The sequence below is a fragment of the Tamandua tetradactyla genome, chromosome 4 (genome assembly GCF_023851605.1).
Source record: "Tamandua tetradactyla isolate mTamTet1 chromosome 4, mTamTet1.pri, whole genome shotgun sequence".
Taxonomy (NCBI): Eukaryota; Metazoa; Chordata; class Mammalia; order Pilosa; family Myrmecophagidae; genus Tamandua; species Tamandua tetradactyla.
In genome coordinates, this window is record NC_135330.1 from 187751101 (window position 1) to 187823189 (window position 72089).

Here is a 72089-nt window from a genome sequence, read left to right on the forward strand (position 1 = left end):
TGTTTTGCTTTAGCTGTGCTGAGGGTGCTACTGGGAGACGTACAACGTGTCTGTGGGGGTGGCAAAGGCCCAAATGCATGGCAAGGGCAGATATTTTTATAGATTGCTTTCCTGAATTAGACACTACCCATTAGATTATTTCTGCGTCGATGCAGGTGTTATAAACCATCAGGCAGATGCAGCGCCTTGCTGAATTCCTGGCACATACTTCACCTCCCATTTATGTAGCATTTTTCTACCAAAGAATGTTGATACATCAAGGAATAATGCTAATATTTATGAAGTGCACGCATGATAATATTTATATACAGAAAAGTATGTGGATGTTAATAAATCTTCAAATAAGGGTTACACAAATTTGGAAAAACCTTTCACTGTATAATAGCAGATGGTTCTGCTTTTCCCTTTGTGCTGCATTAGATTCCCCCCTACAAGTTCTGTTTGTTTAAATTCTCATGTTTTCTTATCCATTTTGTATAAAATTATAAAGTTATAAAAATTTGTCTATGAAAACAAAAATTATAGCTTGAAACGTAGAAACTGTAAATGCTGTAAATGAATAGTGGTGGAAAATCTAGAAAACAGTTGCACTAAATTCCCAGAATTATTACTAAACATTATGGAATATAGCCATACTGCACACATACATGAATTGACTGTGGGTCAAACAATGTTTTCTGGAACATGGAGGAAAAGTCTGCCGTAACCTGATCATGAGGAGCAAACTTAAGTGAATATCTTGCCTGTTTAGTGGGTAATAATCCGATTTCAGAAAGTTAGTAAGTGTTCCACTCCGTATGGCTAGGTCTACTATATAAAGCCTAAATATAATCTGAGGCTAAAGTGAAAATATCTTCCAAAATAACATGAAAAGTATTAGAAGATATGAATGTGTTGTCAGAATAGATTTTTTAAAAACATACTTATAGAATTACATGCTGCATACTAAAGCCCACATTTTCAGAGATCTAAGTTTAAGTTTGCCTTGGATTTTTAATATTTTCACGTTATTAGAAAATAGGTTTAGTAAGGTTTGAGAAGAAAAAGTTAATTCGGTTATAAAATTACACTGAGATGGAAAACTACTTTGATTCAATGTGAAAAATGGCCAGAATCCTTTTTTAGTGTGTTGGCATAACAAAAATAGTTGGTGCTATGAATTTCATTTTTGCCAAAATTATGGCATTCATCAAAGAAGAATATGGCACATGAACCATCTTGTGTGTATGAATTTGGGTTCCAAATAGTGAGAAAACTACTTTCGGGATCTTTCTTTTTCCAGCTGAGATTTAAAATTCTCTGTGATACTCTGCTATATAAAATAACTCTTTATGGAGATTGGCTTGAGTTTGGAGAATTTTAGATCATCTTGTTTTGAATGTTAATTATATTTCTCTTTTTAATCTGTATTGTATTTATTTAGATGAAGCATTTTATAATATTGATTTTAGAACTTTTACGTGCCTTTTTTGGGAAGGCAATCCCTACAGCTATGCCAAACAAATCACATGAATTATGGAATCAAGATATTTTCTTGCTCTGATTTTCTAGTTGACTTTTCATAATTTCTGAATAATGGTGAAACGATTGCTAATGTTGCACAGTTTGCTAAATTAGAATAATGAGCATGTTTAAGGTTGCATGTCTTAAGGGCTGTTGTGACTTTCTCTGGTCACCTTTGGACCCTTGGGTTTTGATGGTAACTTTCACTTGCCACCTCCTGGTTCAGGGATGGGTGTTAATCATGCCAACACATATTCTTCCAACCAGGACTTCATCACATGACAAAATCACACTACTGTAGAACCTAGACTCTACTAAACATTTCCTTAAAGTGGCAGATGATCAAAGAACCACAACTACAAGTAGTATGCCCAATGGTTATCATTCAGATTGCTCTCTCTGTGGAATGTGTGAAACCAGTGGTCAAAAAGTCTTCTGTTCCTGGTGTTTTTAGAGGCTCTCTGCTTTCCATGTCTGTTAAAACTCTTCTCTGCCCCATACCATTTCCATCTGAGAGAGTGATGGGATTATCAGCTCTTTGTAGCAAGACATTTCTACATTCATGAAATGTTTATTGAGTCCCTGGTGGGTGTCAGTTGCTTGATAGGATTTGAAGCATCGAATGAGACGTGGTTCCCATGCTCCCAGGCTTGTGGTCAGTGCGAGGAGATGCACAGAGGAGCTGCTAATCGCACAGCAGAGACACAGTGCAGCAGTAGAGCTGAACGCAGGACCTGGTGGGATGCAGAGGGTTGCCCGCGAGAAAAAGCTGGAGTGTCAGGAGGTATTATCTCAGCAATCACATTGACACTCTAGTCAGTAAGAGGCAAAATAAAAAGGTGACTTTCAGCTTTGTTATTGTACTGGAAGAAGTACATGCTTTTGAGTTTGCACACTGTGACCTGAAACAGCTTTGTAAGAATATTAATAATAAGATAAATTCAGGTTAAAAGTATAAAGTAACTTTCCAGTGGAATACCTGATAGGAAAGCAATTATTATCAGGCTCCAGCATTTTATCTTCGAGACCACATGCCTATTCTATAATACTGCTTTTGTGGTCCCTTAAGAAGGTATTTCATGGCTGCTTGTCTCAAAAAGGATGTTTTTATTAAAGTATTTATACTGCAAGGATTAAATTAAAACAGGGAATTTGCTTCCTGTTTCAGGTCATCGGGCAATTTGTCAAAGAAAACCCTGAAGGCCGAAATATTTGTAAGGTGGGGTCTTTTATTTTAAAGGTGTGTATGGAAAGTGTGAGTGTACGTGGGCAGATGGAGGCTTGGCTGCCTGCACAAAATAAGGGATAGACTGATACAATTATTGAGTTATTTTAAGCTTTAATAGTAGGTACTAAGTTTAGTACTTGGAATACAAATGTTCTGGCTTCTGAACTAATTGGAAAGTTACACTAGCTATTTAGTCCTTTATTTTGCAGGTATAAAAAGCAGAAAACAAAACAAAACAAAGCACAAAACCTCCCTAAATCCAACTGTGGATTAAGGTGGGAAAAGGAAAACAAAAATCCTCCCCCGTGCTTTCCAAATACTCTGATTTTGCCTAAATGCTGGTCTATGGCACCAGGGCAGCGGTAGTTCAATATTTTGAAAATATAGGCTTTAAACACTTGAGCAAAAATGGGTTTGAATATTGTGGGTTTGTGCTAAATTATACACAATTCTCTTTCCTGTTATCTTACCACACATATAATCCTTCTTTTTTTTTTTAGTTAATTCTTTACCATTATATTTTGGCCACACATATTGTGCCATTCTTTAAAAACTTGTTGTTTTAAGCCCTCCAATCTCTTGCATTGCTCTTGAGGAACGTTTTCTAATTTGCATGGAACCGTGTATAGAGTTCCTTAGCTTTTCTATCCCTTTAGAGAGACTTCATATTTTTATTGTAGTGTTCTAGTTCCTTCTATCTCATTTGGTATTTTATTGATCTTCAAAAAAAAAAAAACAAAAAACCCTTGTTTCTACTGTCACTGTTTTAGCTATTTGAATTAACTCCTAAACTGGCATGTCTGTTTCCTGAATTGATTTTTTCCATGAAGATCACAAACGAGACTTGGGTATAGTAAATAACCCTTACGAGACTATAATTGAGTGTGTCTTGGGCATTTTCCACCTTTGTCAATCTTTAATATTAATGGTGACATATATATGTGATAAGGGGGTTTAATTTTTGGAAACCATTGACTTTGATTAAAAGAGAATGTCCATTTAGAGTGTTTGTGGCTAATAAACCTGATGTTTGATGATTTTAAAAATTCCAAAAAGAAAAGTGAATTAAACAGACAAGATGCCTTGAATTAAACAGAGAAGATGCCCAGAAGCTAACAGATTTCGAATATCCAACTATCTGGTTAGAGATGCAAATCTAGAAGGGAGCATTGTTTGGGGAACAAGGCAGATTGGGGAGCACCGTCAACATCCATGGATGAGACCAGGGGTGGCAGCTCTGAGGAGCTGATGGGCAGCTTCCAACTTGGACCTCACTGCTCACTGCCTTGGGGACCTCAGCTGTGAAATGAGGGGAAAAAATATCCTGATTATGAGGATTAGACAAGATTGTCTTCTTGAAATGCTTAACACAATGCATGGCAGAGGGGGTCTCTCCTCCCCTGAAATCCCATAACCTTTACATGTCCCTCTTTTTGAACATGTGACGCTTTCTAACCACTATTTCAAATTCATTGTCCGATGGCTAAAGACAAGGTCTGTGTCAGATTCATCCCTGTGCTTTCCACGTTTCCTAGTAGAGTAGATATTCTGGGAATATTAGTAATGTTGAATATTTAAATGATGCCCTGCTTTAATTTTTTTTTTAATTTTTAAATTTTTATTTTTTAACTGTTCCTGGTAGGAATTTTGAGATGTTGTGTCTGATGCTGGCGGGCTGAGGATCTGAATACAGAAGTGTGCTCTATCACAGTTCTGAACAGCATGAATAGAGCTTGGGAAGACTCAGATGACTGCAGATACAAGCTTTCTATTGTCGCCAACCTAGAATCTGGGTATGTCTGTAATGCCCAGTGAGTGCTGCACCCTGAATGCTGAGATTCAAACTGTCTATAGAATGGATCCATCAAGGGCTCCAACTCTGTAAAATTGATGCAGGAAAAGTTTATTAGTCGTGCGTAAGTACGGTGTAAAGGGTGTGCTATGTCCTTTTCATAAAATAATATTATCATTACGTGTTGGACTATTTAAAAATCTTATTTCAGCTCTTTGAAATTATAGGGCTACTGACAGAGCACCCACTTATTTTCTTGTCTCTGAGTGTCCCAGAAGTTTCAAGAGCCACCTTTTTCTGGGCTTTTGTCTCCAAGAAGTCCCATGTAGGCACTGTACATTTGTGTGGCCCACTTAAGGCTCTGGAAGTCTTGAAAGACTTATGTACTCATTTTTTGTTGCTTGTGGTCCCTGGAACACATTTCGTGTTTAAATATCTTGATCATCTGCATCTTGATCTTAGTATTTCCAATGTAAGATTTGCCTCCAATACTAATATTTTTATTTTATTTACTTAAATGTTAATTATATTTAGTTTTGTTCAGTGCTTTTTTCTCCCCCAAAGGGGAAACTCAGATTAAAGTAAATTTAAGCCTGACTCAGATGTCAACTGTATCTTATTTTCTTTAACAGAATTAACGGCTCCGATACAATCCCAGATATTTTACCCCATAGAGTTCAAAGTTGTCTTGGAGGTATGCAAACCAGTACAGCTTTGCAGGCTTCCCATTTTACAGCCACTTTCTGTACAATTATAATCATTGAGTCTATCTTCTCATTATTTTCCTGAGTTTACATTAAGATCTACCAAGTCGCTGTGTGAAATGAAGATCAAGGACTTTTTTATTAGTACGAGTGCAAATAGCATGCCCCAAACTCTACAGAGAAGTTATTTCTGAACATTAAAAAGAAAATCAATTCAGCGTAACAGCCGCAAGGGAAAGATTAGCATCTCAACCTTTTTGGTTGGGCCCTGCATTTGCCAAGTCTTGGCAACGAGCATCTGGTCTGCTGTGGAGAGAGCCAGTTCTGGGCCATCCTGGGGTGCAGGCTTGTATGTTAATTATTTCAACATTTTGGTGGTTTGGGCTAAAACAGCAGCTTCCCAACTCTCCACCTGGTTCTCCTACTTATCAGTAAAAGAAACTATATTTTAAATGTAGTTCCTTGAGTGAGACTTTCTTAAGACATTTCAGTCCAAGGCAACCTGGTTTCTGTTATGTTAAGCTGCAAGGAACCATTGTCGTTGTGTTTTTTTTTTCTTCTTTTGTCGTAAGAGAAAATTCGAAGTTATATAGGGGCTCAACTGAATCTAAATGTGTCAACCAAAGAGGTGGGAAGAACTTCTCAAAATGATAGCTGGGAAGGACTTTTGGGGGTAACATCACATGGTTGGTAGGACTTTGCTTTTATTTTGTTTTTATTTTCAAACCGAGGAAAAAATTAAGAGAACTTGGTCATGGAAAGTGACCTCAAATCCCCAGAAGTAAACTGCATATTTTATGTTCTTGCTATCTCTGTCTGGTTTGTTTTTGGGTCACAAACCTGCTTTTTTTTATGTGATAGATGAAAAAGAATGGTGTAGTTCATTAGCTCAGCCAGTAGAGGGGAAAGACGCCTATGACCACTCATTACCATGTGGGACTGCTTTCCCCAAATCATTCTCTCCTGTTCCAGCACGGTGACGACACAGCTGAACAAACACACGCTATCAGGACTGGCCAGGACCAACAATATGTGTGGAGGTACCTATAGTTTCTTTCTTATTTATGTCTGTCTCTGGCTTCTGTTTTCTAGTTCTGAGTTTTTGTTGTTGCCTCCAGGTCTTCTTTCCCGTGCGTTTGTCTCTTGGTCAATTCTTGGAGCATCCAACATTGGGTCTTTCTGGGTTCAGCCTATCTAGTAACCCATAGGTATTTCTGAGCAAGCCTGCCACAAGGTTGGTGTCAGCACAGGTGCAGCTGAAAACAAGTGTCCTCAACACATTGTGGGCAAAGTTCCATTTCTCCACAACATGTGCTGGACCCTCTTCAACTTATATAATCTTCCTCGCTCTTTCCTGCGGCTACACTCATTTTTTCAAATACCTCAGTGCTCAGGATCAAAGGAACACAGTTATGTCAAACACAAATTCTTTTCTACAGTGCTGATTTTCATAAAAATCTTGTCCCCAACGGGAAATATATAGGACTGTTGCCATTTGTTAAATTACCTATTCATCTTACATGTGTAGTTCAGAACTCATACTCATGTCTGAGATAAGTCCACAAACAATTTTCCAGATTGTGAAGATCAGAGTCCCTCAAGTTTTTAGGGTTTATCTATCAGTTATTTAGCTATAGCTTCCTAACTTTAAAGTTCAACAAATTCATAGGGGAAAAGTCCATGCAGTGTGAAATCTCATGTCTCACTTCGAATGCTCTGACTTCACCTCTACTTGTCATTCATGTGGGTGCTTGAATGAATATTCCAATCTGACTCTACCTTAGGGAAAAAACTTTCCCCTTTATCAGGCCATTATAGTGTTCAATAAAAATCACCGGGGTAAACGCTTGCTTCAAAGTGCATTCTTCTAAAACTGGTTCCTGAATTTACCAGTTATAGTCTCCAATAAAATTGGGTGTAGGATTCCATCTTTTATTTAACAAGCCTGCATTTGGAGTTGGATTGATATTTGATGAAAATTGGTTTAGGATGACCAAGCACCTCTCTCCAACCAACCAATATGTTGAGGCAATAAGGAGGTGTCTTGGTAAATAACAGTGTAGTCATTTCTATTTTTTAAATTAGTCATCAAGAATCCTGCATTTCCATAGATGACCTTGAGAATGGTCGAATAACGCATTAAATAGAAGAGGTAAGAGAAGATTTGGTTTCAACAAACATTGTTTAGAAATTTCGGGGCATATTCTTTCATTACATTGAGGGTTATGATAAGGGAAAGCTGAGGAACCTTGATCATATTGAGTATTGCCATTGGAACAACGTGAAGGGAAGGCAAACCCACTACTGTTGCATGATTGCTACATGCCAGCCTGTGTAGGAATTACACAAATCATACTATAGTCATGGCAACAATGCTAGAAGGCAGAAGTTGCCACTGGTTTTTTTTTTTCTCACTTTTTTTTATTGTATAGTATAACATATGTACAAAGCAAAGAAATGGAATAGCAATAGTTTTCAAAGCACTCTTCAACAAATTGTTACAGGACAGATCCCAGAGTTTGTCATGGGCTACCATACGATCCTCTCATATTTTTACTTCTAGCTGCTCCAGAATGTAGGAGGCTACAGGGCTTAAATACTTTTTTATCATCACAATCAACTTTTTTCCCTTCTTTTTTTGTGAGCAATAACATATAAACACACAAAAAAAACAACAAATTTCAAAGTGCAGCACCACAATTAGTTGTAGCGCATATTTCAGACTTTGACATGGGTTACAATGTCACAATTTTAGGTTTTTACTTCTAGCTGCTCTGTAGTACTGGAGACTAAAAGAGACATCGACTGAATGATTCAGCTTTCATATTCATTTGTTAAGTCCCATCTTCTATGTGTAATTTCACCATCACACCACCGTGCTTTTACAAAGGAGAAAACTGAGGCTAAGCAGGGTTGGGCAAATTTTGCTTGGTTATGCGTCTAGTAAGTGAACAGCCAACACTCACCTCCACCTTGCTCTGAAACCCAGGCCCGTCAACTTTCTTCTCCTCTCTAGGCTGCCTCCCAGACGCTCTCTTTGGAATTATCCAAGTTGTTATCATGGGCTCTGCCTGGCTCTCTGGGTGGTTTCATTTATCTGGATAGGCTGTTCTTTCCTAACTTTGCTCTCTGAGCAACGTTCTTTCCTTGTATGTCTTAAATCATTTTGTTCTAGTTTAGAAAGGCAGAGATGGAAAAAATATTGAAGAAGAATTGCAAGTAGAATTAGTTCATTTCATTTCAGGCTTTGAAAGACAAGGTGGATGCTTTCTCCACTACATCATACCCAGTGCATTCAGTTGTAAGATTATGCCAAGGTTCTCCAAGTTGCTAGGGGGTCTTGTCGGGTCTGTGGCTTGAAGCATGCTGAGAATTGCAGGGTGCCACAGAGAGGTACAAGGGAAGGGATACCGGCAGCCGCTTTCGCTCCCTAAATCAGACAGAAGAGACCTCCTAGTATTCCTGGGGTGGGTCCAGGGTTGAGGACTCCTGCTTGGCAAGGTAGAGTGAAAAAAAATGTGTTTATTAAAGAACTAGCTGTGGAGCATAAATGGATGTTGAAATAGACCAGAACCAGGCGAAACGGCCCACCAGCAGATAACCATAAAAATTAAGGTTACAAAACAAAACACATATTTTGCCCTGCTCGTCCATCTCTGAACTCAGGGTCAGGCCCTCAGCCCGAACCTTGTTTCCCAGCTGGTTTTTGCTTCACAACAAGCAGTCTTCCCAGGTTTCTCTTCCCAGCCTAGGCTAAGCCAAGGGGTCATTTCTCACCCACTCTTTTATAATATTTATTTCATATTATGTGTGTGGGGGAGAGCTGCTTTTGAGCTTTTCTAGACAAGACACAGGCTCCTTTTTGACATAATAGACTTCCGGGGGAGGAGGACGTAGGAGAGGAGTGGGGAAAGGGAGTGCCTGAATTTCCCATGGAGTTTTTATCCAAGAGATCTTAGGAGACTTTTGTCCCAGCCCCATATATACATCCCCTCTTTCTTCCACAAATAATTCATTGATCTCCTTGAATGCCTGGGGCTGATGATTCTGGCTGCATCTGAACCTTGTTCTAAGAAGAATGCAAATTTTCCCGTTCTCTAGATTGAGAGGTACTTCACTCGATGCAGTCATGGGGAAAAATGGCCAGAATCTGATGATACTTGAGATCCAGATTTCAAACCACAGGTGTCATGCAAATGTGATTGGAAGAACAGGGCTGTTTTTGCAGAAGCTGTTAATGGCTTGCTTTGCCAAAATTAGCCAGGGGGTTCTACAAATTTCCGGTGTCTGGTTATGCTCTCCTTTCTACTGCAGCTTCTGCGTATGGGTATGCCAAAAGGGTAGACATAATTTTAGGGGTTTTGCTCTCATAGCAAGATGATTCAAGGATGTTTCTTACTTTCTGTTATTCTCTAAGCATATAAGATGTCTTGGCGTTTTAATGCTTCCCACCATTATACCTATATATCCTTAAACAGAGTCTAAATTTTATAACACATTCAAATATAAATATGGATACTGGTGAGTCCTTATGGTTTATGAGATAGAGGTAATTGTGAACCAACATTTGCTGACAAAAATTAAACTGATGAAGCTTCCTTCATTGGAGTAGCATTTAAGATGTTGAATGCACTATTTGACGCTATAAAGATAATAAAACCTGATGGCACATTCGTTTGCAATTAGCAGTATCAATTTATGGGTATGAAATTGAGCAAAGAGGCTGTCTGAATATAGGAAGTCAGTATTATCATTGAGCCTTTGAAAGACTCTATAAATTCAAAGTCAGAGAAGCATATTCCAACTGCAGGGAATATGAAAGAAGAAACATGAATCCTGATTTTTCCGTACGTGTGAAGATCTCGGCAAAGTAAACACAACAGTTCAGCAATTCATGTCTAATCTACAGCCCACCTCTTTAGCAGAAAAAAAGTGAGAAGAGGAGGAGGAACAATAATTTCCTTATATTTTTTTATGGCAGCTATAAATGTCTACACAGATAGGCACCTGTTCAAAGGAATTTTTCCCTGTATGTAAGGCTAGAGGGATTAGGCCAATGGAAAAACCCAGGAAGAAGAAAATGCCAAGGTTTGACACTTTCTGGGGAGGAATTTAGAAAGGCTGTAGTCTTTTTAAATTTTAATCACTTGCGATTTTGACACTTACCAAAAAACTTTTTCTAGTAATGAAAAACATATTAGGAAAAAGCTGTGCTGTTTAGTCTGCTCGCTGATATTTGGTACCAAGGAATCCAACCCTTACAGAATCTTTAATAAAATATCTGTCATGACTAATCCATGTGTTGCGCCTCAGTTGTTTTCAGTGTATTAGTGGCACAGAACGTGGAGCAGAGCCCACGTTTGCCTGGGAGTGAAGTTCAGTGGGATAAGAATCTGGGGTTTCTAAATTTATGTTGGGTCAGATACCTATTTTATTGATTCAGGATCATTATTTGGAAAACCGTGCAAAAACCCTTCTAGAATTCAGAACGTGGACGGTATATTCCTACCTTTGGATTAGTAAGGTTCTGGTTTTAGATATTTTAAAAATATTTCCTTCCTTCATTCCTTCTCTTCCTCCCTTTCTCCTTCCCTCCCTCCCTTCCTTTCTTCCTTCTTTCCTTTGCACCTCTTCCCTTTCATCTATCACTCATTCATCCATCTGTCCAAAGTATTGGGATCTACGTAATTGACTGAATTGCATTTTTGTTTAGTCTAACTGTTAGAAAGCTTACTTTTATGCTCAACTTCTTTAATAAGGATAGTTATTGTAACAGCTAATATTAACTGAGTGTTTACTAGGCCTCTTTCAAGGGGCTAAGCACATATTCTCTTGGATGTGACCTTATAGCAACCCTATAAAGTAGCTACCGATATAATCCTTATTTGACAGAGAAGGAGGCCAGGGTTTACGGGAGCAGTGGACTTGTGCAGGTCACAGCTGGTTAGTGGTGGAGCTTGGGTGCAAGTCCTGGTAAACCATCCCGGACATTGTGCTTATAAACTGCATGAGACCCCCTCCTCTTAACTGTTCCTCCCTAGATCTTCTGTCACTAATCACTTCATTTCATAAGTCTGGTTCTTTTATTCTTGTTTAATAGGTAAATTGCAAAAATGCCATTCCTTGTAAAGTGCTTCAAATTCTTCTTTAATTAAGGTGTGGTAGAAGTAAGAGACATAAAGTAAGTATTGCTAATGACGTAAATTCAGTCCTTGTTTCATCCGACTTGTGTGCCCCTCCCTCCCACCACCATTTTTAAATTTTTCGAGGCTGTCTTTTTTTTCCCTTACTAGAAGTTTCCACATGGCCTTCCTCCATTCCACTTCTCTATAATGATTTTGTTCTTTGAACTATAAGCATTTCAATCATGAAAAGTAAATGTTTTAGTAGACATTGCATTACTACCCCAAGATAAAATAGATGCCAAATTTATACATATGTTTCATATTTCTTATTTAAAAAGAAATAAAATATTTTGTATTTAAAGCCTATTTCTTTCTTCTCTTTCCTCTCTCTGATCTTCCCCAGAGGAAACTGCCATCCTGAAGATGGCATGCCACATCTCCATGCCCTTTTTTGTGCTCTCCCCACCTGCATATACATCCACAAACAATACATACCATTGTTATATGCTTTAAAAATTTACATAAATGATCTCACATTATTTTGCAACTTGTTTTTCTCTCAGTATGTTCTTGAAATCTAGGTAAATCTAATTCATTTATTTAAACTTCTGTATAATATTTCATTATATGAATAAACAACCTTTTTTAAAATTTATCTCCCCATCTGAGGGACAGTTAGGTGGTTTTTCTAGTACTAACAGTGCCGCAGTAGACATTCTTAGGTATTTCTGCTGGGATACATTGTGAGATTGTATCCTAGGGTTGACAACAGTGTAAATTCGCTGCATCTTGCAATATGTTGATCATCTTTAACTTCACTAGATCTGGCCAAAGTGCTCTTCAAGGATTTGAAGGAATTTATACTCTAACAAGAGACATAGAAGAATTCTTGTCTTCCCATGTTCTTCTCAACACTATGTTATCAAAAAATAATTTTTACCTATCAGAATCTTTTAACATGTTATCTCATTATTTTAATGCTCATTTCCCTGATTAATGAAGAGAGGTTGAAAAAATTAAAAAGAAATGTTTATAGGACATTTTAAGTTACTTCTCTCTGAATCCCCTATTTATAGCCTTGGCTCATTGCTAAGTTAACATCATATTGATGAGCCACATTCCTTACATATTCTAGAAAAAATCTGTTAGCTATAGAGGTTGGGCTGTAAATATCTCCTCTTTATTGTGGACTAGATTTTCACTTTGATTATAGTATCTTTTGTTGTACAGAAGCAATTTCAATACTGCCAAATGCATCTCTTTTTCTTTATGACAGGATTTTTTTTTTCTTTTTTACATGGGCGGGCACCGGGAATCGAACCTGGGTCCTCTGGCATGGCAGGCAAGCATTCTTGCCTGCTGAGCCACTGTGGCCCACTCATGACAAAATTTTTTTGTGTGCTTTTTAAAGGAAATTTCTCCATTCTGCAATATAAAGATATTCTCCTATGCATTTTAGTGGTTTTGTGTTTCACGTTTAGGACTTTAATCCATTTTCAAGATCTTTCTGGAACTTCTATCAGACGGTTGCTGAAATAACAGATTAAAATACGACTTGGGAATGAAAGATAGTGATTCCAGAAAAAAAGGAGCAGATTATAAAAGGTAATTTTGAACAAAAACTGGCAAATGTGTGGATGAATCTAAATAGTGTTGACTTTAAAATTTTAATAGTGGTGACTAATTTGGGGAGATTAAAAACAAAGTGAAATTGAAATACTGGGGAGCAATAAAAGATGGGGAAAAATTAATATTAAACATTTCATTTTTCTCTTCATTTTGATTATTCTCAATTTCATAATTTCATAGACTCCTCCTTTTGTATCTCTCTCAGATTTGTTACTGGTAATATTCACAGATCTTCCGATTTAAAAAGTTTCCATTAAAAGTTCAAAATCTTTAGTTAGACTTATTGAATTTTATATTTTACTAACCATAATTTTTACTTCTGGAAGTTCTAGTTGGTTCCTTTAATTATTGCCTATTCTTTGAACATAGTTATAAGAACTTCTTCTATGTTTTAAATCAATTAAAATGTACCCAAATTGCAGCCTTTGTAAAACTGTTTTATTTCCTGTCTTTCATGAGAGTTTATTCTATTTACTGCTTGTGCAGACTCTTACTATTGCTGGATTATTTTTCCATGTGGTTTGTAGTTTGGGGATATGAGCTCACCTTGTCAGCACTCTGCAGGAATCTTGTTGGGCCTGTGTTGAGATCCAGTTCCAGGACCCAGTTCTGATTGTTTTCGTGAAAAGTCTAGGAAACGGTACAGGACTCGTCTCTGTGTTGTTTATCAGCTTCTGGAGTTCCTAGAGCTTGTAGGTAGGTTAATTCAAACCCCAAACAAGTGTTTCGCTTGTGAGGAGATTTTTTTTTTTTGTCCCTGAGCCAAAGCTGAGACAGAGAAGAATTTTGTTGTCTCGTGGTCCTTGTTGGAGGGTCACTGTCCATCCATTAACTTCAGCGGTCCTCTGAGGATGCTGGCTTTCGGCAGCCATTTTGGTTCACACTTCCCACCTTAAATGGCACCAAGGTCTTATTGCCTACCTCTATGTGGGTATTAAAACCTGAGCCCCAAATTTATGGAGACTGGTATCCCCTTTTGCTCATCTCCTAGGACATATGAAGAATCAGTTTACGTGATTTCAGTTGCCTCTTTATACTTGGGACTTTTGAGTTTTCTCTTTCTTCCTTGCAAGCTCAGAGTTCATATAGTAGGTATTTTGTTACATTCTTCACCCCACCCCCCACAGCAATACTAGGTGCTGTTGATCAAATAGCCTTCAGGTTATCTAAGTCTTTCTGGAACAAGATGTCTGAAGCCCCTTTACACTGTTTTTAGGGGATGCAACCTCTGGTAGGCTTAGATGACTTACAGCTTTAAAATGGGGTTTTCAGGAGTTTCCTGGACCCTGGCTCTTCTGGGGAAACCACTCTAGTTTGCTTATGGAGAGCTTGTATCCTTTTCTTCATTAAATGTCTTTAGGCTCCATTTATCCTTGTTGAACTTGTAATAATTAGAATATATCCCTCTTCCCTAACACCCTTTTTTATTTAGAGAGGGCATCTTTTTTTTCCTTGTTTAGCCTGGCCATTAAAATGCCATTTCCCCCTCTTCCTCTTTTTTTGAGCCAAAAATAAACTTCTAAAATCTCAATGTTTCTTTCTTTCTTTCTTTCTTTTTTTGCATGGTCAGGCACCGGGAATCGAACCTGGGTCTCTGGCATGGCTGGTGAGAACTCTGCCTGCTGAGCCACCATGGCCCACCCACAATGTATTTTTTAAAGACACCTCATGTTTTTCTTCATTTTAATTTCATTGTAAAACTCCTGATGTGATAATAAGGCTGATGCATGCTTTTCAAACCAACAGAATTCTTCTGTGATTATCTAAAGCAAACTGAATTCTTAGAGGCAGAATATCCCATCCTTGGTGTTTACAATAATTTTATTCAGTTGTTCCTTTACACCAGTTCAAGATTATGGTATATTTTCTTTTAAATAAATGTCCTCATTCAGTCATTAATTGAAAAAAAATATTCTTTTAGCACTGACTCTAGATAAGGTACTTTTCTGGGTTCTTGGTATACATTGGTGAACAAAACCATCCTTTTTAAAATTATTATTAATAAAAGTTTTATGATCCTATTGTGGATGGAGCTACAGTTTATATCTCTGAAGCCTCAAGCTGTGGTCAGATCCTAATATAACTGATTAAAGCTGTGCCAACCTGAGATCTTATGGTTTGTGTGTATGTGTGTGTGAGTGGATGTATAGGTAGGAGTGGAGGAGGTGATGACATTTAATAGTCATTGGACAAGCAACCTAGTGACTAGTGATGACATTTTTCCTTCTCAGACTCCCCTTTTGGTCCTGTATTCAAGCTGTGGGATTCAGGGAAGCACATTTGTCAGAAACATTTTAAAATCCCAACATCCCATGGAACTCTGTAGCACTCAAGTTGCTCACATGTCTTATCAGATTGACGTCCCTGTGTCCTGGCCTCCAATCCCGCAGGTGTGGCAGAGAAACTGTCCTGGCTATTTACCATTGCACATTACTCTCATACTCAAAGGACTGTGTGGAGAAAGGACCTTTCTCTGCCGTAATAAAATCCTTGCTCCAGCCACACTGGCTTGCCAAGGCCTGTACCAATGCCCCGAGCAGACAGCCCAATTTCTTGGGCTTCAATTTGTCTGTCAGCTTGCTAATGTCCCATGTGGCCAGTATTTGCTAAATTCCAACTTGTTATGAAACACCCCTAGCTCCAGAGAGCTGCAAAGGTTGAAGTGCCACATGACCTGCATTTACTAAAGATTAAGATTGTTAAGTAAAATAAATTGACCACCTGCAATGTGTGTTGCCAGGAGGGACCCCTTTCTGAGAAAGGATTTTTCAGAAGGCAAAAACTATTGAACTGCAGGGGCTTTCTAAGAAAATGGCACAATGGGACATACCCAACAGAATTGCAAATAAGCAACACCTGGCGATAAGCTGGTTTCAGTCCAGTAGTTTCTGGCTATCAGAATGTATAAGCATTCCATACTAATGAAGGTATATCTGCCCCCCACTTTGTAAGACCCCCCAGACCTCCCATATTGTCAAATGGGAAGTTAAGATTGGCTAATCAGAACATTTCCTCACTTGCATCCACATTTGCCCTATATGAGCTCCCCCTTTCCACCCTATGTGCAGTTTGGATGCTGTGCTGGTTTGAATCTGTGGTGGACCCCAGAAAAGTCATGTTCTTTAATCCTCATTCAATATTGTTGAGTGGGAACTTTTTGATTGTTCCCATGGAGATGTGATCCACCCAGTTGTGGGCAGTAACTTTTGATCAGATGGTTTCCATGGAGACGTGTCTTTACCCATTCAAGGTGGGGTTGCTTACTGGAGCCTTTTAAGAGGGGGAATCATTTTGGAAAAAGCTTCAGAGCCCATACCACCAGAGACCTTTGGAGATGAAGGAGGGAAACACCCCCAGGGAGCTTCATGAAACAAAGAAACCGGGAGAAAAAGCTAGCAGAAGCCGCTATGTTTGCCACGTGCCCTTACAGTTGAGAGAGAAACCCTGAATATCAGCTTCCCCTAGATCCCTTAGATTGGACATTCTATAGACTTACTTTAATTTGGACATTTTTACCATCTTATAACATGTAAACTTGCAACTTAAATTCCTCCTTTTGAAAGCCATTCTGTTTCTGGTATATCGCATTCCGGCAGCTAGCAAACTAGAACAGATGCTTCCTGAATCATGAATAGTAAACTGCTCAAACTCCCACAGATAATATCTTATGTGTGTTTTAACAGCTTTGCTGTAAGAAGTGGGATGTGAAGGAGACCCTGATAGGCCCTAGAGGCAGCGAGCAGGCCAGGTGAAAGGTACTGGCTGGGTCCTTTATGTTGATTGACGGGTAAGGTCCTCTCGGATCTGAGCTCCATAAATTGCATTGACCTACAACTTTGAGTAGTGCTGAAGTCTGGACATCAAACTAAGTGTCTAGTTAGACTCTGGATAACTGGGAATCAGACTACAAAGACTTGATATCTTGAGAAAGTAACATGAGTTCTTTGTTGAAAAAGTTGAAATCCGGGGCTCCCTGGCTGGATGCTAGCTGGGTACATGTTGAAAAATCATGGAACCTGAATTTGCCTATCATTACAAAAATGGTCAGACTTTACTAAGGATAACTTGGAGCTATAGTGGCCATGTGGGGACGTCTTTGTTTAGATAAAGTTACTCATCTGAAAAGCACCTTAGAAAAAGAGGGGATCCTGATACCCCAAAAGCAATAAAATGTGCCTTAAAAAAATTAGTATACCGAGGCATCAAAAAGTGATTCCAAAATAGCTTTATTAAAAGGCTCTTACAGAAAGCCGGTGAAAAACTTGAGAAACAAGAAACCAAAGACAGCTGATAAGGAGTACAAATGGACTTGACCCTCCTTGTGCCTTCAGCCCCTTCCCTTTATCCTCTGCCTGAATCTACTAAACCTTTTCTTATTTACCCTTTTAATTGGGAATATGAGGAAGAAAAGGAAACTAGACAGATGTTGCTTGAGGTTAGATCCTCCACAGACCCAGTGTTTCATCCACTGCCTATGGTCAAAGATGGAACTCAGAGACATAATCATTCCTAGGAGAATTTAGAATTTTTTGGGGGGGTGTATATGATTCAGGGTCCTCTGACCTGTCTCAGCATGAACACATGCAATTCTGATCCTCAGATGCTAAATCCTGGAGGGCAAAAGCTGGTTGGATTGACCAGAAGTGGACCTATAAGATCCCTTTCCACAGTAAATCTAAGGGACAAATAAGCCCAGAAATGGGACAAAACTTTGATAAGATTATATACCAGGGCAAAGAAAATATTAAACATCTCCTCCACAAGTATTAATAGGAAATCTTTGACCTTCATTTTAAGCAATTAACTTCAACTTTCTGCTAAGAACAAATAAAAATATGAGAGTGGGTCAAGGACAAGAAGTCAGCTATTTCATATAAACTGGTGAGTTTTGTATCTCTGTTTTCTGTGTTTCTGTGTTTTTATGTCTGACTCATGGCTGAAAGATTTTATACTGAAGCTATAAGCTTTTTATTTGGGTCTGTCTGTATGTTTGATGTATTATATTTTCCTACCTGCAAATGGTATTACCAAATCAACTTACAGAGCTACTTTTGTTCTATGTTCTTCCTAAATTTATACAGATTTACTATATAAGATAGCATTATAGCTACTAAGTGTATAAGATGATGAAACAAGAATTGGTGTCAACCAAATTGAATCATTATTTTGACAAAGTTTATTTCAAGAGTAATTGTTTTATTGGATGTTGTCTTAAAGATAGTTTCAGTTTTTGGTAACTGAAATCTATGTGTCGGTTTGAAACTAGTATGTACGCCACAAAAGCTACATTCTTCTAATCTGTCCTTGTGGGTACAGACCTATTGTGGGTAGGACCTTTTGATTACATTGTTTCCATGGAGATGTGATCCACATAGATCAAGGTGGGTCTTAATTCTCTTTACTGGAGTCCTTTGTGAGAGGATAAAAAGACAGTAAAAGCTGAGAGAGCTCAGAGATATTTAGAGAGAGAAAAGAAACACCCAGAGATAATTTTGGAGAGAATCAATAGAGTCCAGAGAGAGAGAGAGAAACACCCCAGAGATGCTAAGAGTGGACCCGTAGGCTCAGAGAGGTGTTCTCAGAGGAACAAGCAGAGAGCACTAGAGCTCAGAAGGAAAGCTGCTGGAATCAGAGGCTGAAAACTGCTGGAATCAGGAGCGAAGGACCAGCAGATGCCAGCTGTGTGACTTCCCATGTGACAGAGGAACCCCAGAGGGCATTGGCCCTCTTCAGAGTCAAGGTATCTTTCTACAGATGCCTTGATTTGGGCATATTCATGGCCTAAGAACTGCAAATTGGTAACCTAATAAATCCCCCTTAAAGAAGCCAATCCATTTTTGGTATATTGCATTCCAGCAGCTTTAGCAAACCGAAATAATATGTAAGGTATGTAGGATGTGTTTTTGTTCAAGAAAAAGACAATAGTTTTGTTCTAAAGTAGAATGACTGTTGCAGAATGAGAAACAGAAACATGTAAGACAAAGTCTGAATGGTTATAGAAAGTTGTAGGTTTGCAAAAAAAAGAATTTTTTTTCTTGTGGTCAAGGTAAGCTAAGATTTGATAGGTTTATAACTCTTTAAAAAAGAGTTTTCTTAACAGTATCTTCATGCAAAAGTAGAATTTGGTTTACTTTCTGCTAAAATGACAAAATTTTCTTGGATTATTTGTCTGTTCTTAGACATTGTAAGAGGTGTTTCTTAGCCATTTGTGTAATCTGTCTAGTAGTTAAGATTCTGTATTTTATCAGAATAATCTACTGTGCCTTGTACTGACTATATCATCTTTTATTGTCATAAAGACCCAGTTTTCTCACTTTTGAAGGAACTAATTTTTTTTTACACACTCATGTAACCAAATAGTTTCACAGTGACCCATGATCTTATTTAACAAAATATTCAAACCTGACAACTTTTGACACTTCACCTTCCCAATATCAAACCTTAAATGATGTCTTCTTGATCTCAAACTGCTTTTGGGATTTTCCAGAAGGACCCTGGAAAATCACAAAGGATTTGTTCTTTGACCTAGCAGAAAGAGAGGTACCTGGAAATCATTAGGTTTGTTGCCCTGTTATCAGTTGCATGGGAAATGTGATTAAATTACAAAGGATTTTACAAACTTCTTTTGACCAAATTTGTATGGCTAAAAATATTAATACACATGTTTCAGAAATTACATAAAGTTCCTAGAGAAGTGTCAATGTCTTCACTGTCAATGAGATGCCCCAGTACTGATCAGCCTGATATTATACAACAGTCTAGTGTAATTGGTCGTAAATTCAGTTATTATTAAAAAATTGTGTATCAGAGAAACAACCAAATTTCCTCTTAAGTTGCATTAGTTTTGAAATGAACTCTCATCAGAACTTCCACTTTGGTTAAACAGTAATAAGGTTTGCCGTATGACCTCTTTAAGTCTTGTTATCTGTAGATAGTTTTTATGCTGATGCTTCCTTGAAAATACCTGCAATCAGCTATATCCAGAACACTTTGTCTTCAACAGAAAGGACTGTCTCAGAGACCCATGGAAAGAACTGTCAGGTACTCTGGGGCACAGGTTTCTAATAACATTGGTTAAGTAACTTAGAGATCGTACCACCAGATTTTGTCAAAATAAAATCTAGTGAAGAAGCTGAATCATCAGATTGCTAATACAAGATCCAGCAGAATAAGAGCTAAGTAGCTAAGACTGAGTGAATTTGTAAAGAATGATTATAGATTTTATCTGGATTATTGCTGATTTTTACTATTCCATTTTCTAGATGCAAGGAACCCCTTATCCTTTTACCACCAGCTACCTATAATTCTTAAAACATTTATCTTTTCTCCCTGCCAAGAATTTGGAAACTCTTATTGAATAATCTTATTTTTATGGCAGCATAAATATTTGCATAAGTGCAATTGGAATCTGTCTGCCTTGTTAACGGACACAATTGGAGACATCAATCATATAACCAAGGCTGTGACTGGAATGTCCTATTTGAGAAGGATGCTCATCCCTTCAGATATGAAAGAGACTTCTTTAAAATTTTTTTTAATTAAACAAATTTTATTGTGAAAAATAATATATATACAAAAAAAGCAATAAAGTTCAAAGCACACTACAACAATTAGTTGTAGAACAGATTTTAGCATATAGTATGGGTTATGGTTCCACAATTTTAGGTTTTTCCTTCTAGCTGTTTCTAGACATTGAGGACAAGAAGAAATATTAGTATAATGATTCAGCAGTCATACCCATTTGTTAAATCCTGTCTTCTCTGCTATAACTCCACTTTTTCCTTTGATCTTTCTCCCATTCTTTAGGGGTATTTGGGCTATGTCCATTCTAACTTTTTCATGTTGGAAAGGGCTGCCAATAAAATGGGATAGGAGGACGGAACTAGTTGATGTTCTGGAGAGGTTGGCCCCTCTGGGTTTCAGGATTTATCTGGTTTTGGAATCCATCTGGAGGTTGCAGGTTTCTGGAAGGTAATCTTAGTGCATGGAACCTTTGCAGAATCTCAGATAAAGCCCAAGGTGTTCTTTAGGGTTGTCAGGAATGGTTTTGGTTGGGGTTTGGCAAATCATGATAAATAGCAATATCTAGCTGAAGTTTGCATAAGAGTAGCCTATAGAGCAGTCTCTTGACTCTATTTGAGCTCTCTCAGCCACCGATGCCTTCTTTGTTATGATTCTCTTCCCCTTTTTGATGACCAGAGACTTTTAAGGAACTAAGGTTGACTTTGTGGAACCAATGCTCACAAAATCTTATTGGACAAACCAGTCTAGTACCAATTCCAGGGTTACCAGCTTTACATATCAGTAAGAAAGGTCAATTTCTGGCAGGCATAGGAACACATGATACTTTGGGGATCTCAAGAAAGAGGAATTCAACCAAGTCTATACATACTTCAGGTGATATCTGGCATTGAGTTCTTGGCTTGGCTTCCTAGCCTCCAGAGGGTTTTAAAAACCCAATCTGAGTTTCCTTGTGAAAACTCCCAGCAAAGCAAACTTTACAAAGGCCCATATGGTAAATTACCATTCTTGCTGCACTTATGTAAATCATCAGACCAAATCTAGTGAAGGCAGCCTTATTTTATGATCAAGGATAATCTTTCTTGGGACTATCTTTGATCAAAGGTAAGGTGACTATAGAGATAAATTTTGTGTTTTCATAGAAAACTATAGTGCAGTCCTGTGGGTTCTCAGCTTCAGCTCCTGTTTATTGCCTGAACTATTTTGTGTCCTCTTTGTAAAATGCAGATAACTGCATAATTTTGTTTCCTACATGTAATTGGACTGTTCCTATGATCTTGCATATACTGTCTACCCTCATTGTCAGTCCGATAGCCAATTTAAGATCTTTTGTGTGTTGCGTCTCAAACTGACAAAAGTTTGAGGGATTAATACCTCAATCCCTTGACCTACCACGTGCAGGGCTCCACCCTTCATATGTAACCTCTCCTATGAACATATGACCCAGAAGTGGGCAGTTATACATGTACTTGAAGTTATGAAGTAGAAGTTTAACAGCACCTTCAATTCTTTTCAGGCCCCCCAGGCTGCATCTGACAATTTAGCATCAGTAATCTTGCAAAGCAGACAAGCTCTCGATACCATGACTGCCCGCAAACAATGTTACTCTTGTATTAATGTCTGGCCCAGTGACAAATAACCTAAATATTTCAAGGGCCAAGTAAAGGTGTTTCCTGATATCAGTCAGGTTTAAACATTTCAATGGACAGACTTATTTCCTGACCTAGTTTCTTAATTTAATGGAATATGAGGACAACTTATGCTGTGGGTTTGTGCTTTTAATTGTGATTATCAGTCTATATGTTTTTCTTGTTGTATAAACTATGCTTCAAGATTCTGTTCAAATTCCTTGTCACCCTCAAGGCAGATGGTTGCTCTTAAGATAGCTAATCAAAAGGAAAATGAGATAGAAATGGGACTGTTTCCTAGTATACTGAGACTAAAAATAATAGACACCCTGACTTGGAGAGAAGGTTGTACCCATAATCCATTCCACAGAGTAAGTGACTTCACTCCAGAGGTCTTAAACGTAATTGAACAGCCACCCAGTGAATGTTGCTACAATTAAGAAAGGAAAAAGGAACAGACCAAAGGCCTGGGCCTACTCAACACCCAGCAGGAAAAGAAATCAATGGTGGTGACCAGAGTGTTTTGTCCATGTTTCCAGTGATTATTGGAAACATACTAAAATAAGAAACTGTTAAGTAAAATAAAATGGCTGCTTGCACTGGGCTTTGCCTAGAGGGACCCCTTTATGAGAAAATATTTTCCTGAAGACAAAAACTATTGACCTCCAGAGGCTTTCCAAGAAAATGAAACAATGGGATGTACCTTACAGAATTGCAGACAAGCAATACTTGTGATCAACCAGTTTCAGTCCACTAGAGACAGCTTATCTGAATAGACAAGCATACCATACTACATACATACTATTTACCATACTTATCCATGTATAGCTGTAAGACACCTTCTCCCCACCATGTATAGTGGGAACTTGATGTCAGCCAATCAGAACCCCTATAGGGTTCCCTTTTCCACGCCTTTGGTAGAGCTACTTTCCACATATGGTTTAGATGCTGCCTGATTCATGAGTCATCAAATGGTCAAATAAACTCCCATAAATTGTATATTTTCTAGTATATCTATTTTAAACAAAGCCTGGCTTTGTGCTTGCTGCTCCTTCTACATGTTGTTTTGTTCTCCAAAGGCCAGTCCTGGTCTACTTTTAAGCTTCCCAGTCCATGCTCCAGATACTTGGAATTTATGGGGTTAAGAAATACATTCCTCTTCTTCACCTGAGTTAGATCAATCGAAAGAGATACACACAGAGGACAGACAAATGGAGAACCAAAAGCCAGCTTTGTCTCTGGTAAAATCTAGGTTGCATGTGCAGGCTTGTGAAGATTTCACCCCGAGTTAGACTCACACACCCACTCCTTGGGCAGGCACTGTCCTCTCACAGGGAGAGCCATTCTCTGCACCCAACCCCTTTGAGGGAAGGCGAGTCTGAGGAGGAGGAAGAAGAGGCCAACAACATTTGCTCAGATTCCTTCTGCAACTCTCACTAGCTAGATGTGTCTCTTGTTCTTCTGGGGAAGATTGAGTAAAGGGTGGAGAAAAGCCAGGAATGGTATTCTAATGGAAGTTCCTCCACATGGAAACCTGAGGACTTCGTGTGGGATAAATGTGTCCCAAACAATTGCCGCCCTTGCTCTAGCTCTCAGAATTTTGAGTTTCAGCATTTGTTTGCTTGTCGGTCTTTGAACTGGATCCTATGCAATTCTTCTTCTTTTTTCCCTCAGTGTTCTGTGCTTATTAGAGGCACATAAATGTGGATTGAAGGAGGTCTATTCTCCACTAGTGAAAACAGAGAAAAAACTAAATCACACTTGCATCTGATAAAATGATCAGGAAACTGATGTTAGAGTAACAGTTGACCTGTTGCATTTTTTTTTCTGAGCATTTTCCTATCTTTTAGCAGTTGAAGGAACTCAAAAATGGATTTCATAAAGACATTATACATCAGCCACGGGTTTCTTACTTCTTGAAGAGAAAGGTTGGATTAAAGCCCTAGAATATTTACTCAGTGACAAAGCCTTATAATGAAACTGGCATCCTATTTAATTCTAAATAAACACTCAGTGTCTTAAATACGTTAAAAAAAATCCAGACTTCCTATTTCATCCTGCAATGGTGTGTATAGCAATAACTAAAGATTGGTTATTTTTTCCTTTGTATTTGCCTTTTTTAGTTTAGCACATTTAATGAGTGCTGCAATAAGAACTTCTCTTTGGAGATTTTGAAAAACAGGTGGCCAGGACTGTGCAAGGTGCATTACACAAACCTCACTCCAACCCTGCAAGTCTTGTTATTGCCACTTACAGGTACAAAAACGGAAGCCCGGAGAATTTGGCATCTTGGCCACATTCTCACAGCTAAGAAATAGCAGGCTCAGAATTCAAACCAGGGGCCACCTGACTTCTGAGCTGCTCCTTTTTGTACCACCTGATACTCCCTACCTAGTAGGAAAGTGTCCCAAGGGAAATGTGCCCCTGAATCAGAGCGGGGGTTTAAGTTCTGTCTTAGCTTACCAGGCTGCTATGACAAATAGCACACAAGAGGTTGACTAAACAATGGGAATTTATTGGTTCATGGTTTTGGAGGCTAGAAGACTTGCTTCCTCCCGGGATCGGGGTGTTCTGGCCGGGTGGTTATCTTTGGGGCTCCTCGGCTTTCCCATCACATGGCCATGTCCTCCCCTCCTCTTCTGGGTCCTGCTGACTTGTGGTTTCCAGATGCTCTCCCTGCGTTCCTTTTTCTAAGGCCTCAGATCCTAGATTAAAACCCACCCTGATTCAGTTGGCCACACCTTAAGTCAAAGCATCTTTAAAAGATCCTATTTGTACTGGGTTCACGCCCACAGGAATGGGATTCAGATGAAGAACATGTTTTTTTTTCTGGGGTAAGTCAACCTACCACAGTTCTTAAGTAGCATCACCTGAGATTCCAAAGTAAGCTAAATTCATATTAATTTCAGCTTCAACAGAATTCTTGTCCTTGGGCCTGTTGAATTTTATTATTTCAAATTTATGAAGTGACAGCTCACTCATTTTTTTTAAGGCAGAGAGTGTGATGTCTTTGACACAGCTTTGCAATTATGTTATAGAACTGAAGCCAGGGGAGAGGATGGATTTGGGTTGAGAACTTTCTGGAGAAATTATAACACAGAGAAAATAATCTAACTTCACAGTGATGTCATATGGACTCCTGAAAAAAAAATCCTGGTTGATATAAAGTCTTCTTGTATATTTTGTTCCTAAGAACTCTATGTTCTAGTTTAGATTTATCAGAGCGAGAGCCTCATTTCTTGAAAGTCTTTGTTTGGAGAAACTCGCGCTTTAGGAGAATTTAAAATATTTTTTCATTTTGTTCTTTTCCAAGTATTTTCAGCCCTCCCTGGCCTCTACCATACACAGCCAACAACAGAGGTTTGCATGCATTCTTTGGAGCATATTAATTTATTCCAAAAGTCAGTGCTATCTATATCTATTTTACTAAATTGGCTAATACACACAATGTTATGTTAGTAAGTTTAACACTACTGTATTAAATAGAAGGCTTTTATTTCACTTATTTCATATTCATTTTGATCTATATTTCTGCTTATTATAAAACAAAGGGTAGGCTTTTCATTTTCTATTTATTTTGTTAAGAAGATAACTAATTGAGGTCAAATTTTAAAACAGCACTGAGTAGTTTTGTGCGTTAATAAATTAACCAAGATAAGCAGCTAAAACTCGGCTAGATAAAGCTCTTTTCAAATCAAACACCACTCTCTGCCTGGGGCCTGTATCATAAGATTAGCGAAACAAAATCATAATAGGTTAAAATTATATCAAATTATCAGTGATGGAGAGATTGAGGAAAGTGAATTCTTCTGAAAACTTAGCTGATAAGACTTCAAAACTATGGAAAGACTTTTCTGCCTCACTTAAGAATAATAATAAAAGGGATGATTTCAGAAATTTTGTAAGTTTGCAGAAACTTGCTTAAAATGAGAGGTAACTGGCTGTGTTATCATTACCATTTTCTGAGAGACGGTTTATGGAGGGTGGTTTTATGATACATTCCTGAAAAACCTCCAGATTTCAAATATGCAATATAAACCTCCTCATGAAAACTGCAGAACTTATCCTTTTTTTATAAGTACCACACCTCCTTCAGATTAAGGAGGATTTCCACATTTTAGTGTGGGTCTCTAACAATATAGGATGGCCAGGGACAAATCATTAACAAATTTGTAGATCAAGAACCTGATCCAGCTGATTTAAATGTGTGGTTCTCCTTTTTTGGTCTCAGGACTCCTTCATGCTCTTAAGAATGATTGAGGACAAAAAAATTATTGAAGACTCTGAAGAGCCTTTATTCAGGTGAATTATATCTGTTGACATTTACCATATAAGAAATTAAAACTGAGAAAGATTCAAAACATGAAAAAACATTTCAGTGCACATTTATGATCCAACAGAGAACTGAAGCCATCACAGGTCATGTAGCTTCTAGAAAAGTCAATCATACACTCAGGAGAGAACGGTGATGAGAGAGGCATACGAAATGGTGCCGTATTATTACTATGAAAATGCTTTTCACCCACAGAGCCCCTGAAAGGGTTTCAGGGTCCAGAGTGATCATTGCGTCACACTTTGAGAACTACTGGTTTAAATTATTTGTTATTACTAATTAATATGTCCCAAATACCACGGAACAACTTAAGAAGTGATAAATAGTGAAGCATTTGAAAATTTCTGACTGTGGTTCTCGAGTCAAACTTTATCTGCTTTTACCCAAACTTTGTGTCTTTCTCAGCTTTGCTAGCTGTAAGACCATAGGTGAGTCTCTAAAGCACTCAGCTGTCTTGGCTTCCTCAAGTGAAACTGGGGCTGGCAGGGTAAATGTGAGGCTGCAAACCTCCAGGGTTGAATATGGCACATGATAGGTATTCAGTACATGATAACTATTGATAGGAAGAGAAACAGAGCAGAGACCCACTTACACGCAGGCCAGGCTCCCCGCTCCCTCTCTCCCAGGAAAGAGCTTTACTGATTACTGTGGTATGAAACAATTCTCCAGGAAGCACGGCTAGAAGAAAGAAATAGAACTAAATCTCAACCTCCCCCTCATTCTGTGCCTGCCTCTCTCCTTATAGTGTGTTTATCTTTAAAAGCTTTGATCTAAAATGAGTAATTCCTTGCACTTCCAAAGTTTGGCTCACCATGCTGATGCTCATTTTGTTATTTTCCTAGATGAACTTGTACTACTATTAATGAGTAGTACAACATCTCTTTTTTCTTCTCCTGACACCTTCTACTATTCTTGGCTTATATTTCACAAACCTATTTTAGCAACATTCCTTACTCAAACTTCCCCTTGAGCACTTTGCCAGCATTTGATATGATTCTTTTCTACTAGGTGTGACTTATCCTGGGTCACTCTTTGGTTAGTATCTTGATTTTGTGTTTAGGAGCCCAGGCAGAAATGGACAATGGTCCCTTGGCCGTGATTCTCTTTTGACCCATCCCTTCAGGTTCCCTTCAACACAGGTTCAAGGCGCCTGGGAAGAGGATGGCGAGGGGAAGGCTGAACAGCAGCCAAAGGCAGGTGGTTCTCCAAGCTGGGTAGGGGGAATAGGCCCAATGCACTAGAACCTACTGTGAATGAGCCCCTCCGATGGCAAAACGGGCTGCTGAGTTTTCATGGGGGGTTGACTGACCATGATTCTCCTGAAAAGGGAAAAGCTCTCACAAGGTACATGCTGGGCTTTTCTGAAACCAATAGGGGAATCTCCTCACTCCTTCTTGTCCATTAGATTACGAACTCTTGGGCATTCCGATTTCCCAACTTTCTGAAGTCAGTTATTCCTTATTGAGGGCTGGCTTTGTGCTAGGCACTGTATTATGAGTGGGAAGGGGAGGTGGATGTTGATCCAAGATTTCTCACTGTACTTCTGGGACAAATGGCTCTGCTGGTGCCAAACATTGGGAATATTGGAACAGGAACCAGACTGGGGAGAAAGATCCTAATCTCACTTTTGACATCTTTCTTGAGACGGTGGTAGGATATCTAAATGCAGTGGTGATTGAAGCCTTGGAAGGCAAGGAAACCCAATGTGGAAGAGCTGACTGTGGAGTCCCCCGGTGGGTATACATTCCAAGGTGACCGCTTACCAGGTGAGTAATTTGGGGGTCTATTCTTAAGACATTGGAGTGTCCATGTCTTTGTCTAGTAAAACAAGGGTTCTTAAAAGGATTGAATGGGATGACACATGCAAAAATATGGATCCAATGCTGAGAAGCTAATATGAGCCTAGGAAACAGCAGCTGGTGTCATAGTTGCTATGTGCAAGCTGCCGTCTGGGTCATCCATGGAGTTAGAGAAGTAAAATGTCAAAGACAGAGTCTCAGGAGACTGAAGGAATGACAAGAGAAAAATAAGATTGAGAAGGAGATTGAGAAAGGATGGCCAATGTGGTGGGAAGAAAGACGAGAGAAAGTCACATCTTAGAGATCACGGAGGAAAGAATTTCAGAAAGGAGCCCGTCAGCAGCAGCATCAACTGAATAGAGAAGTCTTCCAGCTTTGGCCAAGTGAACATCCAGAGCCTTGTCCTGATGAAAGCAGAGGAAAGGGCTGAGGATGGGAAAGTGGTGACTGAAGAATGCATTTTCCAGAAACCTATTGGGAAGGAAAATAGAGATATGGGCTTGAGCATAACCACAAGGCGAGATCTTGGGAGAAGCTTTTTTTTTTTCTTCTTCCTTACCATGGAAGGAACGAACTGGCAGAGTGTAGCCAGAGCACATGCTAGATCATTCCTGTTTAAGAAATAAACTGAAATGAGAGGGCTGTGTGTGTGTGTTTTAGCATTTATAGTTATGTGAGAGCAATTTGTCAAAACCTAGTTTGTTGACTCAATACTTTATTTCAGAAAGGAGCCATGGCCAATCTCCATGAGCCTCCCCACATTAATAAAGGTTTACTCTGGAGAAGCAGGGCTGCCTTACATGGGGTACTGACAATGAAATAAGGCAATGGGGAGGGATAGGGGACAGGAAAGGGATGTGTTCAAAGGCACACTGGGCTCAGGCAGAGAGGAAGATGGCACACCCATTTGTAACCCCAGGTTAAGGTTTTGAATTCCCACCTTAACCACTTACCAGCTGTATGATCTTGGCCAAGTCACTTAAATTCTCTTTGGCCTCAATTTTACCATTCAGAAAAGTGAGAATATTAATATTAACTCCCCTATGGACTGATGTGGGCATTAAATGAGATAATAAACATTAAGTACTTAGCAGAGTGTCTGGCAAATCTTAAGCACTCAATAAATGACAACTCTTATTATCCCTTTGACCACACTGCCTCCTCATACATACTCTTAAAAGCCCAGCAAAATACTTTAAAACTAAATTCTGAAAGTAGTTATTTCCTGGCCCAGCAGGTAGAGTGTCTGATGTGCAGAGAGCATGCATCACCCCTCAGAATGCTGTCCCGTGGGAAAAACAGAAGTTCTTGGTACACAGGAACCCGGGTTGCTGTTGGGAGAAGAATGAGCGTATCCAGAGAAGGAAGGGATGCCTCTTAAAGCTGTGCAAATCACTTCAGAGCTAGGAATCAGGGACTCCGTTGTAGTCTCTCAACCCTGCAAACAGCCACTTTGCTGATCCTGAGGGAGAAAGACAAGCCCTTGTCGGATATGTGTTCCCCATGTTGATAGTCAGAGGTAATAGACAGGGCCCTTTCTTCCCATGCTTGGAATGTTTTTCTAAAGGATTTTGAATAAGGTTTGTAGTAAGTTAATCCCGTGGTGTTGCCATTTTTACTCTCTCTTGGATGCAGTAGTAAAGCCACAGGAGTTTTCTTTTGATCTACCTCTTGAGCCCGCTGGCTGGTGGCTGGGAGGGTTTTGAGTGACTTAGTTCTGTCCTTGTCTCCATGCTCAGACTGTGCCACTACCCCGCCCTAGGTACTCCAGCTCCCTTGCGCAGTCATTCCTTCCCTCCTAAGCTCACCTGTCCCAGAGGGCTGAGCTGGGGTACTACTGGGGAAAAAAAAAAAGAAATAAAATAGAACTTTGATGTAAAATCTCTTATATAAACTAAACATGTATATAGTTGACATCCATATATTATACACACTGTTTTATATATTGCATCCATGCTATATACTGTAGGGAGGCATATGGCATGTATATGGCATGTAAGGAGGCGCTGCAGCTTCTTTGCCTGTACAAGTGTCCAGTGGGTCTGTCCCATGTTATGGTCTCTACAGGTAGAACCCAATGTTGACACAGAGTCTCGGCTGGTGCTGATGAGTGAAGATTTATAACGCTGAATCATCATTTTGTTCACTTAGCTCACATTGTTGCTGCCTGGCCCATTCTGATGTTAGATCCTTGAGTGTACTGGAGTTGGTCCTGAACATTTATTTAGGGGGTTTGTGGCCTCGAGAGCTTGACAACTGAGGCTCTTTCTGGTGGCCAAAGTGTTAGGAGCAAGTCAAATCATCTTCTCATTGCAGAAAGTCACCACAACCATCCTAGCATTTTGTCACCACCACAAATAAACCTTTTTTTTTTTCTCATGAGTGATGAAGACCATCATCACACATATTTAATTACACGTTTCACCCAAACTTCACGGACAGAAGATTATTATAGGAAAATATACCAGACAGAGAATTAAACTTGTCTGGTGAGGAAAAAGCCCTAAGGCATCAGGCTGTCCCACATCACCTCCCCACCCCTACCTGGCTGGAAAGAAAAGCGTTCCTCTGTGGGTCTCCTCTGCCTCAGTGTCTGGGGCTCCTGGAGGCCCTTATCATTTTAGAAGGAGCTGCGATGGGATCCTCTGGCTTACACAATGGCAGTGACAGTTGTACTGATTATGCATGTAGCCAGGGAGGTTGTGCTTATAAGTGCAAAAAGATGTGTCTTCCTTGGGAACTTGTGAGTCTCCACTCATCCAGGGAGTACCCCCAGAAAACTGGCGGTGGCCTGAGACTGAGGATGCACAAGGGCCTTTTTTACTTCTATGATTGGCTCTTATCCATGGGGACCGGCGAGTCTGACTTCCTCAGCAGGGCAGATTGCAAGCTGGAAACTTGAGGAAGGTGAAGTTGTACTTCTCAGGAGATGCCACAAGTTGGGAACTCTGGTGAAGCTGATGATGAATTCCCCAGGAAACTGGCTGGCTGAAATGGAGATAGAAATTCTTCTTTCAGACTGTTGAAGTCTCACTTTGAGGCCTCGAATTGGTTGGATGAGGCGACTCCTCTCATTGCTGAAGGCAATCTACTTTGTTGGTTGTAGATGCAATCACCATAGACGCAATCCACTGACTACAGATATAAATCCATTTATGAAATATCCTCACAGAAACAATCAGGCACCTGGTGCTTGCTTGACCAAACAACTGGACACTATAACTTAGCCAAGCTAGCATGAAATTAACCATCACAGTTCTGTTAATCAATCATTAGAGCTCCCTTTATCCTTAATTCATTCTGATTGTCATGCTTGTTCACATTCAGATAATCTTCGATTTTTGGTTCATTGTGCTCTTTTTTGCAAAAGAGCAAATATTATTCCTTTGCTTACCAAATTGTTTTTTTCTCCAAGCAACTTCATTGAGTACAGTAAGCATCATCAATCAAGGGGAAGTGGGTAGCCAGGGAGCACTGATATCAAAGGGTCTGCCCAATTGTGTCCGTTCACAATGCTCTCCTTGGTTTCATCTTCTCCCATTCCCAGGGAATCGACACTACATTAGGTGATGCCCAATATCTATGTGTGCTCTAAAATCAAACCTGTCTCTTGAGTGTGCCTTTTAAATGGTGATCTGTACATATGGTTTGTTTACTTTCCTGAGCGATTGACCCCATCCTATGTCCCCAGCTATACATTGGCTAATCACACTGCATGTGATGATTTGAAGACTTTATGGACTCTAAAAAGTTATGTTCTTAAAACTAACTCATTCCTGTGGGTGTGGACCCATTGGAGGAAGGATCTTTGGTGAGTAAGATCTTAACATGTGACTCAACTTATTCAGGGTAGGTCTTAATCCTCTTATTGTTGTCCTTGATAAGAAGATGAAATTCAGAGAAAAATACAGAAGCTGAGACAGACAGCCACAGAAACAGAGAAGAAGCCACTGAACACAGAAGCTGGGAACAACAAACCCAGGAAGAGAAGGGAGAGACTGGCAGGCACCCAGAGGCCTTGCCACGTGACAGGGAGCCCAGGATCACCAGCAGCCTGTCTTCAGGAAGAAGTAGCACCTTGATGATGCCGTGAGTTGGACATTTTCATGACCTCAGAACTAATAAATTGTAAACTAATAAATTCCCATTGTAAAAGCCAGCCTGTTTTATGGTATCTGTATTACAGCAGCTTTAGCAAACTAAAGCACTGTGTAATGACAGCATGCAACTCCAAGAATGCCTAGGTGCCATGATTTGTAATGAATGATAGTTACAGTCTCAGTCAGTCTTCTCCAGGGAAACAGAACCAACAGGATATATACCCAGAGATGTGTTTTACCAAATTGACTCATGCAATTGTGGAGGCTGACAAGTCTGAAATCTGTAGGGTTGGCTGGCAGGCAGGCTGGAAATTCCTATAAGAGTTGATATTGTAATCTTGAGTCCAAAAATCTATAGGGAGGCCAGCAGGTGGGCAACTCAGAGAGCTGCTGATATTATCATCCTGAGACAGAATTTTTTTTCTCCAGGAAACCTCAGTTTCTCATTGTGCAGATTTGAAGCTATTATGTACCCCAGAAAAGCCCTGTTTTAATCCTGTTTCAATCTTGTGGGGGCAGACCTTTCTTTTAATCCTGATTCAATACTGTATGGTTGAAGCCTTGATTAGATTATCTCCAAGGAGATGTGGCGTGCCTAGTTGTGCGTGTGACCTTTTGATTAGTTGGAGATGTGATTCCACCCATTCAAGGTGGGTCTTGATGAGTTTAGTGGAGTCCTTTAAAAGGAGAAACCTTTTGAAAAAATCTCAGAGCAGATGCAGATGCTTGGAGAACAGTTGCTTCAGAGCAGACATGAGATCCAGACATTTGGAGATGCAGGGCCCAGCAGATGTTGCCCTGTGCCTTCCCATGAGATGTTAAGAAAAGAGCCCAGAGTCATCTCCTGGAGGAGCCAAGTGAAGGCCCACAGATGCCAAGTGAGGAACCCCCACAGGTAAAAAAGGCTGAAAAGCAAAGGAGCCCAGGAGCAAGGTACCAGCAGATGCCAGTCATCTGCCTTCCTAGCTGACAAAGGTTTTCCAGATGGAATCAGCCTTTCCTGAGTGAAGGTAACCTCTTGTTGATACCTTAGTTTGGACATTTTCTCAGCATTAGAACTGTAAACTTGTAACTTACGAAATTCCTTTTTTAAAAGCTATTCCATTTCTGATATAGTCTTTCTGGTAGCATTAACAAACAAATACACTCATTTTTAAGACTGCCAAGTGGTTGGACGATGCTCATCCACATAACTAAGGGTCATCTCCTTTACTTAGGTCAACTAATGGCAGATGTTAACCACCTCTGCAACATCTGTGCTAGTGTTTGACCCAACAACTGGGCACCATAGTTCAACCACGTTGACACATAAAATTAACCCTTCCAGTTACTGGCTCCTGGGTCTGATTAACCTAAGGGAAACCTGACTAGTCTGAAAATACCACATCAAGAATACAAAGGTAGCCTTGGAAAGAAACATGCCTAATTATGTAAATCTTATACATTATACATTGACTTTGGTGAATGTACACGTGTCACTTTAACTGAAATGAAACTTCATCCACCTTTAAACTATCAGACTTGAGCCCACATGCACTTGTTTGGGTACATGAAAGGCTGACCCATGAGAAGGCCTTGTCAGAGTCATTGCAAGCTCTTTCATTGCTCGCTGGATTTCGAGCCAGTTGTTCTCTTCTACATCAAAAGCCTTGTGTAGAGGAAACAAAGGAGATTCTGAGCAGCAAGCTCTGGGATGGGCTTGTGATGGGGAAGGTGCTCAAACCTGCACAAGGGGAATTTAATATCCAACCCTTCTCTCAGGAAAATGAAGCCATGTGAAGTGATCTGTCCTAACAAAAGCACAGCGATGACACCACTCTCAGCACCTCCTGATGAACAAAGCCGAATTTTAGATTATCCAGATAACTGATGATGCCTGAATGGCAGGATTGTGGCTGGGGAGGGGAAAGAGCCCGGCTGGATCAGAGCCACCTCAGCGCAGTGGCCTGGGGTGCGGGAGGGCACCATTGTGCTTGGGAGGCAGTATCCTGAAAGGGTGCAGAAGCTGGCCAGCTGCAGAGATGGCTGAAGATATGGGGGCTGCCAACCAAGGTACGCTTTTGTGCTACATCCTATGCCATTGAGAGCTCCAAGACAGCATGCTTTTAATTTGCTCTATGACATGTTTATTTTTCTTTGAGATGCAGCTTGCAGATTACTTTTGTTAAATCTCTGGTGCCATATTGAAGTAGTCAAATGGAAAAGATTTCTGAAGGTGCCCAGCAGAATTTATTGAACCAACGTATCTAAGTATATGAGGAATTTTGTTCCTACTGTGGAACATAGAATGCAGAGGAGACAGGTAAAGAGAAGAATGAATAGAGGTGAGGGTGGGTGAGTGGAGGCTCCAGGCTGCTAAGAAGTTGATCTAGGATAAGAATGTGGAGGAAGTGCCCACACTTTTGCAGACATAAGTGATCTAGATTTATTTACTATGTTCCAGGTGGAGTGGTTCTGCTCTCCTTTCCCCTGGACCTTAAACAGGGGAATTTCCTTCATTGGCTTGAGTTTGAGTCTGGTTTACTAAAGGTGTCATCATGGGCCAAGTTCCAATTCTGTTTCTTTACGGCTAAAATAAAGGGGTAACAGTATTCATCTCATAGGGTCATTGTTGGTTTCAATGAGACAGTGTAGGTGAAATGCTTAGCACAGTCTTCAGCATCTAGCCATCCCCTCCACAAACAGTAGCTATTGCATTGATTACCAATAGGGTGTGTTGGTTCTGTGGAGGGAGAGGGCGAGAGGGAGCACAGGTCAGTTGGAGGCCATTTGAGGGTATCCTCAATGAGGTGGGAAATGTAGTTGGAGGTATAGATTTCAAAAAAGATAACGGGTTCAGTTCTGCCTATGTCGAATTTGAGTGCCAGTGGGACATCCCATTAGATTCCTGTTGGGGCATAGAAGTCAAAAATTAAGAGAAAGAGCAAAGACTTGAAAATGGAACTTGGAATTACTGTAGTTTATGCCAATGAAATATTGCCTGTAAGTCACAGCTCACTGTGGTCTCCTGCTCTTCAAGGCTACCTGCTTCACCTCAGCCCTGCTCATGATTTTAAGGCCCAGTCCCAACCCTCATTCTGCAAGACTATGTCGAAGAATGACATATTGATATGGATGGAGAGTTAACTAAGGAAATTTACTGTAGTAAAATGGTGAGCACTAAGGTGTGGGTAAAAAAAAAATGAGACTCTCTTTCACACTAATGATGTGTCCCTTGGGTGCATTGGTTTAATGCCTGTGGACCTTGGTGTTCTTCTTTATAAAATGAAGGCTATGGACTAGGTGGTCCCTTAAAATCCCTTTATGACCCACCACTCCATTCTATATTTAACATTAATTCTTTCTATCATGGTGTCACGGATTAAACTGTATCCTCCCGAAAGAAATATTCAAGCCTTTACCCTTGGTGCTGTGAATGTGATTCTATTTGGAAATAGGGTCTCTGAAGATGTTATTCGATGAGGCCAAACTGGATCAGGGTGGGCTCCAACCCAACATGACTGGTGTTATAATAAGGAGAGGAATTTGGACAGAGATACAGATGACTGATACAGAGACAGAGAGAGAGCGATGGCCAAGTATTGGAGGCAGAGATTGAGTTATGGATTGCCAGCAAGCCGCTGCCAGAATCCTGCAGACTTCAGAGCGAGCTTGGCCCTGCCAACACCTTGATTTCAGACTTCTAGCCTCCAGAGCTGTGAGACAATAAATTTCTGTGGTTTGAAGCCATCTGGTCTCTGGCACGTTGGTTACAGCAGCCCTGGGAAACCAAGACTCATGGGTTCTTTCCTTAATTCATTCGTTCAAGGCAGACACATTTTTTGAGTGCCCACTGTATGAGCTAATCACTTTGCATGCAGACATGAGTAAGTTAACTTCTGCATAGCTGGGACATTAGCAGGTGGACCATCGAGGTTTGCATCACGTGTTCTCCTGTATTGGAGGGATGTACAAGTTCAGTAGGAGAACAGGTAATGGGCACTCAGCCTTCCCCTCTCTTTCCCTCCTTTATTCAGGCTGCACTGGGGACTCAGCAGACCTACTTTGGAGGTGTTTGCTCCATTGACCCGTGAGTATCAGGTACCGTCACCTGCAGCCTGCTCATCACACACCTGAGAGCCACCGCTAACTACATCTAGGATCAGTTGCCAGGATGACGCAGGCACTTTTGAGGTCACTAAAGGAGGGCTTCTCACATTAACTGCCTGTACATGGTTCAGCCTAATACGAACAACGACACGTCTGTTAGAGCTGCTTCGTGTTGCTGGACAATCAGGGGTGCACGCAGGCGTCTTGCTTTGATGAGAATATGGTATTGCATTCACTTGTCCCTGAGGTGTAGTCGGACCGTGTTTATACAATGTTAAATAAAGAAAAAATGCAAAGCAGAGAGTAGCACTTGGTTCTCAGATCCCTTTCAGGCAGTGAATAGAGGGCAGACTCTGGCTCGAACACTTTTAATATGGTGCCATTGTAGGGCTGGAACATTATTTCTGCCTATTCTAATTTGTTCATGGTAATATGTAAAAGCAATACAAATGCCTCATATTTTTGGGTTTATGAATAAAAGAGCACAGATACTCCACATGAGAACATGCCCAGTATTTTTTTATGGGTTGGAAGGGGATCCCTGTACCCACATATATTAAAGTGTGCACCTGCCTTCAATAAGTCCGCGTCAGCATATGTAAGTGACTGCATGCCAAATTTGCCTTGTAAATCAAGAATAAAAACTGCAGACTTGTTTCTGGGCGAGGGAAAAAGTGAAGGGGTGCAGTTGAGATTTGTGAGCTGAAAATGATTGGTAGAACCAATGAAATACTCTGAAAGATTCTGCATAATTTTAGTAGTTTTTACATGTTTAATATTTCAGTAGTTTTTAGTATTTCAAAAGATATTTATTTCCATCATAGGCAGTAACATTTGCTCAATGCTCAAGCACTGTATGGGAGCTGTGATGTCACAAGGTATTGCATTATTAAAAAATTCCTGCTCCTTCTGCATTATGGAAAAAGAGGACAGCTGTAATTTATCAGCATAACTAGGCAGATAATCCATATAAAGCTTATTAAGAAAATGGATCATATTCTGTGGATGAGTCCCAATTACCTATTTCCTCATGGGCCTGTTGGAGATCATGGATTCACAGGTAGTATCATTGCAGTTTTCTGATTATTCAGCAAAGAGTCAATTTCTGATCCTGTCTGCTCTTGTGTATTGTGTCTGCGCTTGTGTATGTGTGTATGCGTTTATGTGGGTGCCTGTGCAGATGTGCACATGCATTTGTGCATGTGTGTCATCTGTGTACACACATGTATTTGTATGTGTTTGTGCATTGTGTGCAGGGGTGTTTACACATGTGTGTGTATTAAGTGTATGTGTACATGTGTGCGTGTGTGTGTGTGTGTGGTATGTGTTTGTGTGCATGTGTGTATGCATTTGTGTTTTGGGTGATGTGTGTGTGTGTTTACTTGGTTACTTTGCCATCTAGGGCTGGGACTCTGAGGAAAACAGATCCCTAGGGCCAGCTGAAATTTTGGGGCTACAAGTATATGGACAGGAAGGAGCAATGAAGAAGAATGAGCCTATGAGGAGGTATCTCTGGTGGTCTGGGATCATAAAGATTTACTTGGCCTCCTCTAGGGATGCAGCTGGTGAGAGCCTTTTTGCGAGAGCAGAAGCTGAGGGAAAGCAAAGTGCCCTTTTGATGGAAGCAGAATAAGATGATCTGTAAATTCACCTGGTGAAACTGGACTCTAGACCATTCTTTTATCATCCGCTGATTAATGCCAGAGATTTTGAGCCAAGAGGTGCAGAGCAGGGAAGCTCTGAGAGAGAATAGATTGCTCTTGGAGCTTAGTTGTCCATGAGGCAGCTGCACAAGCAAACGAGAGGGGACGGGACCAGGGACCAGGTGTTGCCTTCGGGGTGGGCCTCTCAGGAATCAAGCTCATCTTGCGCAAGTCTTCACACCAGCCCCTCCCACCTGGAGCGCTTGTTGTTTCTTGATGTTATTGAAAGCAGCTTCCTGGGGCATCCAAAATACATTCTTTGTCAGCCTGTGTTAATTATTGTTTATAATTACTGAATACAGTTTACATCTTGCTTGGAAAGTATGCTCAGGCAGTGGGAGAGCGTTTGTGACGGGATTTCATACTTGGACTCTAAATCATGCTTCCTTGTTTTTATTTTCCCATCAGAAGATGTTACTGGCCCTTCATGTACTGGGTCACCTTCGAACTGCACATTGATTTATAATGCAGCCTCCAAGCACAAACAGTAGAGGAGATGCTTAGGGAATTTAATAAACATGATCTTTGGTTTCAACTTGAAGGAGGCAGTCATTAAATGCCTATGGGCAAAAATATCAAAATGCTATTAGCTATTTTAGTAAGCAGGGCCATCCCAGCAATTCCAAAAATATTGACATTTTAATTATTCCTATCCCAAATTGATAGGAGAGGATGCTTTGAGCCTGAGTCTCTCTGTGGCTGCTCACGAGTCTCTGTGGGTGGTGACTGGTGTCAGCCCTGGCTGGGATGAGTCCCACTACTTGAATGGCAGTGGTGCTGATGCGGGATGGAGTCTGGCTCACGGGTTGAGGGCCTGAGCAATAGCACACTGCACCTTCCCCGGATGGAGAACGCACTGGCAGAGCTTCCACGCTGGAGGGAGACTTGGGTTTGAGTCCTGCCTCTGTGACCTCAAGGTGATTAACCAGGGGGACCTTTAATTTCCTCAGCTGCAAAACAGGAATCCCAGTCTTTGAGACCTTGCAAGGAAGTCTCAAGAATGAAATTGCTGGCTCTGCTATCTTCCCAGCTGTTATTTTCAGCTTACTTGGTAACTGGAGGGTAAGCACTGGATTCCAGGCTGACTAGCTCATTCTCAAATGGTTGGGTTCCATGGCATGGGTGGGGGGAACTTCCAGGGTCTGCTACCATTTCCATTATTGGCCCATGCCTTGGGTGGGCCACTGCATGGACAAGTGGACCCCAACAAAAGATATTTTCTTACTCTTGATCCAGGTTCTTTTGTGTGTGTGTGTGTGTGTGTGTGTGTGTGTGTGTGTGTGTGAACCCATTTGTAAATACTATCTTTGAATGTATTAAGGAGAGTCAGGGTGTAGACTCATCCGTGAATGGGTTTTTTTTTTTCCCTTTTTAAAAATTTATACATACTCCCTCTTCCCCCTTCCTTTCTCTTTCTCCCATCCCGTTGCTGACATTGTCTGCTTTCTGTCTCTGTGAATTTGCTATTTCTAGTCATCTCTTATGACTAGAAATCATACGGTTTTTACCTTTTTTGTGTCTTGCTTATTTCACTAAGCATAATGTTTCAAGGTCCTTCCATGTTGCAGCTTGTCTCATATTTTCATTCTTTCTGAAGGTCAAATGGTATTCCAATGTGTATATGGACCATGTTTTGTTCATCCATTCATTTGTGGACAGACACTTGGGTTGTTTCTAGGTTTTGGCTATTGTGAATAATGCTGCTATAAACAATGCCGTACAATATCTGTTTGCAACCCCTTTTTTCACTCTCTTTGATTATATATCTTGACGTGGGATTGCCCAGTCATATGGTAATTCTATATTTAACTTTTTGAGGGACCGCCACACTGCTTTCTACAGTATCTGAACCATTTGAGGTTCCCATTAACAATGCATGAGAGTTACATTTCTCCACATCCTCTCTAATACTTGTTATTTTCTAATTTTTTAATAATAACCTTCCTCATGTGTGTGATGCGGTATCTCATTATAGTTTGGATTTGCATTTCCATAATGGCTAATGATTTGAACAACTTTTCATGTGTTTATTGGCCACTTGTCTATCTTCTTTGGAGAAATGTCCACCCAAGTCCTCTGCCCATTTTTTAACTGGGTTGTTTTTGTCTTTTTATTGTTTTATTTACAAGTTCTTTATATATTCTGGACATTAAGCCCTTATCTAGTATATAGTTTTAAACTATTTTCTCCCATCCTACAGGTTGTCTTTTCACTTTCTTGATAATTTTGATCTATGCACATAAGTTCCAAATTTTGATGAGCTAAAATTTACCTATTGTTTCTGTTGTGGCTTGTGCTTTTGGTATTATATTGAAGAACCCATCCATGACCCAAATCCAGGTCATGAAGAATTGCTTCTACATTATCTTCTAAGAGTTGTATAACTTTAGCTCTTACATTTTGGTCCTTGATTCGTTTTGAGTAGGTGTTTGCATGTTGTGAGGTAGGCGTTGATTTCATTCTTCCACCTGTGACTATTCAGTTTTCCCAATACTGTCGGTTGAAGAGAATATCTTATCCCCGCTGCATGTGCTTAACACACTTGTCAAAAATCAATTTGCCTTAGAGGTGTGGGTCTATTTCTGGACTTTAAATTCTGTCCCACTGGTCTATTTATCTTTGTGCCTTTACCACACGGTTTTGATTACTGCCACTTTTTGACAATTTGAAGTCAAGAAGTATGAGTCTTCTAAACCTGCTCTTCTTTTTCAAAATTGGTTTGGCTGTTCAGGGTCCCTTGCAGTTACGCAAAAATTTGAAGCTCAAGTCTTCCATTTCTTTAAACAGCTGAGGGTCTGCCAAGAGTAGAAGGCAATTTCCTCTAATAATAAGCTCCTGTCCTGCCCTCATCACTCACAATCCTACTAGACGAGGCGACAGTAGCAGCACTGTCTCCATGGCTTGGCTGCGCTATGGACGTGGAGTCCTGTACTGTGTTTCCGCCTGGCCCCGCCCCGGATGGTGGCCACGCCCACCCCACCCCCATGCTAATTTGAATAGGGGTTTTGAAGATCCTGTTTAGACATGGCCAATTGAATCAAGGTAGGTTTTAATCTATTTTACTGGAGAACTTATAAAAGAAGAAACTTGAAGCCAGAAGCTAGAGAAAGTCACAGGAAGAAACTAGAAGGGCAGGCACAAAGACAGAACGTTTGCCCCATGAGAGTAGGCATATGCAAACCAAAGGATCCCAAGGATTGAGGCAAGCCAGAACCAGAATGCTACAGACTTTGGGGAAAAAGCATGTTCTTTCCAATGCCCTGATTCTGGACTCAGAGTCTCTGAAATCATGAATCAATAAACATTGTTATTTAAGCCAACTGATTGTATGGTATTTGTCTTAGCAACTTTGGCAAACCAAGACAAAGGACAACAGCAGGGTTGTGAATTTTGGATTTATTAGCACCATTTATGCAGCTTCACTTTAGCATAAATCTAAATGCCATTCAGTTATTTATTAGTTAATTCATTCAACAAATATTGATTGAATCCCCGCTATGTATGTATCAGGTTTTGTTCTGTGCTTGGGAAATAACAGTAAGCAAAACAAAGTTTTCACTCTCATGAGTTTATATTCTAGTATGGGTATGGATGAAATAAACAAATAAATGGATATGTCCAGGGGTAGTAAGCACTATAGAGAAAAATAAGAAGGCAAAGTTTAGGGAGTGCTGGAAGATGGGTGTGGTATACTATGTTAGCAGGGTGGGTTAGGGCAGGTATCTCTGGTTAGGAGGTATCTGTACAGAGGTAAGAAGGAAGTCAGCCTTGTGGATATCTGAGAGAAGAGCATACCAAGCAGACGGAATAGCAGGTCTAAGGGCCCTGCAGCCACAGCCTACTTGGTGCCCTTGGAAAACCACATAAGAGTAGAGTGAGCTGGTGAAAAGAGATTTCAGAGGGTACAGGGGTGGGGCATGGTGGACACGGCTCTCTAAGGACTTCAACTTTTCCCTCTGAGTGGTATGGGAAGCTTTGCTGTGAGTAGAGGAGGGTTTTGAGGGCTGAAGCTGAGAGATCAGTTAAGAGGATGTTGTACCAAATGAGGTGAGAAAAGAATGTGGTTTGGGCCATGGTGATGGTAGTGGAGATGGCAAGAAGTGATCCAATTTAAGACATATTTAAGATATCATAGGAATGGAAAACTGGCAGAAATTCTGGGTGGGTTAGATGTGGAATGTGAGAGAAAGAAAATAATTCAGAGTGACCCCACAGTGTTTGCCCTGAACACTGGAATAAATTTGTTGGTGTCTCCTGAGTAGGATCAATTGTGGAGAGAGAGGTTGTGCATGTGTTTGGTTTTGGGCATGTTCAAATTGAGTTGCCTGTTAGAGAAGTGGAGCTGCTCAGAGCCCTTAGTAAGTTAGTCTTCCAGGCTGCTCTGACAAATACGTACAATGAAGTAGCTTAAACAACAGGAATTTGTTGGCTCATGGCTTTGTTGGCTAGAAGGTTTGCTTCTTCCCAGTGTAAGTAGTGTTCTGGCTGGCAATCTTCATCTTCCTTGGCTTTTCCTTCCCCTCCTTCCTCTTCTGGGTTCCAGCTGATGTCTGGCTTCTCCCTGTGAACCTTTCTCTACGTCTGAATTTCTTCTGTTTATAAAGGACTCCAGTAATCTGGATTAAGCGCCCCCCCCATTCATTCAGACCATACTTTAGCTAAAAATTACATTTTAGAAAGTTCTTACTTACAATGGGTCTATACTGATAGGAATGCAGATTAAGAACGTATCTATATTGGGGCCCATGATCCAATCTACCACAGTAACTGCTCAGAAATCAGTGTGGGTATATATGGATTGCCAAAGGGAGCAAGGAGAAAGGGAAAGAATAGAATAAAAGTGACCTCAAAGAAAAAGCAAACTCATTTCTGACATTCTTAGCAGGTTCAAGCATTAGAAAGAAGAAAAGAAATGAACTCATGTATTTAGGGCTTGTAATGATTTGAAGCTGTATGTATCCCAGAAAAACATATTCTTAAATCTAATCCATTCCTCTGGGTGTAAACCCATTTTGATGAGTTACTTCAGTTAAGGTGTGGCTCACCTCAATCAGGAGGAGTCTTAGTCCTATTACTGGAGTTCTTTATAACACGATGAAATTCAGGCAGAGAAAGAGAAGGCTGTAGCAAGCAAAAAGTTGAAAAGGAACCCAGAAGAGAAAAAAGAGACCAGGAGATGTCTCATGTGCTTTGCCATGTGGAATAGAAGCCAATGATCACCGGCAGCCATCTTCAGGAAGAAAACATCATTTTGATGATGTCTTGATTTGGAGATTTTCCTGGACTCAAAACTGTAAGCTAATAAATTCCCATTTTTTTAAGCCAACCTATTTCATGGTATTTGCTGGAGCAGCCTAAGAAACTAAAACAGAAGTGATTGTTGGTGTCTTCAAGAAGGAGTTAGAATAAGCCTTATCATAATTGTATCAAAGCTGATGTATTGTTCTGGAATTAGGGAGATTTCTAAACTTTTCTCCTAATTGGTTTTTAGCTGGTCATACATGGATGTAATAAAAATGATGAGCAGAGCGATGACAGGCTGAAGACGAATTTACCAAACCATGTTTGGTGCCCTGTAGGAGATTAAATATAGTGCTGGACAGAGTGTGAGTCAGAAGATCGAGATCTGCAGGAGGCACTTGTGATCTTGAACCCAGAGGCTGTCTATGCTGGAAACTGTAGGCATGACTCTTCATTGTTCATTGGTCTTCTAGGTCGAGTCTTTACATGAAGTTGTCAACAGCATCATCTTTGGAGATGGATGTAGGGATCTTAAAAATTAGCTATTGCCCTGGCATGATGGAAGTATTTTGAAAATGAAGATGCTAGTATACAGAGTATCTGAGAATCTTCTCATTTATTGGTGCTAGTGCCGATGGTTTGGTCTGCAAAAAAGGAAAATCCAGGCATACTATGCCATAACTGTGGGTGGAAGAAAAATACCCCTCAGTTGAACAGCAAATCTGAAAATTTTAAGAGAGATTAGAAGACATATGCAACAGGATTGGCTTCTTGAACTGAAGCTGGACAAAGCCCAGTTGAAAACCAAAATTTCAAAAGCAAGAATGCAGGGAATTTCCTATGTCATTCAAATCTGACATTATTTCCATGTTTCACAACGTTACCAGAATTCTCTGATGACAGATTACTTTCTTATTTTAATTTTAATATAATAATATATATACCACATAAAATTTCTCATTTTAGCCACTTTCAAGTATACAATTCAATGGTATAATTAGATTCACTATATTGTGCTACCATCACCACCATCTATAACCAAAACTTTTTCATCACTCCAAACAGAAATTCTGTAGTCAGTGAACACTCCATCACCCAAGCTTCACCTGTAGTAATCTGCATCCTACTTTTTTCTCTATGAATTTTCCCATTCTGTAAATAGAATCACACAATACCTATCCTTTTGGGTCTGACTTATTCCACTTCATGATGTCTTCAAGGTTCATCCATACTTCAGCACACATCAGAACTTCATTCCTTTTTTTGATTGAATAATAGTCCATTGTATGTATTTACCATATGTTGCTTATCCATTCATCCATTGATGAACATTTGGGTTGCTTCCGCCTTTCGACTATTGTGAATAATTCTGTTAGGAACAATGGTGTACATGTACAGATATTTGTTCAAATCTCTGCTTTAAATTGTTTGGGTTTTGTGTTAGTCAGGGTTCGCTAGAGAAACAGAACCAACAGGAGAGATTTGCAAATATGAGATTTATAAAGGTGTCTTATGCAATCATGGGAATGGAAGAGTCCAAAATCTGTAGGGTAGGCTGTGAAGCTGGCAGTTCTGATGAAGAGTATGGACAAACTCCATAGGAGAGGCTTGCTGACTGAAGAAGAAGCAGTAAAGAGTGTCTCTTGTCCCTTAAAAGCTTTGGCTGATTGGATTATCTCATTGTGGGAGGCACACCTTAGTTGATCACTGATGTGATCAGCCACAGATGCAATCAACTGACTGATGATTTAATACACCGGCCTTCCAGTTTACCAACCAGCCATAAAATATCTTTGCAGCAACGGTCAGGCCAGTGCTTGCCTGACCAGACAACTGGGCATAATCACTTGGACAAGTTGACACCAGAACCCAACCCTCACAGATGTATACCTAGAAGTGGGATTGCCGGGTCATATGGTAATCTATATTCATCTTTCTGAGGAACAATGGATTGCTTTTTGAACTTAACTTGGAAAAGGCTTAATGTGATGTAAAAGAACAATGCCACGAAGAGATGGTTTTGAATCAGTATAGCTTCTTTGTTGTCTGAAGAAAGACTCAATTTCCCAAAGCTGAGATCTGGGAGAAGTGTTGCAAATGTGTGGATGGATTTTCTCTAAGCTCTGTATAGGAACAGACAGACAGATAGACACACACATTCACAACCTTGTATCTTACAATTTATAGCACTCAAAGCCATTTAAACATGTAGATCATTGTAGACTTGCCATCTCTCTGGGAAGTCCTCTCTGTACAGAGTGAATGATTATGGCTCCCCCCGCCCCTGCCACTTTGGTTCTTGATGGAGGAAATTCTCCTTTCCCTGGTTAGCCTGGGGGCTGCCTCGACCTGTTTATACTCTTCGCATCTAAGTCTCTGTGCATGAGTACATGTGACTGTTTTGATGAGACTTCATAGTGAAGAAAAGACAGGCTTCAGCATTAATGTGCAAAGGCAGAATAATTTTTATTTTCAATGACGTGTCCTGATATATCTCTGAGAGTGAATAAGATGGAAACAGTGAGTAACACAGGCGAAAGGATTCTACCAGTGGAGTGGAAAGTATTGGGTTTGTAGGAAAGAGACCTCATAAGATTTTCCTATTTGCCTTTAAAGAAAGAATCTGTCTATAAACACAGAAAGGTATAGCTCTCCAGATGTTTTGAAACAATTGGTTAAGTATTAAAAATGTAAGCTACTGTTTGGGTCTTTGACATGGGAAATAAAATGACTCCTGATTGTTTCTGAACCCACAACAGGATCGACATATGTTTCCAATGACCATGGTCTAGCAGGCATTAAGTTCTCACTATAAATTATTTGTTGCGAATTGAAAATAAGTTGTCTGAACAAATTAAAAAGGAATCTATTGCTGTGTGTCATTGGACACTCAAAGATTTACACACCGAAGGCCTTACGTTTTCTTACTGAAATCTCGTCTTGCCCCAAAAGCTGAAAAATGTTCCATGAATTAGGAGCACATCGTGGAAAGAGTGGGATAAAGGAAAGCATTGTGGACCACCTACTGTGTGACAGGGACTCAGATGAAAGGCGTTAAATTGTGGGAATGTTGAGCATAGCCTTGAACTTCAAACCGAATGGCATGCTTTATGTCGAAAACGAAAAAACAATGTACACCAGTTAGTTCTGCCCCAATACTTTTGGAATATATATCATTGATTTTATTTGATTCAGCTTTTGTGCTCAGATAGCAATTGTGGAGTATATGACCCAACTTTGTGGTTTGAAAATGGCTGGAAGTCCTAGTGAAGATTACGGCATCTTGAAAGTCACATTTACTCCACCTCCCTATTTTTTTGGCCTGGGCAGGCACCAGCATTTACTCCCTTTTGTATTTCAACCAGGTTTAAAAAGTTCTCATTCTTTCCTTTCTTGAAATTTTAAGACTCAATCTTTCACCCTTCTACACAAATCTATAGTCTGTCTCTGGCATACTAATTTGGTTTGCCCTAAGAAAGGCATTTTTCTTTTTTTATACATGTTTGGCTTTTATAACTCCCAAAATGGACTGAAAAAAAATCCTTAATGTTCTAGACAAATGAAAGCAAAAATTGCAATTATCTTTTTAACCACTACATAAATCTCTAGAGCATTTTCCTGTATGTTTTAGATGTCCATTTAAATAGTTCTTATTTCGTCTCACTCCTGTTTGATAAAACTGTAAATAAATAGCCTAAATTCAAATAACAGCAATCTCTGCAAATACTAATACCCATCAATCATCATCATTCACAAATAAAGGATACGTACATATTACCCAGATTGAAGGGAAGAATGAAATAAGTGCCATCTTGGTTGATTAGTTACAAAATCCATAAAAGCCTCGGGCAAATTAGAGTCCAATTTGAAAGAATTTATTTCTTACTGGTGCAATTCATTTTTCCAATTACACAAAAATTTGAAACAGACCCATCTACTCGGTGGATTCGATTTTCATATGGCCGCCGCCTCAGCTGGTATTTTGGAGGAAAGGCTGAGGAAATCTTGAAGCGATCTGATGAGATTTCCTGAGCAGCAGCTACACCAAACTGCCCACCTCAAGGCACTTTTGGCTTCTCCACCAAAGGCTACAGACTGTCTGGAGCAGATGACTTTCCCGTAAACATTTGTCCTGAGCCGTGGGCTGGTGGCTTAGTGAGCACTGGCTGCGTGGCAGGTGCCTGGGGGGCTCCGTCCATCAGGGCTGTATTTGAGCACATACACGGGCCCATGGCTGTGATGTGGAAGGAACACTTACTCTGCTTGGGCACACGCACGTGCATACACTGTCTGCCATCTTTTAAGGTTAAATTGTCTGAAAAGCGCCCGGAGCTTTCCGCTCCTTGTTTGTGATAACAGCTTCAGTGCTACCCCAGACCTGAAGCAGGGTAAAGAGCCTTTTGGGGCCTTGTGATTTGTGATGGGTAGAGACGCTCCTGGAGAAGGTGAGACTAAGCTGTCTGCCGCCGCCTTGGGTGCAGGAAGCCGCGCAGTGCCCAGATCGCACATCTGCATCTGATTCAGCACGTGGCCTCAGAGAATGAAGTCCAATTCCTCCCCTCATTTCCCTTTTCCTTTGTATTGGCTTCCTAAGCCCTGAACATCAATTCGCTCTACCTACAGATTTATTGTTGGTTCTTTCCTTGGAAATGTCTACCCTTCCTTTTCTGTTAGGCTGATACTATTTCAGCATGGTTCATCCCTTACCAGCAAATAGCCCGTGGTGGAGACCATCTTGCTATGTTTTCTTCTTGGCTCAGAATGAAGCTCTTGATGAACGTCCCTATCCTTGGCAGCCTATGTGTAGGATGAGGAATGGGTACCCAACCCAGCCTGACTCAGCTGGAACTCACCTCCTGGGAAATTTGGGACGGAGAACAGGGAGTTCACTCCCTCTGCTTTGGGCTGGATCTGTGGCAAGTTCAGGAATGGTGGGATGTCTTCTCCTCACACCACAGCCTGAAGAGAGGAAGGAGCTGGCTTAGAGAGGATGTGAGAGAGTGAGAGAGAAGAATGGGAGGGAAGTATAGGAGGAAAAGGAGGAAGACAGCAACAAAGACTAGGATGAGCAGGAAGAGAAGGAGAAGAAGGAGCAGGAGAAGCCGAGCAGGAGCAGGAGGAGGAGGAAGAGCAGAAGGAGGTGGAGGGGGAGGGGAATGTGCAAAGATAAGGCAGGGAGACTGTGGGCTCTCCTGTCAAGTTTCTGGTTGCAGTATCTTCTGCCTACATTCTTGCCTTCAGGTTTAGGGATACAACATTTTACTCCTAAAAAATTTTTCTCCCTTGCTGTTTAATTTAGCTCAAGTGTGTTTTGGTTTCTTGCATCCACATGAAGCTTCCTTAATTTGTTGGTGTCATGCATACCATCTTCTTGTGCATTCCCCTCCTGAATCTTTAGGTCCAGGCCCCTCTATAAACACAGCAAACCAGGAATGTGTTGACTGTCTTCAGTAAATACTGGTGAAGGCCAAGATGTCTGGTGTGGGCAGAAGATTCCCTTTGGACCAAACTTGCTCTCTCCCCTGCTCCTTGCTCATTCCCTGCTAGCTGCAGTGGCGCCAAGAGCTTGGTTTACACTCAACACTGGTCTTTTGCACCACTTGAGCAAAGACAAAGATGAAATAAAATGGAAACATGATGGCAGCAGGATCTCACTTAAATTTGGAGAAAGAGCTGTTTTCCTTTAAATATTCCTGGAATATTTCATAGTCCAGGAGAAATCTGATCCAGGTGGGCTCATTTAATGGAGAACATCTCAAGGAATGTTTTTCCAAATTGAAAAGGCCAGGAGTTTCCAAAAGTTCGTGGGGTGGGGAGGCTGGACCTCTACCCTATGATTGGCACAGACAGGGTGGAAGCAGGAGAGGAGGTTAATGTCTTTTTGGGCTGTGGAGGAGGCCTGAGGGCAGGGGAGGAGATGATGTGGGAGGTGGGTCCTGCATGTGTCTAATATTTCAATTTGGGAGCTTCAGGTAAAGGGCTGCTGAAAGGGAGACATAGGTCCCTGGTAAGGACAATGTCGGGGTTGGTAACTGGCAGCTGATTGCTGGATGGAGAGCACTCTGCAGCTGAGAACACTGTAGACCAGAGGCTCCTTGGGACTTTTTCAAGATGGCGCTGAAGGCACAGAGCCAGGACCACAACCTAGCACTACTGACTATGGAGTCAGTGTCTGGACACTGCACTGTATCCCAGCATCTTATAAGGTCGCAGATGCAATTTTGATGAAAGGAAAGACAAAGCAATGGTGGCCATTCTCTGTCATTGCCGGCCCTGGGTCTATTTTCCTCTTTGGGCTTCTTGGACTCAATGGGAACGTCTTTGGGCATGCAAAGAATTTAAGGCCTGAAGCCCAGCAACACACCAGTGCATAAATGGACCTGGACATTATAGGACTATGCTGGAGGTGTTCCTTGTCAATGGTTAGTGTCCTCCCCATTTAAACATCCTATTAAGTTCACAGGATCTCCATGTACCCTGCATACAAAACCCTCTCCACTCTTGGCACCTCCTATTATTTCCCCAATACCAGGGCACTATTTCCCTACCTCTTGTTTTTAAATTAAATTTTATTTTTTTTAATTGTTAAATCCCCCAAGTTCACCTCAGTACAATAGGTTCTACCAAGCTAGATCAAGACAAAAATATTCAGTACTGTTGGCATCGGTTTCTGGAGGCCCTTATCCCGAGGACGCTATTTTTACCCCCAACATTGCAGTATATATATGTATTAAACACTGAAATTCAGGGAATGCTTTTGGAAGGTTTCAGAAGTGGAAGAAGTCTGCTCACATGCTTCATATCGCTTGTGAGAAATATTGGTTTAAGCCAAGGGGACCTAAACAGCTGCCTGCGTTTTCCTACGCACACTGGTTTCCGTGAAACCCAAACAGCCTTAACAAAGGAGGGAGAGGCACAATATAATAAGCATCTCGTTGACGCATTCTCCCACTTTCATTAGATCTATGACACCCAGCCAGGTGCTCATTTATAGGGCTGTTTGGGACTAATTGCTGAGGCTTTGGGCCAAAGCCTGTGATGAGGAAAGCTCAGCAGTATGTGCAGCATGGAGGTACATTTCTGTAGTCCTCTGGGGAGAAGGGCCCACGACAAAGCACCTGAACCAACATAATGGATCCTCAAACTTTAAAATTGTGTCTATAAGTGGGTACTTTGGTGATGAATGAGCTTGGAAATGTAGTCACAGATGCCACTTGGCTGTTTTCGTGGGAAGCAGAATGCAGGCTAAATGAAAGTCAGCTTGAGCAGGCACAGAGGTGAGTGGGAGGGGCACGGGGAATTGACTCCAAGCACTGATCAGTCTTAAAAGGAGGATCTTGCCTTAGGTGGTGACAGGGCGGGGAGTGGAGGTGTTGGCAGTGGAACTGAAGCTCTGCTCGTGGTGGTACCTCCTTGGCATGAAGGTCTAGGGTCTTTGGGAAAAGTCAAAATGGGAAGAGAAACCAAAAGCCAACGTGGAGTCTTCAGGTGACATTTTGTCCTAGATTAGTGCAGGCTAATATTAATTGAAAATGTCTTTTCAGTTGGCAAGTGTCTCTTTTTCACAGTTCCTAGGATCCAAAACTGAAGAATTTATGTAATAAATTGAAACTGGAGGCTAACATATTTGTTTAGATTGCAATCTCTGTAGCTCTTGGGATCAGCAGTACTATCTCAAAGGGACCAGATAATAAGAATAAGCAGGTAATCTAGGAAGAAAAACCAGAATTTGGCCTTTGCTTCTCTTTTTGACTCAGGAGAAAACACCTACTTGGGAGAACTTGGAGGGCAGAGAGAGGGGAAGAAATTAGGAATTTGTCGATAGCCCTTCTGAGAGGAATGTGTTTTGTTTTTCCCTCCTAACAAATTCTTCCTAGGTGGAGGGGAAGGTCTAAAAAAAAAAAGAGTCCCAAGAGAGCTTCAAAGTGTAGGAGGGAGAGAGAAGAGTGAAGGGTAGGATGCTTCTTTTGTCAAGTTTGCTGGTGGGCAGGAGAGGGGAAGGAATGCCGACTCGGTTTCATGATTGTGAAAGTTTTTCGAGAAGCCTGCGTCAAAGAGGCGTAAGAAGGAATGAGTTCCAAGAAGTAGGGAGGGTGGAAAAAGTCCTTTGAATATCAGGTGAAAATGCAGTCAGACTCAGAATTTTCAGTATTCATTCCTATTTGTCTAGGGCAGGCCCAAGGTGTGTTCTTAAGATATTCCAGATGATTTTTAAGCTATAATCATTTGCTAAGCCCTACTGGAAACACTTATTGCGAGTCCGGTAATTCAAGTGGGACAATATCGATAAAGCCTATTTTTTAAAAAAGAGAAAGGCAAAATGAAAGCTGTGGTTAAATAGGTACATCTTGCAAACGCATGCTGGAATGTGCCAACAATCCACCGCAATCCCAGGCGCTTGCCAGTCAAGGGAATAAGCATTCCTCTAGTATCCTGGACAGCCAGGATTGGCACTGCTTTCCTTTTATTCAATTCTCCCTTAACCAACCCCGCTCACAAGCTCTTTTTAGACTGCGGAAAACTGTTTCAAAAAAGGTGTCTGTCCTTCTTTGGCCTTTGCTGACTTTTTTTTTTTTTTTTTAAATTTTTGGAAGTCTCCACCTTCTGTTAATGTTAGTTTAGAAAATGAAACACCATGCCACTTTTTTCCCAAAACCTTTATTCAAAGCATGCAGCTAATCCAGAATCTGCCTGCACTTTGATGGGATGTGGGCCCACCGAGGAAAGATAATTTAGGAAAGAGGTTGGCAAGCCCCAAAATCAATGAAAATAAGAAGGGAAATCAAAATTTTTGTTATGTAATGATCAATAAGTATTACTGCAATGTAAATGTGTAGAAAATATAGAAGGATCAAGTATGCTGAGTAAAAGTGAAAAGAAAAATATGTTTACATTTTTACTAAATGATAGTAAGCAGTCTGTAGAGTAATTATAGAAATAAGCACCTATGCATTTAAATGATAGTTTAGCACTTTAAAATTATTACTAAATTCTTTTCTGGCTTTCTAATTCTTAAGAAACCTTAAGCAAATCTTAAGGAACTCATCCAGTTCTCTCTTTTTGTCTTTGATTTCCTTGTATTTCCTTGTGATGTGATGATGTGTTCCTCTATCCTCATTATCTTAGATGGCCCACAGATGGCATCTGGGCTTTAGCCCAGCTGTCTGTGTCTTAAAAGCCCACCTGGTGATTGTGATGCACGATGAAGGTTGAGGACCAGTGCTTTCGAGTGGCTCTTCATCTCCAGCTCCAGAATCAATGCAGGCTGAAGTGCTGTGGGATTCTAGATTGGTAGTTCTCAAAGTGTGGTCTGGGGACCATGGGCATCAGCATTCCCTGGAAACTCTTGGGTCTGGTTCCAGATTTACTGAATTGGAAACTCTGGGGCTGGGCCCCTCTGTTTTCACAAGCAGAGGATTCTTGTGCAAGTTAGGGTTAATTTATGAATCTATTCTAGATAATGCATCTCAAAATTCGACATGTCTGTAAGAATCATTTAGGACTCTTGTTTAAATGCGATTTTGATTCTCTTGGTCTCAGGTAGGGCTTCAGTTTCTGCAGGTGCTGCCAAAGCAGCTGATCCATGGACCACCCTTAGAGTAACAAGGTTCTTAAGTATTAAGGCCACTGGAAACACATAACTTTTGTTGCAAAGTTCAAGTGGGATTCCAATGTAAACATCATTCTCTTGTGGGTTTAGTTAGAATGAGTCAATACCTAAAAAACACTATCTCCTTAAATGAACATGACTTTCTGGATGTCAAAATCTGAAGTGCTGACCTTGGTGGGTGACCGATTTCTCTTTGACAGAGAGCAGGCCCTCAGTGCTTATTGAAAGAATAAGCCTACGAAGGTAACACGAAGGGCCTTTGCCTGAGTGTTGGGTAGCATCGTTCTGTTGAATCTTTTTTTTTTTTTTTAAGCTACAACAAGATGTTAAGAAGCGAGGAAAGAGGTACCCACACAGGCAATGATTAGGAGATCTAAGCCAGAAGAACTCAGCATGGCAGCCCTTCCACAGGTGGCTTTGCTGGGGTCAACACTTGGCTCCCATCTTTCCCTCTAACATTTTCTTTCTTGAACTGCAACTGAGTAAGAAATGGAATTCTTGAGGGTGGTGAGAATCCACACAAAGCAGTGTTGCCCACATGGAAGAAAGTAAGGACCTGCTCTCCTTGTCTTCCTTTGTTAACTCCACGGAAAGCTTCCTGCCCCCTTCCCTCCCACCTGCACATCTTTGTGGTTCTAGTGTTTTCAGCCTTTATTTGAAGCAAACTTCTCCTTTTCTTTGCCAAAGATCTCCCTACCAACCCATTTGTCCATCTGTTCCTTCTTTATTCCTTTAACAAGCTTTAGCTCATTAGTATTAGATGCTAATCCTTGCCCAGGAGACACTTACAACCTATTGGTTCTTTCTAGCAGAACTCTCTTCTCTTTATGACTTTCTTGGCTTTTTGTCCTCAACCTTTTGTAAAACCCAGAGTAAAAAATAGAGTGTGGGAGAATCTACTCAAGAGAGATTTACAAGTACCCCATCTTAAGGATGTGCAGATGCTTGCAGAGATCAGGTGTGACTTGAGCTAAATCCTGGGCTGATGGATCTTTGGGCTGCCCGGATAACTCATTGAGCAGCTAGAGACTCCTCTGGTCAGTTCCCACCTTTGCTGAAATGGCGTGGCACAGGGATTGCTGTCTGCTGCTGAGAAGGTGCTGCTGGTGCCTTTGACCGGCCACTGGTTTGTTCCTCCCTGAAATCGGTCCCTGCCCTTGTGCTGATTCAGTCTCTGCAACCAACCTCATAAAATTGAATTACGAGCTTCTGGAACTTTTGTCCCATCGGTTTATTTTCTTATATACGTAGCTCTGAACTGTGAATATCTACTAGTACCTTATAAAAAATGAAAAAGGAACTTGTAAAAGGCTCATCCTTCTACTTTTTTTTTTTTTTTTGGGGCAACAAAGTATGTGATTCCACAAGAAAACCAGTAAATAATACCCATAGGGAGAAACGAGGAGAGACTTTTCCAACCACTCCCCTTGCGCCCCCCCAGAAAAAAAAAAACAAAACAAGTTGAGATTGCATTCTTTGAGGAACTTGGCAAGCCAGAATCAGACCTTTACAAATTAACCCTCCATTTTCTGCCCTGAATGCATTATAATCTGGTGTTAAATTGCATAACTATTTCTCTTGTGTGACATTGGTAAGACGTGATGCTGGGCTGGAATGCAGCGTTCATGGTCTGTCAGCCCTTGCAGCGCCCTGAAAATCCTAAATCCTATCTCTTTATGGACAATCACATCAGGTCCCTCCTACGGTTCTTCACCTGTTCCACATATTTTCTATAATGTGTCTATAAAACCTCCACATAAATTCTCCAGTAAGGATGATAATTTGATTTCACAAGTAGGAAAAAATATTCAGAGCAGTCAAATCAATCTGCTTTCAGATTTGCAAAATAAGTTTTGAAAATGGGATGTGTGGAGTTCCACAACTCTGCAAACACACACTATTAAATTTATGGTCTAATTCAGGCATGTAACGTGGTTAAATTATGGTTACTCTTTGGATCCTGCATGGATTCTAAACCACAATCTTGCATGAGTATATATTTTTTTCCTTTTTTTGCACTGAACCGCTTTCATTTTTTGCAGAGTGGACACCCAGGCCCAGAACATGCTGGTGTGTCTCTTTGGCAATGCTGGGTGCACCCCAATGACATCTCTCTTTGCAGGAAGTCCAGAATTGATCCACCAGCTTCGCCCTCGTCTGCAGTGCAGATTGACAGAGGCAGAAAGCAGCCTGGGGAGGAAGTGGCAGGAGAAGCCCAGAACAGAGAACCCCTGGGAGACTTGGCCAGAGCTCTGCCCTAAGGCAGGGAGGTCACCCCAGGACCGCTGGGGCTCAGGCAGAGCTCTGGGCTCGTTGTGTGCTGTTCAGCCCTTGCCCTCCACACCACTCAGTGGCGCCCCCATGCCTGCCTCTGTCTTTCTGAACTGCTCTGCACCCTACCCACTGGCCTTGAATTTGAAACAACTACCAAAAAAAAAAAAAAAACCCAGAAGAACGTAATGTTCCCCCACCTCCACCATCTGTTCCCAAACCTTTAAATTGGATCTGAGCAATTTCCCGGAGGGCTTCCACCATCCTTACCATGCCCAGTACAGGGACCTTGACACAAGCCAAAGAGGTGTAAGTGACTTCGTATATTAAGTATAGGACTTCCAGAAAGGAAACTGACTGCACTCTTGGTAGGGGATTCTTCATCCTGCCTCACCTCAACTAAGATAATAATAACCCATGACCTGCTGCATTTTAGCTTGTTTCTTGACCAGGGCCAAAACCTTGACCGAAGGTGAGTTCAGACATGGTAGCAAATGGGAAGTTTGATAAGGTATCTCTTGACTGGCTCTGTGTCCACTTAGACCATCTTTAAACCCTTTACCTGTCCCTTTCGTCCTGTGCCCATACCCTCCTGTGTGGACCTGTTTCTCCTGTCTAAAATGCACATACTCATCTAGTCTTGAATTGTTACTGCTTTTTGCCCTCCGGCTCATGAAGTGGTACATGGAGACATGGCGCTCTGATGTTAATTTGTATACTGCTCCCATCAAGGGAGCAGCTCCTCTACTTCCTGAGGCGGCTTGGATCTAAAGTAATAACTCAGGTTGTTTATTTTTCCTTTAAAGATCCTAAAATGGTATGGCATATCTACTTCTGCTCACACATCTGCTCAAAAAATTGAGGACAATTATTTGATGATATTTTACCTCCAAATAATGTTTTGGTTTGGGATGAGTGTAAGTAAGAGCAGTTTAAAGCAGATTTATAACCACTCCCTAAAATGGGGTGCAGCTATGCATGCTACAGGGAGTGATGCATAAGTCATGGACACATGCTCAGCGGCCATCACCCAGCCCTCAGCAGCAGCCCCCACCCCTCACCCCTCCTCCTCTAGTGTGCACTGCTTCTGTTCCACAACCTGGGGCAGATGTTAAGCCTCATGAAAAGTCTCCACCAGGCCTTTAACCTGGAACCTAGGAACACCCTGCCCCAGATGCTAATCAAGGCAGGAATTCTCAGCAGCATGGCTTCCCCCTCTCCATGCTGGATAAATACTAGGCACAAACAGTATAGATTTGTCTCTCTTCTCTGACCCAAAATTGGGTGGGCAGAGTTGCCAACCATTGACCCTGACCCAGGCTGTTTTGGCCACCCCAGGAGACTGGCCCCGATGGGGCCACTTCCCTTGCTTTTATGGACCCTTTGTGCTACGTAAGTATGAGGTCGTTCGCTCAGAGTTTCTGTTGTTCCTGAACCTGAGTTCCCACGATGCACCCTATAGCAACTCGTTCCATAGCGATATCCTCTCCTTCAGTTCACAAACCATTTCTGGAGAGGCATTCCCTGGAAATAACCATCTGGGAGTTCATCTGCCTCTCTGACTTCCAGTGCCTTTCCAGTGGTCATCCCTCTGTGGCAGTGCAATGATTCACAGAGGATAGGTTCTAGGAGGAGAACAGATACTCTGTCTCTGGAAGAAGCAGGCTGTGTCGGTGTGAAAATGCCCCATCGTCAAGAAAGCAGAGCTGGGAAGCAAATCTTCTGAGTGCAGCATTGGGTAGAGATCATTCCCAGATTTTGGTTGGAGGCAGTGTGTGATTTTAGGCCATTTCTGTTAGCTTCCTTGTAAAGTTCCTACCAGCTCTCTTTTCTCTACTGGGATCACTCTTCATACAGGGGTTCTGTTCCCTGATCCCTGCTTCTCACGCACAGATGGAAGTGCTGCTAAAGACTAGTTCTGTATGTTTGGGAGGCTTCAGCTTTCTCAAAACATGAAGTTGGTGTTTCTTAAGCCCAGCCATTAGGGCACAGGAAAATTGGCATATGCCAGGTTCCAACTCAAATCTGGCAGGGACTTTTGCACTGGCATTGCTGACTACTGCACTTGCCTCTCCTCCTTTCTCTCCACTGCAGCTTTCGGAACATGCTCAGGCCACACATGTGGGACCCTTCACAGCTGCAGGGCCCAGATGCCAGATGCTGGAATGTGTTTTTTCCAGCAGCAGCAGGGGCAGCTGGAGCAGTGCGTGGGCCTGGGGATCTCACTCCCTCCTGGCTCCTTTGCAAGCTTCAAGGCTGGCTCTTCTGCAAAACTCTCGCTTCAGCCGACCAGCTGACAATCTCTTGGCTGCATTGCTGGATGCCGTTGTGTTTTGACTTGCTTGTGGTGGCATGGCCTTTATTGGCTACGGGTGTAAGATTTCTGTGCAAACCATTACTCTGATGAGTGCCAAGCTCATCGGTTTCACGTCCATAATGAGACCTTGCCATTTCTCTCAATACCCTGGATCTTTAAGTGGTCAGGATGAACCAACCAGAAATAATTAGGATGAGCCTAATTCTCCACCTGTGTGAGGAGAGAGTGGACCAATCTGAAAGCATAAAGGGAATTCTTGTATGTCTTTGGATTTCCTCATGCATGGGGTGGGGCCAGGATGTGACGGTTTTCTCACATAAACAGTATAGTGTGTTTTCTGGGTCACTAAAAAATGGGTGGGGAAGAGACAGAGTTTCCACTCACCACCTCGGCAATTAAGGGACATTGGTTGCCAGTGGAGAGATTCCCCAAGCAGTGCATCTTTTTGAAGTTTTGTAGCTTGAGTGTATGGATTCAATGAAGCTTTTAGGGGGGAGGGACCTCTGCTTGTTTTTCGGGAATGGTAGAATGCCCAAATGCAAAAGCACCCAGCCCTGTGCCTGTGTAAGCTGGCTGTGTGGTAAGTGATTGGATAATAGTGCCTGGACGTCAGGAGAGCTAACTGATGCTTCTCTCTCTTCTGTGCCCAGCAGGATTTAATTTCCTGTTATTCCTTGTGGACAAGGAGAAGAAATCGAGCTCATGGAGTTGCATTTACAATGAAGACTCTCTAGGCATGCTTTGGGTATAACTGAATTTCCTCTTACCCCTCCAGCCTCATCTCTCCCTCATGGTATCTGCTGTGGCCCCTGCAGTTCTCTACATGTGCTGTACTATCCGTCCACCTGAACTTTTACTTCTGTCTCCAAATTAGGTGGTCCCTGACTTGACCCCAGATCTACTCCCTCTGAGGAGCCTTCTTAGGTGCCCAAGCCTGGGTGAAGTATCCCGTGATGTATTCACATAGACAATCGGTGCCAAGCCAAGTAGAGTCTGCATCTGACTGTACTGTAAAGCATGCTTCCATTTATGTCTCCCCTTCTAACCATTAAACTCTGCTCAGGAAGGGATGTCCAGACAGTGATTGGTACATAACAGATTTTTAGATAAAACTTCTTGTTCCATGTTTGGATGCAGGTAAAAGTTCTAGAGTCCCTTAATCTCTAGATGCATATCATGTCCAAAACATCTCAAACGAGACATTTCTTGTAACTAAAACTTTTAATAATTGCATTTTATGAGACCTTACTAAGTGCAGGAAACTGTGTAAGAAGCTTTACATATAATACTCTGACAACCCTACAAAGCAAATATCCAAATTTCTGTTTTGCATGCTATATTTTGCTGGTGATGAGACACCTAGGAAAACAGAGAAGTGGAGAGGCGGCATGGTTTGAGTTGGACCTCCCTTTGGCACTAATTTCTCCTTTCAGCTCTGCTAGAAACTGATGCATCAGTCAGGATAAGCTATATTAAGCTGCATTAGCAAACAAAGAAACCCCAATCTCAGTGGTTTAAAGCAACAAAGTTTTATTTCTCATTTTCACCGTGTGCTTCTCATATCAGTGGACACTCTGCTTGTTGTGTGGTCACCATGGTCACTCATGAAGCTAGGACAAGGGGACAGCCACCCTTTTGAGCATTAATGGTTCCATGCCAGAAGAAAATCAAGGATGGAGCATCTTAACACAGGCAATTAAATGCTCAGTCACTTTGGATCACAACTCACTGACTGTGTTTAATTTCTTGGTCCTGCCTAGAAATGAAGTGCTAGGCAGTCAAGTCTGAAAGGTGAAGGGAACTTGTGATGAGGGAGTTATGCTAATTACTACCATGTCTAGTAGTATTTACTCACATATTATAATACAAAGGACGATTCTTGGTGGTACATGTCTCTCATTGCAGCTTCATTAGGGACTCAGTATTCCTCCAACAGAAAGATTCCAAAGTTTAAAAATGGATTGTGTCAGGGATAATACTCTCTTACCTTGGATCGGTGAGAATTATTGCTCTTAAAGGGATCTTAGTCCAGATGGTAGCTATGGCTATAAATTAAATGGGAAAATAAGCAACAACCCTAACATCTTGCCAATTCCTTTCCATTCCTTTATGCCACATCAAAGTGACCTTATACCACATCTTCTGGGCTATAAGAATTTGCAGCCTAAAAAAGGCAATATCTTTAATTTACCTGCAGCTTCTGTTTATTTAGTCCCAGTCCTGGACTGGTAAATTGGTATCTGTCTGTAGAGTTTATGTTGTCAACATCAACATTATTTGCAAAAAAAAAAAAAGAAATCCAGAGCGCTCATGAAATTAAGGCATTCCTGGCGTTCCTGTATTTAAATATTAGTGAGGATGGTTTGCCCAATCTTGGAAGCACATATACACTCTCATAGAATATACCTTTTAGGGGTGGGGTTGGGGGAGAAGAGGGCAAGTTGATTTATTTCTTTGACGCATCCTACCTGTTTTTTTTCTTTTTTTCGCTTGGGCAGGCACCAGGAATCGAACCCAGGTCTCCAGCATGGCAGGCGGGAACTCTGCCACTGAGCCACCATGGCCCGCCCCCTCCCTGTTTTTGTTCAGAAAGTTTGAATGCTGAACAACTTCATATCAGTTGACTTGGAAAGGCAGTCAGGTTTTCAGCAGATTTTCTCTGCTGTGTGCTGGGAACAAAGGAGACATGCTTTCTGCCTACAAGGACTTTACAGTCTAGTGAAGAAATGAAAAACATATAGGTGAGAAGAGAATGAAATGCAGGTTATTATTTTTTTCCTGAGCAAGCACTATACATTTAATGGGTTACCTACAAGGTAAAAAAACTTTGACTTTTCTACTGCTCGCTAACCCTCCTTCTTTTTTGGGGGGGGGTGAGGTGGGGTGGGGTAACTCTCCTTATTTAAATCTATGAGAACACGCTCATGATTTCTTTCATATAATATTCAGTTTGGTAGATTGGACTCTTCCGGAGGGAACAAGGGCCCTCTTATTTCCCCAATGCCTAGCAGAGTGCTGGGTGATTTTCAGTAGATATGCTTGAATAAATATATTCAGATATCAATATTATAATTTAGTAAATATTTACTGAATACCAACTACAAGGAACATAAAGATGAGAAAGACAACTTCCCTGTCTGCTGGGGAATAGTTAGTTCACTGCATATATTCGATATAGAGGTGTCTTTTAAATACAGCGACCATAAATAAATACAACCATTATGTGTTTGGGAGTGAATGTGTGTGTGTGTGTTTGTGCATGTGCATACACTTGGTGAGCTATGAAACTCCATTTAACACCATCCACCTACACTGAGAAAGGTCTACCAGAAGAACCTACCCTTTACAGACCCCAACGTCCTTAGACCAGGAAATCAGGTCCATGGAAAGCCACTCCAAATTACCAGATTGTGGTGGCATTTGACACTGGCGAGCAGGCAGCACAAAACCTCAGAGTTATGTGGACCATTTATAGCCATGGCCAGCTCTAATTTTTGCTTGAACTACCAAATAATCCGTGGCAATATCTAAAAATTGTGCTTCAAGTTCCCTTTAAGAGCAGATGTACATTTTTGTGTGTGTGTGTGCATGAGGTATGCAAAACCCACCTGGACATTATGCCTTATAAAAGAAGAAATCACTTATTGAAATAGACTGGGCATGTCTGTGTTTCTTCTGAACTTCTAACCCAAGCTGAGCCAACAGCAGAAATAGAGGAAGGCCAGTTTTCCCACCACTCATCGGAGTTGCTTTGGGCGCTTCAATAAAGTGGGAAGGAGGTTGTAGCTGGCATGCATTTGAGAGGGGCGGGCTGCAATATTTACCAGGTTTCCTGTATAATGAAATCCTGCACTTTAGTTATTGACGGGGGACAAATACATCCTGAAGCCAAAGCCAAATTGAAGTCATGGTTAATTTGGACAGAGCCAAACTGATAAGGGGGCCCCTTTCTCAGAAGAATGTCTTACTGTTTGGAAGTTCACAATCCATTCTATGGGATTAAACAGAAGAATAATAAATTATCCTTTCTTTATCCTCTGAGTATCTGCTGAAAAGATCAGCTCTGAGTGGATATTGGATCCTCTTTACTTAGTTTAGACAGGTGAGGAAAAGCAACTCTGTGTCAGGGAAACTGTCACCCAAGACAAGAGCTTAGAAATGATTTCTTTCTGGTCAGGGCAGGGCTTAATGGAAAAAAAAAAAATACCCACCTACGTCTCCCTGCCTCCACAGGAACCAAGGGCATGCTTCTGCATTCCTAGCCCTTTCTGCTCTGTTTCTCACAGAGGCATGTGGAGAATGTCTGGGGAGACGCAGAAAAAAATTAAAGGTTCAGGAAAATATATATCCAGTACACCCCAAAATGGCAGCCAATAAATCCCAAGTGTCCATGAGCCTGTGGTCTGGGATTCACTTGGTCACCCAAGACAGATCACCTTTGGGGAAACGGAGGCAACCTAAGCCTTGGTTCTATGCCATGTGACCTCAGGCAAAGAGTTATCTCCATGGTGATGTGAAGATAATTATATCTGTCCCTCCTAAATCACAACACCAATGGTTGTAAAATGTAAATGAAGTGTTGAATGTGAAAACACTGCATAAAAGTATTCAGTGTTGTGCAAAAGCACATCTTTCTATGGTTGGTTCACTTCTAGTGTTAGGTGTCGCCATTTGCCCTTCTCTGTAACTGCTCAGTGCTCCATCCTACAGCTTCGCAAACAGGGCAAGATGGATTTGTGTATTTGAGTTTTCTGGGACAGCATTAAAATATTCAAAGGTTTGATCACAAAAGTTTTCTGGGAGATTATTAAATTATTCAAAGTTTCGATTCCTCTGAAAATAGTGAGAGGAGCTGGATGAAGCCACGTTTATTAGTTGTGAGGTCTGCAAAGCCAGTCCACTGCAGAAGAACCTGCATACTTTTGAGTTGGTACCATTTTCCTGTCCTTTGTCTTCCCTTTATAATATCATTTGTGGTTTCATAATCTTTGAAAGGAAAGTCTTCTCTTGATTGTCTTGAATGAGACCCCAGGTGTGTTGGAGATTGTTAATGTTGAAATTATCCAACAGATATTCATGAGACAATTCATGCAACCCTTTCAACAAAACATAGCTCATGATCTCTTGAAATGGCCTGCCGAGGTAATCAGCTCAGTACTGCTCCCATTTTCCTGGAGAAAAAAGGCCAGGGGCCTGCCCACCTTTTACAGTACAGTGGATCTTTGATTTGTGCCAGGCCATTAAATCATAGCTTTTGAACACTTTTCACTTGAAAACATGTAAAGACAGATATGTATGGGTAAGCCTAAATCATACTTCAGATAGTCCATACCAGCAGTGCTGAACTTTTAGTGTGTATTAAATAAAATAATGGAACTCGTTAAGAATGGAGATTCCTGGGCCTTGTGCCCAGTGGTTCCAGTTTAGGAAGGCTGAAGGGAACCCAGGAATCTGCATGCTTGTAAGCCCTTCAAGGGTTTTTGATGAGGATAGACCCAGGATTACACTTCGAGGATTAATAATTTATAATTTGAGGATTTAGGGGTAAAAGGTGATGAATCCGTTATTACAGTACAGGGCAAATTTGTATGGAATAAACACTTTGCCAAACTTGTCGCTAAGGTACCCGAGTGCTGAAAGAATTACTAAGGGTGAAAAAGACAATTGGTAAAAATGCCTTAACGACGTTATTATCTCTGTAAATCCAATAGGAAACCCTGCAAGGGTAGTGTTGCTAGCTGTCCTGATTAATACAAGTCACTGAAAGATGGACACATTTGCAGAACATCTGAACCGAGTGTGGTGCCCGTGATGATGAGTAGCAGTATCTTGCCATGTTAAGGAACACAGACTTTTCAGGGAGACAAAATAGACAAAACAGAGGGTTGCAAAGCCAGGGAGAGAGCCGCTTGGATTTGTACTTCAGATGGACAACTCCTGCTGTGGTAAGGAAGGTGGATTCTGGGATTATGGTCTGTTGGAGACCATAGCCAGGAAGGCTGCTTGGGTGGTTTTAGGGGAGAGGAGGTAAGAGTCTGAACCAAAGCAGTGGTAACAGAGATGGGAGAGTGGAGGCATGAATATTGAAGAGGAAAAATCAGAAGTGATTGCCTAGATGTGGGGACAAATGGGGATGACCCCAGGATCCCTAGTTGGGTGACACGTGAGCTCACAAATAAAGGCATAAAAGTGAGGGTGAGGAAATGGGGGAGCTTGGTTTGGAAATGGGACATTCCTTGTGTGCTGGCATGATGGAGATGAATAAGTTTGCCCTTATCCCTTGAAGGTTCACTTGTCACCCCCATGTCGTACCTTAATCGCCTCACCGTCACTTTCCTTCCCAGGAGCATCACTGCCTTACCTTCTGCTGTGACTTCCCGGGTTCATATGGCACATCAGGGTAAAACATGTCTTCATTCCCCACTCCAGGACTGCCCTTGGAGAGACTCTAGCACCACTGCGGTCGCTGGTATGTCTCCTTCTCAGGTAGAGCAAAGCCCTCTATCTCCCCTGTCAAAGGAAGGTATTTCCCGTCTCCCCAGCCTCCTAGAGCAAAATATTGTTTGTTTCCCTAGCGGACTTTCCTTTTGTAGACACGCCTGCTCTCTTAGGCCATGTGGGAGTCATTCTCACTGATTTGGGGCAAATTTCATATGATTATGGTCACCATGGAGAACTGAAAATAAGTTGCAAGCCCAAGAGGCATCCCTCTATGAAGTCAGGGGGCCACGTTAATCATGGATTTGGCATTTCAAAGATTTGACCCAACTTGTGTCAAGATTCACAGTAATAAAGATGTAAAAGTAGGACGTTGTTGGTTCAGAGGCAATGTCAACATCTAGTCTCAAGCTGTGCATTAGCACTAGTTTGCTTACTAGAGAGACACTGGATGGGCACATTTCATATTGATTTAAAATATGATGATGTCATTCACAGCACACGTGCTGTCAATCCCTGTGTCTCACAGAGAGCTGCAAACAGAAAATCTTTCAAAGCAGCATCTTCCTTGGCTTTGGGGTTTTCTCCCTTCTCTGGTTTGCCTGGGGGTTGCATTAGTGATCTTTGAATAGTGATACGTTTTTGAGTGTTGATAAATCTTAATGGAAAGTTTGAGTGGGCTGCTAACGAGGGTTTGCTTGTGGCATTTTAATATTTTAATTATTATTTTCTTTTGTATGTGTCTGTGTGTAAAAGAGAAAACAAACAAAGGCATTTTCTTCTGTTCTTGAATCTCAGGGTCACTCTTAAGCTAGAGGTGATTATTTTCACTAATTAAAAATATAAATATATGAATGGTATCCCCAAATGCTACAAGGAAAATTCCTCCCTTAAAATACTTAAAACGCAAACCTTATCAAGGATTTTGCTTTCTTGGGCATTTAGATCCCGGGTTTTGAATTTTCTAGAGTAGGTCAGACTCTGGTTGTTACGGATTGAATCATGTCTCCCATAAGGAAGTGTTCAAGTTCTAACCCCTGGCCTGTGAATATGAGCCCATTTATAAGTAGGATCTTCGAAGATTCTATAAAGATGAGGCCAAATTGAATCAGGGTGGGCCTTCATCCAATATGATAGCATCCTTATAAATGGAGGAAATGTTGACCCATTAGTAGGGATGAGTAGGAGACAGAAGGAGACGATGGCTATGTGATGGAAGCAGAGATTGCGTTATGGATTGCCAATAAGACCCCACCCGAACCCTACAGATTTCAGAGAAAGTACAGCCCTGCTGAAATCTTGGTTTTGAACTTCTAGTCTCCCAAACTGTGAGACACTAAATTCCTCTTGCTTAAGTCAACTGCTCTGTGGTATTTGCCATAGCAACCTTGGAAAATTAAGACGCTGGTAATGTTCACCCTTAACAAGCCTTCTTGAATTCACCCTCCAGTCCATCTCTGCTTATGTAAATTGGAAATTGAACCATCTTTTCATTCAATTCTGTTCAGATATTGAACAGACAATATGTTGTTCTGTTCAGATATTGTCACTTCCCTGAAAACTTCCCAGATAACTGTAGCTGGAAGGACCAACCCACCCCACCTCCATCACATCCTGAAGGACCCACAGAGTCCCAGGGAAGGTCCTTCACATCTCCTTGTTCTTACTCTTTTGTTTTCTTCCTCTGGTTTTTCTCCTTCTCCACCCCACCTCCCTTATCTATATGTTTTCTTTTTTCTTCTGGCATATTTCACTTACTGGTTTTGCTCACAGTTAACTTTTAATCTTCCCATCCTGGATTGTAGGCCTCTTGAAATTAAGAGCATATTTATTCTTTTCTCTGTTTCCCAAGTGCTAAGCTTAAGGCCTTACCTCATAATAAGTGACAAATAAAAACATTGCTGGGTGACTCATGACTGGATTCTCCATACACATATCATTTCAGCAGTGACTTTTGGAGAAGTTTCGGACTGAAACATGTAGCTGCCCAATAGCCCTATTGGTGGTTCTTTGGCATGTTGAGTGCACAACCATCTCTGCCTTATTTGGCCACTCTACTGGGTTGTGGTTTGAGGTGCTTGCCCTGCCGATTTCATGCTTCCAGTTCAGTCTCATTTGATCTTCATTTCCAGGGCTTCAGTTCTGTATAATTCTGAGGCTTCCCATCCTTTGATGGCCAGAATAAGTACGATCTGTAGTGGAAATGTGGAAATTTTTCAGTGGTAAGTTAGCTATCTGCCCTGCGTATAATGACTACGGCTATAATTCAGTGTGATGAGAGTTACTGACAAATTCTACACATTTACACAGTGTTATCAATGCTCAGAAGCCATCACAGGAAACAACTTCTTGGTGCAACTTCATAGTCTGCGTTCGATATGACAAAGAGAGTGGAATAAGTTTGTATAGGGTTGCTCACACTGCAGTCATTGAATAACATCTTCATGGTTCTTCTGCCACAAATATTTGTATTTAATGTGTCATTACATTTTTTTCCCACTTAAATAAAAGTTTCTTTTTAAAGGAAATTCTTATTACACTGCAAATTGAGAAGTGGTATCACTTGACATAATTACTTTAAAAATTAATTCAAGACTACTGAATCAATTTTTATTCCCTGGGCACACCAAATTACACTCATCCCGTGCAAGATTGCACAAACTAATGTGCCACACTATGGGAAATGCTTTTGTGATCCAAAGAGCACTTGGTAGAAAGAGATGCATTGGTGAATTCAGACTCTGCTGCTGAGTAGTTGTGCTACTTCTTTTTTTTTTTTTTATTAATTATAAAAAAAGAATTAAGAAAACAATTAGAAATCATTCCATTCTACATGTAAAATCAGTAATTCTTAATAACATCACATAGTTGCATATTCATCATTTCTTAGTACATTTGCATCGATTTAGAAAAAGAAATAAAAAGACAACAGAATAAGAATTAAAACAATAATAGAAAGAAAGAAAAAAAAAACAAAAAACCTATACCTCACATGCAGCTTCATTCAGTGTTTTAACATAATTGCATTACAATTGGGTAGTATTGTGCTGTCCATTTCTGAGTTTTTATATCCAGTCCCGTTGTACAGTCTGTATCCCTTCAGCTCCAATTACCCCTTCTCTTTTTTTTTTTTTTAATTAACGGAAAAAAAGAAATTAACCCAACATTTAGAAATCATACCATTCTACATATGCAATCAGTAATTCTTAACATCCTCACATAGATGCATGATCATCATTTCTTAGTACATTTGCATTGGTTTAGAAGAACTAGCAACATAACTGAAAAAGATATAGAATGTTAATATAGAGAAAAAACTAAAAGTAATAATAGTAAAATCAAAACAAAACAAAACAAAACAAAACAAAAACCTATAGCTCAGATGCAGCTTCATTCAGTGTTTTAACATGATTACTTTACAATTAGGTATTATTGTGCTGTCCATTTTTGAGTTTGTATCTAGTCCTGTTACACCGTCTGTATCCCTTCAACTCCAATAGCCCATTATCTTACCCTGTTTCTACCTCCTGCTGGACTCTGTTACCAATGACATATTCCAAATTTATTCTCGAATGTCTGTTCACATCAGTGGGACCATACAGTATTTGTCCTTTAGTTTTTGGCTAGACTCACTCAGCATAATGTTCTCTAGGTCCATCCATGTTATTACATGCTTCATAAGTTTATCCTGTCTTAAAGCTGCATAGTATTCCATCGTATGTATATACCACAGTTTGTTTAGCCACTCTTCTGTTGATGGAGATTTCGGCTGTTTCCATCTCTTTGCAATTGTAAATAACGCTGCTATAAACATTGGTGTGCAAATGTCCGTTTGTGTCTTTGCCCTTAAGTCCTTTGAGTAGATACCCAGCAATGGTATTGCTGGGTCGTATGGCAATTCTATATTCAGCTTTTTGAGGAACCGCCAAACTGCCTTCCACAGTGGTTGCACCATTTGACATTCCCACCAACAGTGGATAAGTGTGCCTCTTTCTCCGCATCCTCTCCAGCACTTGTCATTTTCTGTTTTGTTGATAATGGCCATTCTGGTGGTTGTGAGATGATATCTCATTGTGGTTTTGATTTGCATTTCTCTAATGGCCAGGGACATTGAGCATCTCTTCATGTACCTTTTGGCCATTTGTATTTCCTCTTCTGATAGGTGTCTGTTCAAGTCTTTTTCCCATTTTGTAATTGGGTTGGCTGTCTTTTTGTTGTTGAGATGAACAATCTCTTTATAAATTCTGGATATTAGACCTTTATCTGATATATCATTTCCAAATATTGTCTCCCATTGTGTAGGCTGTCTTTCTACTTTCTTGATGAAGTTCTTTGATGCACAAAAGTGTTTAATTTTGAGGAGCTCCCATTTATTTGTTTCCTTCTTCAGTGTTCTTGCTTTAGGTTTAAGGTCCATAAAACCGCCTCCAGTTGTAAAATCCATAAGATATCTCCCAACATTTTCCTCTAACTGTTTTATGGTCTTAGACCTAATGTTTAGATCTTTGATCCATTTTGAGTTAACTTTTGTATAGGGTGTGAGAGATGGGTCTTCTTTCATTCTTTTGCATATGGATATCCAGTTCTCTAGGCACCATTTATTGAAGAGACTGTTCTGTCCCAGGTGAGTTGGCTTGACTGCCTTATCAAAGATCAAATGTCCATAGATGAGAGGGTCTATATATGAGCACTCTATTCGATTCCATTGGTCGATATATCTATCTTTATGCCAATACCATGCTGTTTTGACCACTGTGGCTTCATAATATGCCTTAAAGTCAGGCAGCGCGAGACCTCCAGCTTCGTTTTTTTTCCTCAAGATGTTTTCAGCAATTCGGGGCACCCTGCCCTTCCAGATAAATTTGCTTATTGGTTTTTCTATTTCTGAAAAATAAGTTGTTGGGATTTTGATTGGTATTGCATTGAATCTGTAAATCAATTTAGGTAGGATTGACATCTTAACTATATTTAGTCTTCCAATCCATGAACACGGTATGCCCTTCCATCTATTTAGGTCTTCTGTGATTTCTTTTAACAGTTTTTTGTAGTTTTCTCTATATAGGTTTTTTGTCTCTTTAGTTAAATTTATTCCTAGGTATTTTATTCTTTTAGTTGCAATTGTAAATGGGATTCGTTTCTTGATTTCCCCCTCAACTTGTTCATTACTAGTGTATAGAAATGCTACAGATTTTTGAATGTTGATCTTGTAACCTGCTACTTTGCTGTACTCATTTATTAGCTCTAGTAGTTTTGTTGTGGATTTTTCTGGGTTTTTGATGTATAGTATCATATCGTCTGCAAACAGTGATAGTTTTACTTCTTCCTTTCCAATTTTGATGCCTTGTATTTCTTTTTCTTGTCTAATTGCTCTGGCTAGAACCTCCAACACAATGTTGAATAATAGTGGTGATATTGGACATCCTTGTCTTGTTCCTGATCTTAGGGGGAAAGTTTTCAATTTTTCCCCATTGAGGATGATATTAGCTGTGGGTTTTTCATATATTCCCTCTATCATTTTAAGGAAGTTCCCTTGTATTCCTATCTTTTGAAGTGTTTTCAACAGGAAAGGATGTTGAATCTTGTCAAATGCATTCTCTGCATCAATTGAGATGATCATGTGATTTTTCTGCTTTGATATGTTTTTTGTTGACATGGTGTATTACATTAATTGATTTTCTTATGTTGAACCATCCTTGCATACCTGGGATGAATCCTACTTGGTCGTGATGTATAATTCTTTTAATGTGTTGTTGGATACGATTTGCTAGAATTTTATTGAGGATTTTTGCATCTATATTCATTAGAGAGATTGGTCTGTAGTTTTCTTTTTTTGTAATATCTTTGCCTGGTTTTGGTATGAGGGTGATGTTGGCTTCATAGAATGAATTAGGTAGTTTTCCCTCCACTTCGATTATGTTGAAGAGTTTGAGGAGAATTGGTACTAATTCTTTCTGGAACGTTTGGTAGAATTCACATGTGAAGCCATCTGGTCCTGGACTTTTCTTTTTAGGAAGATTTTGAATGACTAATTCAATTTCTTTACTTGTGATTGGTTTGTTGAGGTCATCTATGTCTTCTTGAGTCAAAGTTGGTTGTTCATGTCTTTCCAGGAACCCGTCCATTTCCTCTAAATTGTTGTATTTAGTAGCGTGAAGTTGTTCATAGTATCCTGTTATTACCTCCTTTATTTCTGTGAGGTCAGTAGTTATGTCTCCTCTTCCATTTCTGATCTTATTTATTTGCATCCTCTCTCTTCTTCTTTTTGTCAATCTTGATAAGGGCCCATCAATCTTATTGATTTTCTCATAGAACCAACTTCTGGTCTTATTGATTTTCTCTATTGTTTTCATGTTTTCAATTTCATTTATTTCTGCTCTGATCTTTGTTATTTCTTTCCTTTTGCTTGCTTTGGGATTAGTTTGCTGTTCTTTCTCAGTTCTTCCAAGTGGACAGTTAATTCCTGCATTTTTGCCTTTTCTTCTTTTCTGATATAGGCATTTAGGGCAATAAATTTCCCTCTTAGCACTGCCTTTGCTGCATCCCATAAGTTTTGATATGTTGTGTTTTCATTTTCATTTGCCTCGAGGTATTTACTAATTTCTCTTGCAATTTCTTCTTTGACCCACTCGTTGTTTAAGAGTGTGTTGTTGAGCCTCCACGTATTTGTGAATTTTCTGGCATTCCGCCTATTATTGATTTCCAACTTCATTCCTTTATGATCCGAGAAAGTGTTGTGTATGATTTCAATCTTTTTAAATTTGTTGAGACTTGCTTTGTGACCCAGCATATGGTCTATCTTTGAGAATGATCCATGAGCACTTGAGAAAAAGGTGTATCCTGCTGTTGTGGGATTTAATGTCCTATAAATGTCTGTTAAGTCTAGCTCCTTTATAGTAATATTCAGATTCTCTATTTCTTTATTGATCCTCTGTCTAGATGTTCTGTCCTGTGCTACTTCTTACTGGTTGTGTCACTTCACTTCTTTGAGCTTCCATTTCCTTATCAAGGAAAAGAGAATAATACAACCACCTTTGCAGGCTGACACATAACATCAAAGCATGTGCAACGTAATATTCAGCCCACTGCCTGGCAAACCAAGGTGTGGGAAAATTAAAATTTAAGCCTTTATAACTATTTTTTTTCAGTGAGTAAATGTGAGGAGAAGACAAAAACAGCCAAGCACTAGAAGTGTTGCTATACATCAACTAACATTGAACTTGGAATTATGCCTCATTATGCCCGAATCATTTAACATTTGCGTGTGCTGGTGGGAACGGATTGCTGGTAATCTGTTTCTCCCTTGGCCCAGAACATAGAAAAGAATCAGAAGTGGTGATAAGCCCCCTAATCTGTGTTAATCCCATTTCTGAGGTCCCCTCCCTGTCCCTTCCTTCCTACCACCCATTTATCTGTGGGTTCACTCCCTCTGTCCTCAGTGTGTGCCAATGTCTTTTGCTTTGGCTCCTTCTTCAGCATCAGGAAGTGCTGTTGTTTCCTGGCCCCCTGCCCTGAGGTCCTCTGAGTGGGTGCATCTGAGGGTGAGTGGAGTGGGGCATCCTACTTAGGAAGGGGGGTTCAGGGTGAGCCGGCTCCCTGGCCAGTCAAGAGAACACTTTCCCCGGGCTCTCCGGCTCGCGGCCCCATAACCCTGGGCAGCTCTGAGCACCTGTGGTTAGGCAGCAAGGAAGGAGTCGTTCCACTGCCCCTGCCTGCCATTTCTCTGCACCCCTAAATCCTCTCAGCAAGCTGGGAAGCAGCCCTCCACCAGGACTGCCTGCTCTGAGCCCACGCCAGCTAGCCCTTTCTCCAAGGACAGGGCACAGAGCCCTTTTTTCAAGGGCTGGAGAACATCAGGTACCAATAGCAGAAGCACTGATCTCTCACCCTCTGGGCAGGGCAGGGGCTCTGGGCAGAGCCAGATCACATTATTGTGAGCACCAGGTAGGTGAGCTCATGGAAAACAGAAGGAGCTCTATTAAGGTGAGGTACAAGAAGTTCCCAGCTCAACTGCTAAGAGTAAATTCCTAAGTCCATTAGTTGGAACTTTAAGACTCTTTT

General features: G+C 40.8%; 1 long non-coding RNA gene across 5 annotated transcripts; it reads left to right on the plus strand.

Moving 5' to 3' along the window:
• The first annotated feature begins 17523 nt into the window (after positions 1-17523).
• Positions 17524-60586, plus strand: LOC143679590 (uncharacterized). Of its 5 annotated transcripts, none has more exons than XR_013173857.1 (9): positions 17524-17862; positions 26362-26432; positions 28108-28229; positions 34510-34664; positions 35382-35514; positions 36379-36431; positions 37276-37511; positions 58247-58338; positions 60092-60586. It is a non-coding gene; the product is annotated as an uncharacterized LOC143679590 (long non-coding RNA). The 5 variants fall into 5 exon arrangements; XR_013173855.1 differs by lacking the exon at positions 60092-60586 and adding an exon at positions 58468-59309; XR_013173854.1 differs by lacking the exon at positions 60092-60586 and having other exon boundaries at positions 58247-59309.
• Positions 60587-72089: the final 11503 nt, after the last annotated feature.